This window comes from Aulonocara sp. 'chitande type north' Nkhata Bay, linkage group LG11, assembly GCF_057382095.1.
Source record: "Aulonocara sp. 'chitande type north' Nkhata Bay isolate Kocher_YH1m ecotype deep benthic linkage group LG11, A_spYH_male_GT1.1, whole genome shotgun sequence".
NCBI classification, from domain to species: Eukaryota; Metazoa; Chordata; class Actinopteri; order Cichliformes; family Cichlidae; genus Aulonocara; species Aulonocara sp. 'chitande type north' Nkhata Bay.
This window is the reverse complement of record NC_141354.1, coordinates 9,622,560-9,694,648: the sequence shown is the minus strand read 5'-3', so window position 1 is coordinate 9,694,648 and position 72,089 is coordinate 9,622,560. Positions and strand designations below refer to the sequence as shown.

The 72,089-nt window shown below is 40.9% G+C and overlaps 3 protein-coding genes and 1 pseudogene across 4 annotated transcripts; 1 reads left to right on the top strand and 3 right to left on the bottom strand.

Moving 5' to 3' along the window:
* Positions 1-12,331, bottom strand: part of LOC147318495 (uncharacterized) — a 14,109-nt pseudogene extending 1,778 nt beyond the window's left edge.
* Positions 12,332-23,640: 11,309 nt separating this feature from the next.
* Positions 23,641-43,458, bottom strand: LOC147318493 (uncharacterized). The gene is made up of 24 exons (XM_086309847.1): positions 43,400-43,458; positions 42,859-43,242; positions 42,486-42,773; positions 42,113-42,412; positions 33,623-34,000; positions 32,884-33,171; positions 32,491-32,790; positions 31,778-32,155; positions 31,169-31,456; positions 30,798-31,091; positions 30,058-30,087; positions 29,618-29,956; positions 29,230-29,526; positions 29,020-29,134; positions 28,841-28,888; positions 28,369-28,395; positions 28,180-28,224; positions 28,077-28,103; positions 27,944-27,988; positions 24,785-24,811; positions 24,631-24,669; positions 24,480-24,542; positions 24,344-24,377; positions 23,641-23,983 (listed from the first exon to the last, which is right to left on the bottom strand). Exons 1-24 carry the CDS (start codon positions 43,440-43,442, stop codon positions 23,960-23,962), a joined length of 4,101 nt encoding a protein of 1,366 aa, XP_086165973.1. The 5' UTR covers positions 43,443-43,458; the 3' UTR covers positions 23,641-23,959.
* On the top strand, positions 34,093-40,380 carry LOC147318494 (uncharacterized). The gene is made up of 3 exons (XM_086310117.1): positions 34,093-34,106; positions 34,325-34,974; positions 40,160-40,380. Exons 1-3 carry the CDS (start codon positions 34,093-34,095, stop codon positions 40,378-40,380), a joined length of 885 nt encoding a protein of 294 aa, XP_086166243.1.
* A 2,093-nt stretch (positions 43,459-45,551) lies between the features above and the next one.
* LOC147318492 (myelin-associated glycoprotein-like) lies at positions 45,552-51,604 on the bottom strand. Of its 2 annotated transcripts, XM_086310454.1 has the most exons (14): positions 51,497-51,604; positions 50,547-50,653; positions 49,262-49,338; positions 48,772-49,167; positions 48,383-48,676; positions 48,141-48,240; positions 47,913-47,948; positions 47,800-47,832; positions 46,657-46,695; positions 46,400-46,423; positions 46,265-46,300; positions 46,118-46,189; positions 45,970-45,997; positions 45,682-45,878 (listed from the first exon to the last, which is right to left on the bottom strand). In XM_086310454.1, the coding sequence occupies exons 3-14, from the start codon at positions 49,305-49,307 to the stop codon at positions 45,816-45,818; spliced, it is 1,167 nt and encodes a 388-aa protein (XP_086166580.1). In that variant the 5' UTR covers positions 49,308-49,338; positions 50,547-50,653; positions 51,497-51,604; the 3' UTR covers positions 45,682-45,815. The 2 variants fall into 2 exon arrangements, with proteins under 2 accessions (XP_086166579.1, XP_086166580.1); XM_086310453.1 differs by lacking the exons at positions 45,970-45,997; positions 46,118-46,189 and having other exon boundaries at positions 45,552-45,878.
* Positions 51,605-72,089: the final 20,485 nt, after the last annotated feature.

The window sequence follows — 72,089 nt, the reverse complement described above, 5'->3', positions numbered from 1 at the left end:
CTTGTGTTTGATCTGATGTAGAGCTAATATTCAATGGCAAAATGGAGCCTGAGATATAAAGAGTTTTCATTTCACATTAAGTTCAGTACATGAAATATATTGCACATTGAATATATCACATGGTACTCACATTCAGCATTCAGTGGAATCGACTTTTTGGCACTCTGACCCGCAGGGTAGTGTTAGAGTTGAACTGTTAGATGTTTGTCATTTTTATGTTTACCATTTGTACAGTGTTTTAACTGATGAAACTCCACTGTCCTTCCCCCCAGATTCTCGAGGTTCTGGTGGGGGGCTGTAATGTTTTATTGCAGATACATCCTATCTGGAAGATCTGCTTCTTTTGATGTAGGCTTCCTGCGTTTACGACCCTTTGGTCAGCAGGAGGTCTAACACACACACACACACACACACATTCTTACAGAAGTTCACACATATACATTTACATACAGTGCCTTGTCTTTGTAACCAAAGGGGGTTGCAAGGGGAGGTGTTTTGTAAACTATTGTTTGAAGTTTGTTAATAAAAGGCAGCGAGAGGAGGCCATCATCGGGGGTCATTGTCGTGCTGGACACAGATGAGAGGCCTCCCTTGCGCAAGTAATCGATCGATCGACTGTCTTGTTTTCTTCATGATGAATAAGTCTCTAGAATTAGCGGGGTTTGTGGAAACACAGACCCAACAGGTAGTTAACAGCACAACTTACACTCTGGTGCTCTTCTTCTACTGTCCAAGTTTGAACTATTTTCCTTTCCCAAATCCCTTCAGATACCAGAGTGTCCATGTTCTGGTTTGTTCCAGGTAAACCCTCTAGGGTTAAGGTTGGGGGAGCAGAGAAACATGTATGCTGCACACTGCAGGACACAGTGCCCTGCTCTCCCACTCTGAGGATACCAATAATGCTCAACTGTGGTTCTGGTGCATGTTCTGTTAATTCAAAGCAAAAATTGAGAGCTACAGCAACACAGCAACTTTGCAGAAGTTATTAACTGTAATAAAACAAACTTAGTTAAAAGAGATAGGAAAGAAAAAAATACAGATAGCTGAAAGTAAATAATTCTCCAAATTATTTTTTGTGCCTCTCTTAATGTTTTGTTGTTTTAAGTGTTATTGAAATACATTTATTGGGTTTAGACAACACTGTGCTGGAAAAAACTCTCTTAGTACAACTTGTTCTTAGTACAACTTAGATGCAGAGGCAAATCATTTCAAGTTATACATGCGCAAAACTAAAATAATGATAAATAATGAAAATATAAAATGAAGATTCTTTTCAAACCACAGAAGCTTTTGCCACAAGGCCTTATGATTGTGGCATTATACATTTTTTTTTTTTAAATCAGAGAGGACTCAGTTTGTCATGGTAACGGTTACTTTCTCTAGTAACTTGGATGTATATCAATGGAATTAAAGTTGAATTGAAGAAATTAATGAATGCTTACCTGAAACAATAAGTTCAGTAGATCCATCATAAAATGAGTGACCTTTGGTGTGGTAGGAAGTAATTGCGTTCTTATCTATCCATGGATAAAGTCGGTCACGGTTGTGTGACATCTCCAACCTTTCAATCTTAAGACTACAGTTCTGCTCCACCACTGATCCAATTAAACTAGTTCGACCATCAAACTTACTAATAACATTCCCTCCTTGCTTAAATACAGCTGGAAATCCATTGCCTTGGTACAAGTACCACATCACTTGAAGGTCATTAGGCTGTGAGTTTTTGTAGGAGAATTTGCATGGAATGATGAGACACGATCCCTTCAACCCAGTTATGGTGCTTGGAGCAGTGAAGGACCAACCCTGATTGAGTATGTTTCCTGCAAAAGAGAAAATACTTTTGAAGCACTTTGGATCTTAACAAAAAATAAATAAATATTGGCATCCACCAGTGCTACCCCCCGGCCTCCTAGATGTTGCAGGTATGGTATAAATTTGAAAACCCCAGGTGATTTTCCAAAAGTTGACCTGTGAACTTGAACCAGATGACTTCAGTCTTGACTTATTGCATTCTCAAACTTGAGTGCCCACAATTGTGGAGCAACAACAATACCCTCAGCCTTTTATGCCTGACACTAAAAAAGGGCTCACACTCTATTTAAAATTAAATGAACTTGAAACAAAACATCTATTTTCAAATTTGAAGAATGATGACAGAAAAACATTTGTGATCTTATTACTACAACTTGAGTGCACACATCCCAAAGTCAGATAACAATATTAACCTCCATTATTTGTATTTGTATCCCTAAATGTTCCATGTCATTTTACTTCTGTTTTGGTTTCCACCACACTGAGGAAACTCTTTAATAACTTATGTGTTGAATGGCAGTGTCATGGCCCTGTGCCTCCCCGGCTAGCCCAGTCTGGCTACAAGTGTTTTTGCGTCTATTGTCCCTTCTCTCTTCCCTCTCGCACTCAGCGCACCACCGGGGCGGATTTCTCTGTGGGCTCCCGTCCCTGGCTCCCACACCTGCAAACAATCTCCTGTGATCAGCGCTCACTCAAGGAGCTGGCTGGAGGTGCCTCGTCGCTGGATTATTGTGTAACTCTTGTTAGTGTACCGCCGATTCTCTAGCGATCGTGGCTCAAGAGTTGGGAGTTCGCCTTGTAATCGGAAGGTTGCTGGTTCGAGCCCCGGCTCGGACAGTCTCGGTCGTTGTGTCCTTGGGCAAGACACTTCACCCGTTGCCTACTGGTGGTGGTCAGAGGGCCCGGTGGTGCCAGTGTTCGGCAGCCTCGCCTCTGTCAGTGCGCCCCAGGGTGGCTGTGGCTACAATGTAGCTCGCCATCACCAGTGTGTGAATGTGTGCGTGAATGGGTGGATGACAGGTTGTGTAAAGCGCTTTGGGGTCCTTAGGGACTAGAAAAGCACTATACAAATACAGGCCATTTACCATTAGCCTCTTCGAGTAATTTTCGCGAACTAGTCTCATGTCACTCACTTGTCTCTGTGTTAGATTCTACCTGCCTGCCTGAGGACTTCCTACCCCTGGTTAGTCGTGAGTGGGTGAGTCGGCCTGGTGCGAGCTGAGAGGAGGAGTATTTGTGTTGGAGTGTTTTCCTAAAACTGCCCTCATGACCCTTGGAACCCCTGGACCCGTTCCCCGCACTTGTAGATATTGCACTTGGTGACTGTGGAAGAAATAAACAACCAACTCTTGTGATTTCAGTCTGCGCTAGTCCTTTCTGCGTGTGTGACAGGCACATTGCATACACAGGCTTATTTGCTACTACTGACAATGCCAGGATTTTCACATTACAGACAAGCGGTGAGTGGTAGCTAACATGAGCCTGGGATACAATTAAAAATGGTTAAATATCAAAGATGGCGTAGGATAAAATGCAATTTACTTTCACTACATACATTGTGAGGTTAAGGTTCTGGATGCTGATGCAGAGCGACCACCACGGTGTTCCACATAGCACTCCACAGTTTGATATTCTTTCTCTATGAACAGAGTGGTTGTCACCATAGTTTTGGATCTTCCATCAGATAGACGGCTATGAGTTAGACGTTCGTTTCGCAGGGGGATGTTGAGCCTCAGACTTGGGGGATAAGTGGGACAAGTGTGGTAAACACTGCATTGCACTGTTACAGACTGCCCAACCACTGTGTTCCCAAAGATCTCGATAACCGGTGGATCTGCTGTGCCTTAAATCATAAAATGTGAAGATTTACATAATCATATAACAACATAGTGATCAATTTATAGTGAAATCTTAAATTATTTACCTACCCACTACTTCAACTGTTACAGTTGTGTCTTAGAAAGGGTAGGTTCTCCATCCAACATTTTCAGGATCCACCCAGGGATAAAGCTTCTGACTGTGATCAGCCAAGGTCACTGGGTCAATCAACAGACTACATGTCCGATGGTGTGAAGAAGTATATACACGTGTTCTTCCTTTAAATATGTCCAACACATCATTCCTGTTCCAGTTGTCATATACTATTGGATATCCTCTGCTCACATCCTGATACCACACTACACGATCTGGTCTTTTCGGTGGATACTGATCGTAATCATAACTGCAAGGGATAACAAGACAGGAACCCAACAATCCTTTGATTTTACTCGGCATTGTTACCTGCCAAGCACTGGAGCTGCACCAAATATATCCTGCAAGAGGGTTGTGAGAAAAATGAAAATAAATTATCATTTTAAAATAATTTATAATAATTTTAAAATAAATTATAATTTTAAATGCAAACTATTTCCAATATACAAGATAAAATCAAAATATTTACAGACAGACAGACAGATAGATAGATTTGATGCTTGTTACAGGAAAAATGATTCTATGTTTCTTTACCTTCTTTTAAATGTACAAAGATGCCCTTTTGTCTATGGTTAGATTAGTTTAGAATTATCTTTTTAGACTTTCTCAGCAAAGACATACTGTTTTGGGACATATTGTTTTAGATTGTTTTATCTCTCACAGCTTTCTCCCAGCTCTCTGCTGACGAGACTAGCGCCACATATGGAGTTGTTTATTTTATCTGTTTTGTATTTTTCTTATCCTGTTCTCACTGTCTTTCCTATAAAAAGTGCCCAGCCTCTGTACACGTTGTGAGTTGTTCTGAACAGCTTACCCGTGTGCACGTTAAAGCATAAAAAGTGATCTTGTCTCATTGTGTCTTTATTTCTCCTGGGTCTTTTACAGAGTTTTCCCCCAACATTTCTTGGTCCTTCGACAGCCGGAGCGCCTCCATCGTGTCCCATCTCCGTGACCAGTCCACGTTGTTCGTCTGTCGACAGCTCACACACCAGGTGTGTGATAAAAGTCCAAGAGCGTTTAAATTCGGGTCTTGGCCAACGTCTTAGAAAGCGACCCACGGTGGTGGGACCCGATCGAGGTGGACCAGACCCGGCGACACTGACCAGGTAGATACAGACACACTGACACAATCTTGCGTAAAAGCGCATTTTGAATTCAGGGAATTTAAAATAGCGGAAGTAGCTCGTCGACTGGTAGCTCTGGGAGCTCGTCGACTGGTAGCGTAGCTCGTCGACTGGTAGCTCTGGGAGCTCGTCGACTGGTAGCTCTGGGAGCTCGTCGACTGGTAGCGTAGCTCGTCGACTGGTAGCTCTGGGAGCTCGTCGACTGGTAGCTTTGGAGCTCTGGGTAGCTCCCCCAGCTGGGTCTAGACTGGGTCTAGGGAGTAAGTAGCTCTGGGAGCTCCCCTTATCATAAGGGTTCTGGTCGCGCGCGCGTCGAAGCTGTGAATGTGAATGTGTGTATTGTTTTAATTAATGGAGCAAGCTGAATTTTCACGGTCCAATAAGAGACTGAGCTGCTCCTACTGTGTTTTTCTTTTACTGCTATTCACTGACGTGCTGGTGAGTTGAGAGAACGGTCGAGTTCCGTCTCGTAAAGTTCACACCGCTTTTGGAAATAGTCCGAAAGTAGAAGGGCGTGTGAGCAACCACTCTCGTCTCTAATACCAGCGAAGGTGATAGCAGCTGTATTGTGTATATATTACTTAAACAAAAATAAGCAAATACATAAATAAGATGGGTAATCAAGCAAGTGAAATTAAAACTCACTCCTGCTGACGAGCAGTGGTGAGAAAAGAAAAGTCCAGACGCCGGACAAAAACAGTGTCTGTAAACTGAGAGATTTAAGAAAACAAAATATAAACAGTCAGAAGAACAGAACTCAACTGCCAGTTTAGTAAAACCAGAAGACGAGACACTGTGCAGTCCCCACAATCCTTTTAGTAAACCATCACTCACTCCTGCAGCCGCATCTGCAGCAACACCCATATCAGGAAGAACATAATAATCCCTTATTAAGTGAAAACTAGAGATCACAGTAGTTTTGTAGTAGTTTAAAAGGGTTGAAAACAGACCCCACTGAGTAGATATAAATATAAAAAGTACGAAATAAAGATGAACAAAGGGAAAGTTACAGTAGAAATTATCTTTAGAGTATTTGAAATTAATAATAGCAAGGATAACAACCTGTAAAGTGATATTAACAATGAAACACAGTTGGCATGATGACCATGCCCAGCATGTATAAAATGAATATAAAGCAAATAATTCACACGAAAATATTTTAATAAAATAAATAAGGTATATTAAGGCTGTGTCATTGTTCAGCCAAGGACAGTGTGTGAAAAGGTAACTGTCTCCACCCTGGGAAAAGGATGATTCTGCAGGTCATCTGAAGCCCTTGATGGATACAAAATAAAATATAAATAATATATTATAATAGAACTGCCTGGTCCGCCATGCAACAGAGAGAACAAATGTGACCGCAGATTGGATGAATTCTAAATTATCTGTTTGCTGAATAAGATGATCCTAACTAACAAATTGGCTCAGGAGTAGTATAATGGTACACACTAATAGAATATTATAATATGCTATTGCTGTTATATAAGACAAAGAGGATAATATTAACAATGACATAATATTAATATGAAGAGGCACCTTAATCGGTTATGATGTAAGGTGGATAATTGTTAAGCAGTAGTCTGCATCAAGCTTAAGGTTTGCTGAAACTCAGTGTAACGACATGTGAGATGAAGACAATACAGAGAATAACTAAACTAATGAAGTGCATAGAGGCACTTGACCAGCTTGAAACCTATCATCCTAGAATGACACATTGCTGAGATATAGAGCACACCTATAATAACAACCAATAAGCAAAACCCTGTAGACAACAGCTACAACTACAGGATTGAGAAGCTGAATTAAATATGTAGACACTGCTAAGCTGATGAGCATGTTACACATTTTCTTTTCTTTTTATTTATTTGTTTCTTTTAGAGCAGAAGCTGCTGTAACACACCCAAAGAAAGACTCTAGGTCTGACCAACCGTTTCAGTCATGGGCAAAAAGATGTCAGTCAATAAAATTCTAAAAGATAATTTATTGACAAAAAATATATCAAGAGATAAAAGATAAAACAGTCCAGTGTCCCACTTAAGAATTGTATAAAAACACACAGTCCCAAGGCCAGAGCCAGCTATGCCACACAGCCAAGTTGCACTCCACATGTTACCTTTAACAGGGTTAGAAGTTGTCCTTGGAGACCCACCACCCTGCAAGCATATAGTCAGTGGTCACTCAAGCCTCTGCAACCCTGCTGCCTTTAGGCTGTGGCATATAATAGGCCCTGGCCTGCACAGAGAGACAAAACGACACACTTAATATAAAATTCATAGGGCAAAACCCATCCATCCCAAACATATCTGATTTCATCACATTACATACCTGCACAGAGAGACAAAACAACACAGCAGTGTTTGTAGTGTGGGCTATAAGTAGACCAGTGTATCAGTGCAATCAAGTACACCTGCCTCTAATTAGTCCAACCCCATTCCAGCCATTGGCTCACCAAAAATGTGACACACACAAAACCACTCCCAACCCAGTGCAACTTCACACAATAATATGGAGCTGAATTAACACAGGCACATTAGTCTACCATGTTACAAGCTGCATGCTATTACAAGCCAACATATGCAGACTTCTGCCTTGTTCGGGTGGCAGCATTTTTCTTTTTTCTTTTGTGTCCTGACACGTTTATGTTTTTTGTTTTTGTTTGATTATTTTGTTGGTTTTGGAAACGAATTTAAACGAACTTGTGACAATACTTGAGAATCACAGTGACACATAGTGATTAGGCATATGATTGAAAAATGCCTAGGTTTAGAGCTGTGAGCTATGAGCTGTGAGCAATGCAAAGTTAAATATATATATATTTGTATAAATGGGAAACAACCCTAACTTGAAAGTTTGAAATGTGTGAGATCCATGAATTGTTTGAAGAACTAGAAATTATCTAAAAATGCCTTAAGTGAAAATGTAGAGTTGCATCTATTCTCCCAAACCAAAAAAAAAAAAAAAAAAGGAGAAGAAGCATTCTGTAACTTAGAAATAAGGCTGACGTGTTGACAACAGACTAAAACACTAATTCGCAGGTGGCTATCAGGAACAGAGAGGCGAGCAAAGTCACAAACACCAAGGCTGCAGACAGCCACGCAGAAACAGCAGATAACATGGAGACAACGCCTGCTACAACCGTGGAGAGGAAGGTCACTTCACACGAGATTGTAGGAGTAAGCCACAGAGAAATAATGCAAAACAGTTTTGAGGCAGCCACTTAAACTTACAGTTTTCAAAGGACAAATTAGTTGTAAAGTCAGCTTCAGGCCACACAACTGTACAACAATTAACTGCCCCTTTAGAACTAGTACATACAGCAAGTGGCCGCAGGTGCTTTATTAAATGCATATATGACCCGTCGTGTCCAGTAAATTTGCTAGGTAGAGACGCTCTGACAAAACTTAAGATAGCAGTCATGCCATTCTTTTCTGGTATTACACCTGAGTGCATGCTAAATGACACCCGCCACATCCACTTTCCAGAAACCGACCGAGTATCACAACATTCTGAGATTTAAACAAACTCCAGGCCCAGATCCACCTTATGATCAGCAAGTGTGGAAGCTAGGAGAACAGCATTTGACCTTACAGCACAGGCCTAAATTGTGTAGGTTACGCAGTAACCACAGATAGTAAAATAATAGAAGCAAAACCACTTTCTTCTTCATATTCTGCACAGAGCGCTGAGCTGTCAGCTGTGATTTGCGCATGTGAAATACACAAAGATAAACAAATAACCATTTATATAGACAGCCAGTATGTTTTCTCTGCTGTGCATCATTTTGCAAAAAATCTGGAAAACCAGAGGAATGATTACACCAACCGGAAAACCAGTTCAGCATGCCAACCTCTTACAACGCCTCTTTCATTGCTACAGGCAATAACTTTGCTGACAGAGCAGCAAAACAGGCGGCACAAAAGACAAACATCACATTGATGGCAGTAAACACACATCAGATTCCACTGGATGTGTTGAAAAATGAACATAAAGCAGCAAGCACAGCAGAGCAGGCAAAATGGCTAAAACACGGTGCAGTTCTGACAAACGACTTAATGATGTGTTATGGCAAGCCAGTGCTGCCAAAATCTCTCCACAAGATGGCGGCATTAGTGACTCATGGCTATACGCATTTGTCATCGGGGGGAATGACCTGTATTGTCAACTCTCATTTCTACACTGTAAATTTTGAAACTTCAGCAAAACAATTTGTCAGAACGTGCATGACGTGTCAAAAATATAATGCTCAGGGAAATCTGCGACCAAAAAGAGGCCGTTTTCCCACTCCACCTTATCCTTTTCACACAATTCATATGGATTTTATTGAACTAAGCGAATGTCAAGGGTCAAAATACGCCCTAGTGGTTATAGACGTGTTCTCAAAATGGCCGGAAATCTATCCAGTGAAAAAGGCAGATGCAATTTCAGTAGCAAAGTGCCTGTGCAATCACTTCATACCCACATATGGCACCCCAGCTTTGATACGATCAGACAACGGCACTCATTTTGTAAATGATGTCATCACTAAGGTCTCTGAAGCACTCGGTTTCAGCATAAAACACCACTGTGCTTATCACCCTCAGAGCGCAGGCCTTGTAGAGAGAACTAACGGCACTATAAAACAAAGGCTCAGGAAATGCATGGCAGAAACAGGAAGGCCGTGGCCTGAATGTTTGGGTTTAGTGAAAATGTGGATGCGCTTAACGCAAGGCTCCCATAAACTAACTCCATTTGAAATCATTCATGGCAGGCCGTTCCCACTGCCGATCACCAGTCAACCAATAGACAAAGCAATCAGAGAAAACACATTAGCAGAATGGATGTCTAAGCTATTGGAAAACAAAGAGATCATTGTACATAATCAACAACCTGATGATGTTTCTCCAGTGTCTTGCAGACTAAAGCCCGGTGACTGGGTTCTGATCAAGGTGCTCCAAAGGAAAAACTGGAGCACACCCAGGTGGGAGGGGCCATACCAAGTCCTCCTCACTACACCGACCGCTTGCAAAATTGCGGAACGACCATCCTGGATCCATCAGAGTCACTGCAGGCGAGTAAGTGAAGCCATCTAAACACAGCTGACAGCAGGCTTGCCCACTTGTTGTGATCTCGCCCGGTGGAGGGGTCAGCTTTCCTGGCCGGGGGGTCTACTCGCGACAGGAGGGTGTGTCCCGTCGTCATGAGGTGGTGGCTCTTATCAACTGCAGCGGCCCTGACCATGGCCGGGCTCCTCATCTTTGCTTCCGTGAGGGACAACAAGTCACGCAATATGAAGAAAAGGCAGACACTGTATGACAAAGGACAGTACACCAAGTTTCCCCATGGCTACGCCACTAACTTTTGGTGGCAGTTTATGAACACTACAGCTCACTGGAATAATAAAACTGACTGCTATGCATGTACCCATATGCCCCTATCCTCGCAGACGTCTGGCCTGTGGCCGTACAGCATACCTGAAGATCGCAGTTGGTGTCTGTTGGGCCTGGCAACACATCCAGGCTACGGTACTCTTTGGTCCAAGGCCAACTACAGCATCCCAGCAAAAGCAACCTGGAGGTCATCATCACCCACAAATGTGAACTGTTCCGGACAGACCTACCTACTGACCTGGCCCCAAGTCTCAGACCCACTGCCTGATGTAATTCTACTAAACAAACTGAACGCAGCGCAACTGCCAGTATGTGTGATGAACAATGGATCGCGGGCAGTGGGGGAGCTGCCTACTCACCTATCTACCGGATGCCACTACAAACAAAGACTCAGTACCAGACAGGATGTGCACGGACGGCACCAAGCAGTAAAGGAACCAGAGTTTCGCATCTGAGGAGGAGTGAAATTCTTACAGAGCTTGATCCCCGGCATTGGAGCTGCCGAGGTGCGGGATCATGTGGAGATCAACCGATATGCTCTGCTACGACGCATCAACTTTGACAAAGACCCTGGGACCGGCTTTAGCAGGAGAACAGAAGGCCATCAGAACGATGGTGCTGCAGAACAGACTGACTCTAGACCTGCTAACAGCATCACAAGGAGGAGTTTGTAAGCGGAGACATTTATGAAGCTTTGCAGAATTTGACCATTCTGCAGAAATATGTCACTGACCACACATCTGGAGCAGCTACACCGCCATGTCTAAGAGTAATGATTTCAAAGATGATAACAACTACAATGACTGCTTATGTTGCCGTGCCTCAAGAAGAACAGCATCCCGTTGCAATTCTGTTAGAGGAGAACTTGTAATAACTGCTAATGAATGACGTGGTGATTAAAAATGACTTGTCAAGTGATCATGCACTGATTAACACATTAGTAGTTTATGCAGGTACAATATAAGGTTTTCATCCTTTTATTTTTTGAAGTTTTCATTTTAAATATAAGGTTTTCATCATTTTAAATATAAGGTTTTCATCCTTTTATTTTTTGAAGTTTTCATTTTAAATATAAGGTTTTCATCATTTTAAACATAAGGTTTTCATCCTTTTATTTGTTGTAGTTTTCATTTTAAATATAAGGTTTTCATCCTTTTATTTTTTGAAGTTTTCATTTTACATATAAGGTTTTCATCCTTTTATTTGTTGTAGTTTTCATTTTAAATATAAGGTTTTCATCCTTTTAAACATAAGGTTTTCATCCTTTTATTTTTTGTAGTTTTCGTTTTAAATATAAGGTTTTTATCCTTTATTTTTTGTAGTTTAGTTTTATTATTTTTTCTTGTTTATTCCACTTGTTATTTCATTTACTATGATTTTCATTTACTATGATTTTCTTTGTTCTTTTTATTATTTTATTTTGTTTTATTCTTTAGACCAAATGATTTCCATTTCTGCTATGCTGACATTTTGAAAATTAAAAAATTGCTTAAGATACTTAATAAATAACCTTCACAGACAATTGTTGTATACATTTAAAATAAGTTAAAACAGGAGGGAATGTTACAGGAAAAATGATTCTATGTTTCTTTACCTTCTTTTAAATGTACAAAGATGCCCTTTTGTCTATGGTTAGATTAGTTTAGAATTATCTTTTTAGACTTTCTCAGCAAAGACATACTGTTTTGGGACATATTGTTTTAGATTGTTTTATCTCTCACAGCTTTCTCCCAGCTCTCTGCTGACGAGACTAGCGCCACATATGGAGTTGTTTATTTTATCTGTTTTGTATTTTCTTATCCTGTTCTCACTGTCTTTCCTATAAAAAGTGCCCAGCCTCTGTACACGTTGTGAGTTGTTCTGAACAGCTTACCCGTGTGCACGTTAAAGCATAAAAAGTGATCTTGTCTCATTGTGTCTTTATTTCTCCTGGGTCTTTTACAGAGTTTTCCCCCAACAATGCTATACTGTGATTAAAAAGTGTTCCATTAATCTGTTCTTAGAAATTGCCATACCTAGAATATAGTAGCACAGGATAACATGTCCAAATCCAGACATTTTGTACATGGTATCGGACTCCTGAAATATATAAAATGACCTTGTAAGAATGGGTGAATGAGGCAAATTGTATAAAATGCTTTGAGTGCCCCGATGCATAGAAAAGCGTATATATACATGTTTCACGGCATGAAAACCATATCCAACTTTATGCTGTGAGGCTCTGATTTCTACTTCCCCTTTCAAAATAATGTTATGATGTTGTAAACTATAATCAGTAAAAGTTCCAAACGTTTCTCATAGATTTTCTGTGTTGAGGTGACATTGTGTAGCAAAACTGCTGCATGCCTGTGTAGCCTGAGAAGTCATTAGCATTCTGTGGTTGAGTTAATCTTGTAGGCTAGAAGAAACTTAGTATTGTTAAAGTATTTATTTATTTATTTCCAGGAAATTAACCATCTGTAAGTTCAAACATAAATTCAATAAATTAAAATTACATCTCGCATCTGATTATGTCCTGATTATCTTGGACTAAGTAAAATTATAGAATAGAATAGAATTCTATTTGTCACACATGCAGGCCGCCCTGCATAGGAATGCATACAATTTAGGCTACATCCCAGCATGGATTTACAGTAATGCTTTACAGGAGCTTGTACTATGATGTCATAACTTAGGTTGAATTATGTACCTGTTATGCAGCTTGGCTAGTGTGATGTTACACAATACTGAAAGAGAACAGGATATCATGAACATCACACAATTAGAATTTAATATACTCTTTTAGTAAAAGATGCATGACCTTAAACATTTTTGATACCTCACCTCTCTGTTGAATGGGAGCTTGACCCTGACATGAAAGGAATCTTTACTGCTTTATTTTAGCACTCCAACAATTTCTTAGTGTCTCTGCACACCACAAATCTAGCCACTATCGTGCTTACGTGTTTTGTGGGAGAGAGAAAAAGTGAGCTCACTACCACTTCCGATTTAAACTCTCCCCTAAATCTTCCAGGTCCTAAAGCCTTCCCCATTACATTAAATTTACACTGTTAGTTTCAAGCACTATGGGAATAAGATCCATAAATTTCAATTTAATATTGCTCAGTTGTAGCTATTGTTGATATAATTACCTATTACTTAATTACTTTTTTTGCTGATTAAGTGGTAATAACTTGCTAGTTATACACCATTACCTTCTTTTTTCCACTTTATTATCCCAATATTTACTACATTATTATTGAGCTGTAAATTAAATTGCTTTTGAAAATGTAAAAATGTCAAAAGAACCTCTACTTATTTGACAGTTAGATTTCATGAGGAGTTGGCTGGGGTTCTATCAAGGTCAAGGTCAAGTTTATTGATATAGCACATTTCCAACAGCTCATGCTGCACAAAATGCAGAAAAAAGCCACTATTTTTTAAGGGCTACCCGTGTGTTATTTTCAAATGTTTATGCACATTGTTTTGTTGTTATGGTAGGCCATTAAAGTTTGGATCGGGAAATGCCGAATTAGAATCGGAGTTTGATTCGCTGAGCAAGAAACAAGATGGTGAGCCACCAACGGACCCATTGAACTGTGCCAAGCAGGAAAAACGCCCCCTGCTGCACGTTGTGCTCTTTCGCTGAAAAAAAAGCTGGTAGGATTAATCCATACACCTCTGCAAAAGAACAGTGGACTCTCAAAGCACCGGATAACCATTCAGAATAATTCCGGGATTAATAGTTAAAGGACACAGAGACAGCTTTTCTTTTTCTTTTGTTTGTTTGTTTAAGGGGTTATTCAGCCTTTTGCTGAATTGTTTTCAGTTTTTTACATTTTTTTTGTTTTTTGTAATTTATTTGTGGTCAACCTTACATTCTAAGGCTGTAATGGTGTTAACGGAAATGTAAATAATTTTGTTGGGTTAAAACAAAATAAGAAATGGTTGAAATCCAAAAGTGAAATAGACGAAAATTAAATTAAATCTTGCGCCTAAAGAACTAAACTTGATTTAAAATAACACAGTGTTAATTCAAATAGATTAAAGAACTCAAACGTAGAACTTGAAATAAATAAAACAATAACCTAGGTTGAAAATAACATCCTTTTAAAGCCAAATAGGTTTTCAGATAAATAGGATAAATTAACCAAAATGACTGAACTCAAAAGGGAAAGGAAATATCTTCTTTTTCTTCCTTAAATGTGTTGTTGAATGTTTTATGTAATGTGTGTCAACTGTCTATTCTCTGTTTTTACAGAATAATAAGCCGGCAATTTAAACGTATTTTCTGGTCTGGGGTCTTTATTACATGCATAGCTGGACTGGCCATTGGGCATACCGGGCATTTGCCCGGTGGGCCGCTGGCGATTTTTTGTTTTTATGGGCCGATGGATTTTTTATTTTTTATTTTTTTTAGGAAGGGTATATATAATGAAAGGTGTTGGATTGGCCAATTGGTCATGATCAACTCTGGGCTGGACCAATTACAGCCGAGGAGGCCGGATGCACCCTCCCCCTTGTTTAGCAATCACGTGATTTTCGCGCATTGCATGCCGGGAACTCGTGGCAAAACAATCCAAGTACCGCATCAAATGCAAGCATTTGCAGCACCGCAAAACGTTCATTCTCCGGTTCCAATACCTTCTTGTTTTTTCTTTGACGCACAAAAAAGGAATGTACAAAACAAAAGGAGAACAATGCCGGTCCGTACAAAGACAGACTCGACGAAAAGACAAAGAAAAGATGCGAGGAAAAATCAAAGGAGTGAAAGTGTCAGACCCTTATGAGCACACAGAGTGGACAAAAGACGTTAGCGTGCTGCCCAACTTTCACCACGCTCAGATTTATAATTATACGGTTCTTGGAGTGAGTGCATGCACTCATGAAGTTTTTAGTAACTTCAGATCACTGCAACAAGCCCAGGTACAGTTTACCGACGGATGGGTACAGGACCTTGAAATGACCGTGTAGAAAGTAAAGACCATCGTACGAACAAAGGTAAGTTTACCAGTCTCACAAATCGTCGTCATAAATACACATTCGTTAACTGTTTATTAATAGGACCTTTGAGCTCAACGGTAATTAATTAGTAGTGGAAATAATTTCTGGTAGCATCACAGAAATGTAGCAGTGACAATAATATTGTATGCTGTAATCGCACTGGACAATTAGTGATACAAAACAACTGTTTTATCCTGTGAATAAAAGTATATGTTTTTGTCAATGTACCATAATAACAGAAGCGAAACGCAATATTGTGTCAGGACAATTTACTATTTATGCACAATAAACAAAGGAGCGACAATTTCTGTTCAGCGCCAGACTTGCTTGTAACCCATATCACCAATTATGTTAAGAAAAATGACGCATTAACTACAACAGACTGACCTTTGTGGGAATGCTTGGAGCAGACTAACATGTGAGCTGGAGTGTTCTGAGACATTATATTTGGTATATCCAGACCATCTGTCGGCTCTTACTTCGGAAACATGGCTTAAAAAATTTCTCTTCAACGACGTAATCCGATAAAAAAAAAAAAACGATCTCTTTACCCGTCGGCTTCCCGTGGCTGTCATGCGACCGGCTATTGCAGTTAATAATACAACAGCTTCTTGCCATTTTGTGGGTTTCTTTTTATCGCTGTGTAACTGAGTTCAATTGAAAGCCTGCGTGTGCTAGTACCTCTTGCCACAAGTTCCCAGAATCCTTTACGGTTTTACCCCTGAATGACGTCACATTTTCAATCTTTATCCTGGTGGGCCGGTCTCTAGTCAAAATGCCCGGGCCGATTTTTTGTCCCAGTCCAGCCTTGATTACATGCTACACTCATTACTACTCTAGTGGTCGAACCCAACTGGTCCTAGTGTACTGTGACGACTCCAGAAATGTTAGATATGCAGCATTTACAGTAGTGCAGTTAAGATAAGTGGAATATGTGGATAACTCCTACAGAGGCTATATAAAGTACTAGTGGTTGTGAGTGGTGGTTCAGTCCATGTTGTTATTGTGTGTATGAGGGTACAGTTATCCATTTGTTTGTTTTTGTCCATTGTGTGTGTTCAGTTCAGTTGGTTGTGGGTGTGTGTATGTTCAGTCCATGAGTTTAATGTGGGTCAGATGTCAGAAGGCAGAGTTCAGGAGTCTGACAGCTGTAGGGAAGAAGCTGTACCTGTTGTTCTTAATCAGGAGGCTCCTGTAGCGCCTCTCAAAGGGCAGGAGGGTGAAGAGTTCAAGTGCTGGGTGACCCCAGTCTACTCAGTCTCAATGAGTAGTGCCCAGTAGCACTGACGCCATTGATCCACTACAGTTCGCATACCAGCTTAATCACTCTACAGACGATGCCATAACACACCTGCTACACATGACGCTGAGCCATTTGGTCTCTGGCAGGGGAAACTATGTTAGGATGCTATTTGTGGACTACAGTTCTGCATTCAACACAGTAATCCCCTTAAATCGTTTCACCAAGTGGAAGGATCTAGGACTCAGCTCATCACTGTGTCAGTGGATCCTCAACTTTCTCAAAGACAGACCTCAATCAGTGAGGGTGTGAAATCATGTCTCTCCTGCTATCTCACTCAGCACTGGAGTGGCACGGTACTGTGTTTTAAGGCCCTTGCTGTACTCATTGTACACCTACGACTGGTTAGCCATGTCATGCCTCCATTTCAAGTTTGCTGATGACACTGTGAGGGTGGGCCTGATCTCTGATAACATTGAAAAGGCCTACCTGGAGGAGATCAGGAACCTGCAGAACTGGTGCCAGGAGAATAACCTCCTCCTAAACCAAGGAGCTGATTGTGGACTTTATCACACAGCAGGTGCGAAATTACGAGCAATAGTGCACCAATGTGGCCCACATAACAGTGTGTAATATGCGTTTTAATGAAATGCATTTAATAAAATAAAATAGCGCATCGTCAGTGGTGTGCTAATGGAGTGAGTAGACAATTTCAGATACCTGGGTCTTCATATCACACAGGATCTGTCATGGTCCCGTGACATAAACACTCTGGTGTCTCTTCTTCCTCAAAAGACTTAGAGACTTCCATTTACTTCTGAAGGTGCTTAAGAACCTCTATTCATGCACCATCCAGAGCATTTATACTTGATTTTTTATTTTTTTATTTATTCTTTTACTTTCAGTGGCCGGGAATTGCACAGCAATAAGCATTTAACTGCAAGTTGTTCCGTGTATGATTGTGTAGCTGACAAATAAAATTTTGAATTTGAATTTTATATGTGTTGTATTTTTCTTTTACTCGTTCACAAGCAATTATTCTCCCAGGTGAACAACATACATAAGAAATCCATCCATCCGCTTATCCTTTTTGCGGGGGGCGCTGGAGCCTATCCCAGCTGTCATAGGGCGAGAGGCGGGGTACACCCTGGACAGGTCGCCAGTCTGTCGCAGGGCTAACAGACAGGGACAGACAACCATTCACACTCACATTCACACCTAGTGGCAATTTGGATTAGCCAATTAACCTATCCCCACAAGCTGCATGTCTTTGGACGGTGGGAGGAAGCCAGAGTACCTGGAAGGAACCCACGCAAACACGGGGAAAACATGCAAACTCCACACAGAAAGACCCCGGCCTGATGGTGGAATTGAACTCAGGACCTTTTTGCTGTGCGGCAACAGTGCTAACCACCGTGCCACCGTGCTGCCACCATAAGAAATCCAGTATACATATAAGCTATAGTATATTATATATGAATGTATCTGTCCATTGGTTAATTACAAAAGCTTGTAGAGGCAGGAGCTCACAGTACAAGCATATGCCCAACCTAATATAAGATTGTGTTTTTTACATTATTTCATATGGGTTTTTTTTTTAAATCTATGTTTACAAGTGTAAAGAAGTCACTCAACTCAGCTCTGTAGAGTGGTTAATCATAATGAAGTAGTTCATTTCAACTTGTAGGCTCAATCTGATCTTCATACTTTTGGCAAGCAGATGGCACCAAAGATCACTGTATTGAAAATCTTTGAGTAACAAACCCTTAAGTGCTTCAGAAAGCTTCATTAGGTGATCACTACTATAGGAATAAAACCACAATACAACCAAATGGCAGCAACTTGGGTTGAGTGGTGCTCAAACACTCATTCAGACTGATGGCAAGATATTAGCAATCTGTCTTTCTTTATCAGTTGACAGCAATTACTTTACAAATGTTTGACAATCTCTCTAAAAGCAACTGCTGTTCAAGTCAGACTGTGACTGTTTGCAGAAAGCCTGCATCCTATCAGGTGACCTGTGGCAATCTTCCTTTCCTTTGGTTAGTTGCACAGGTTCAAATGTGGTGGTGAATCTGCAACATCCACAAACTCTGGACTTTCATTTGGTCCCCACAAGTTGCAGTATGTGTGAAATATGAAAATTTAATTATCCACTTCTGTCAAAAGTCTGCAAGATGTGCAGATTCAGTGAGTGAAGATCCAGGAAAACACGACAAACAAGAATTGAGCTTAACGGCAAACAGGCCTTTTTATTGAGACTGATTGCAAAGATAGTATAATAAAGGGGGAAAAAAAACACAAAATGGGAACTGAAACCTACGTTGAAGAAAACACTGGAAAGTTTGACAACACACAAGGGGCATGAGCTCACCAAGAAAAAAAACAAAAAACCCCCCCCAAAAAACAGGAAGTAGCAGGACACAAAGACCAAACACGCTAACTTAAGACAGACAACTGAGTAAACAGACAAGACTGACTTCACAAGGAGACACAAAAAGTGAAACATGAGAAAGAGACAGTGGAAATAAGACAGGAAACAATTAAGTAAAAAGACAGCATACAAATGAAAAGATGATGTATCCTCCTGAGAACCACCCTGTACGTTTGTTCTCTGTAATGGACATTTGTTTTTTTGTCTATAATATTTGGACTTATTTGAGGTACCTTACTAAGTCCTAATGTGGCAAATAAAGGACGTTCTGGGCTTTCAATTGATATCTTATGTTTTTGTATGGGCTCTTTTAGCTTCAAAGAGGTAGGAAATCATAAAACGTTCTCTCTGTTCTCAGGAGGTTATTAGGGAACTAAGACAATAGGATGGGAATACGGGGCGACAGAAACTAAATAAAAGACAAGACGAGACGAGACGAGGGAAACAACAAAATAAGATGGAACATACAAAATACAGAGCTGCAGACTAGAAAATGTACATATGAAAGTAATTGTACATTCAAAATATGTAACAGAAATACATTTGGCCTGAATAATGTTTGATAAACTCATTATAGCATAATGCTTGTAACAAGCTCTCTTTCAGATGAAACGCTAAAATATGTATTTTTTTGTTTTCTTTTATTTACAGAGTTACAACCTGAAAATGGCAACAAATAGTAGGAATAAGCCATGAGCAAATGTGAAGGCAATTACAGAGTTAATGTGAAGAGAGTTATACACATACACACACACACACACACATATATATATACACATATATATATATATACACACACACACACACACACACACACACACACATACATATATATATATATATACATATATATATATATGTGTGTGTGTGTGTGTGTGTGTGTGTGTGTGTGTATATGTATATGTATATATATATATATATATATATATATATATATATATATATATATATGTGTATATATATATATATCACATTAAGAGATTTGATTGAACAAATGGGGTGCTGTCAATGCTGGTCTGTCTGTTGCGCAGCATCCCTTCAAGCTGGCCCATCAGCCCAAAATTGCACCAGCCCACAGGGAAAATGACCATAATGTCAAATTACCAGTTCAGCCCTGCTTTTGATGCAAATACATTTGTACCCAGTTGGACAACAGTTAGTGTTTGAGCGGGGGCAGCATAAATGCATCATGCGCATAAGAAACTAAGAAACTAAGAAAATCGACAATCGATATTTGTTTAATTCACAACTGATTAGAATTCATAAAAAACAAAAGCTTTTAAAACAAAGGTTCAGATTTAAAGATTCTTAGTGTCTAAAATAGATGACATAAAATATTGTATTCAAATGCGTGTAGATATTGTATACAAAGTACAATTTTAATGGCTAGTGCAGTGGCCTTTTTATTGTTAGAAAAGTAGTCATCATCATCATCATCATCCTTTATTTATAAAGCCCTTAAAAACAACCACAGCTGACACAAAGTGCTGTACATAGGAACTATATAATAAAAGTACATAAGATATAAATAAAAGAAAAAGTAAAATAATTAATTAAATTAATAATTTCATTACAAGAGAAACTAAGTTTCACTGAGGTTTAAAGCCAAAGAATAAAAGTGGGTTTTAAGACGCGATTTAAAGGTGGACAGTGAAGGGGCCTCTCTAATGTGCAAGGGCAAATTATTCCATAATTTAGGACACACGATAGAAAAGGCCCTGTCCCCTCTGAGCTTCCTCCTGGATCTCGGTACCTCCAGGAGCAGCTGGTCAGCTGACCTTAGAGACCGACAGGGTGTGCGGAGATGAAGAAGTTCAGAGAGGTAAGGCGGGCAAGATTGTGAAAGCATTTAAAAACAAACATGAGAATTATCTTTAAAAGACACAGGCAGCCAGTGCAGAGAGATAAATCCAGGAATTAAGCTCTTCTGTGTCAGAGGAAACAAAGTCAGAAGGGCCACAGAGCTGATTAAAAGCAGCAGAAAAAGGCGCGGCAGTGGAGGGGTTAACAACCCGACAGCGCCGAGCAGCAGCGCGAGATTTAACTGCAGTATGTGTAAAACCAACGTTGAATAACACAGGCATATGATCTGAGAGTGCACAGTCACAAATCTAGTTAGTGACAGGCAGACCATATGACAGAACAAGATCCAGTGTGTGTCCATGCTCATGTGTAGGGCCAGGCACGGACTGTACCAGGCTAAAAGAGTCAATAAGGCTTAAAAAAGTCATTTACCAGTGGCTTATCAGGACAACATACATGCATATTAAAATCTCCAACAATAAGAACACTATTAAAGTTGGGCATAATCTCATTTATGAAGTTGTTATTGTATTTCGGGGGACGATAGATGACAGTGCAGAAAACCGTGTTTGAGCGACTCACCTAAAACAAGGTAAGTTCGAAGCTGGAGAACGAAGGCTGTAGAAAACACTGCTTACATTTGTGATCCTTTTTGTAAACAGTCGCTGTGCCTGCACCTCTGCCTGTCACGGACCCGGTTCCGGGGACTCGGGGTTCGTGAACAGTGTGGACCTTTATTGTTATTAGTGTATTGGATGTATGTTTGCTGCACTGTGTTCTTGTGTTCAATGCTGGTGTGTGTATGTGTGTGAGGCTGGAGGATGAAGGACAGCCACCTGCAGGCCTGATGGGTGTGGCCCTGCCAGCTGCTGGTCACGCCTAGCTTACCACACACCTGCTTCTGATCAGGATCGTCGGGGGAGCTACTTAACAGAGCGATGGAGCTTCCTCCGGCGCAGGATCGTTGAGTTAGACTCCATGTCAGTGTTTCTAGTGTTGTTAAAGTGTATGCCTGCCGGAGTTGGTGCCATAACGGCTGTGTCTGTGTTTTTCCCCAGGAGGACAGCGGAACACAGGACTGCAAGACACACGGGGTGTGTGAAGGCACAGGGGCAGAGAGCACGGGATACCAGCACTTGGGAGAAGACACGTCACGGGAGTCGAGGGAGCACTTTTGGAGATTCAATGTGTGGTGTACCATTACCTCACTGTAAATAAACCCACTGTTCATTCCATTAAGTCCAGCGTTTGGGTCCTATTTCCCCATCTCCCCACGATCTGCCAGCCAGACCGTGACACTGCCTGACGTCCGTGGCGAATTAAAATAGCACAATCCATTGGTAAAAGTTCAGATAGAGCACTGGACTCACCAAACTCAGCCACGTCACAGAAAATCAGATCACGGGAACTGACGAAGTCCCAAAGAATAAAAGTTTTGTTTAAAAGTGATCTGGCGTTCACCAGGGCAATCCTGGCAGGAGCTGGAGCTGGAGCACCGGTTTCAGTAACTCGAGAAACCCGACGCAGCAATCTCAGGTTTCGATGATGTTGACGGCGGAGGTTTAGCCTGGGAGGGCATGGGCAGCGAGGCCAAGGAGCATCATCAAAGCCGACCACTGGCACCAAACAGGCATCAACAGGATCTAGGAAATGCCGAGATACAAACAATCTTGGAAATAATCCATGTGCTGGTCGGAAAACAGCAGAACAATTCCTTAGTTAAACCTTTAGCTTTACCAGCCGACCGCTTCATTTACCCCGGCAACGATAACGCCTTCGCCGAGAAGGTAGCCTAGGAACCCGGTACAGGTAACCCGGGATTGCCGATACAACTGGGGGCAGGGGTTGCTGCCACCAGCTCTAAACGACACAATATTTTGGACCACAGGTTGGAGGTCCAGTAGTGTCTGGCGATCATACTTTAGCAGAGACTTTGTTTCGTGGATGACAAAAGTTAGAAATAATATAAACAGGAACAAACTTGGCAGTGACAGACGAGCAGCCACACACACCGGCGCCATCTTGATTCACCCATGAACAAAATTATAAGGCTGTTCTAACAAATGGATTTACATCCAGATGGATGTCACCAATCTTCATCCAGATGGATTTTATATTAAAAAAATGGGCCACTTTCCGTGATGTACAATTTTCTGAAGATTTGATATGTTCTAATTTTGTAGGCACTTTCACGAATGATGAAATCTGATCCCAGAAGACGAGTCTGTTTTTTGTCACAACCCTGCACAGAATAACTTAGTACTGATAAATCATTTGCTTCAAGAATGTTAAATATAACTGTATGAATAGTTACTTGTCAGTTTCTTTAGTGAAACGCTGACAGATGAGCTTTTTGTCAGACTGATTTAGTTTGTTGCTAAAAATGATTTGGTACTGGTACTTCTATTCAGAATTCTTTCACGTCAAAGCTTATTTCAAAATACCCAGGTCTAGTAGTAGTTGTCATAAGTTTTTAAAGTACCAAAGATCATACAGTATATCATAAAAAGGAAAGTTTCCCTCCAACAAATACACATGTATTTGTGCTTTTGTAGAGCATCTTTGAATTATAACACACCTCTCATAAAACATTTATGTCTAATTGTGAATCATGCTTTGTAAATATATGTTTTATTAAATGTATTTTTTTCAGAATGTATTTTTACCCAAAGATAGATTACTATGCAATACTTTTAGTAGCCTAGACTATTTGGGATCAAACAGAGCGACGTACAATGAATGAAAATGCGTTTGTTATTCTTGCCTGCCTTAAAATGTGAACTCTCGGTTTTTCTTTTTCACAGCGACTGTGAGACAGTAGTTGGAAACTGAGCAATTTTGAAAATAAAATACTAAACAGTACAAATAACTGAGGCAACGTCAGAAAAAAACATGTTTATTGCTGTTTATCATGTGAGAAGATTAAGCAAAGCAAGTTACTAGATCATTTTGTAATTGACCAAGTTAAATGAAATTTAAAGAAAGCCAAGTGAAAGTTAAACTATAAAAACATTAGATCTTGCAGTATCATTAAGAACTTTCCCCCACATATCATGCATCGACATCAACAGTACAGTTTGCATTAGCATGCATTCATAACAGAAGCCACCACAGGCGTCTTTGCAGTTGATAATGGCTGTTCAGCTAGATGATAACCTTTGAAACAGGAGACTTGGGAGACATGAGCCTGAAAGATTAAGATGTCTGTGGGATGTCTTTGAAGAAGTCAAAGGTTGCCGTACAGTTGATTCTGCAAGAATTTTGAGTAAAAATTTATTCAGTTTTAATCTAAAATGATTCTTAAATAATTAGCTTTTTTGTTTTTTTCCAAACACAACAAAACAAACTAAATTAACTTTAAATAAATCAAAGTCTACGTAGCAGGGATTTGTTTCAAAAAAAGTTCATCCATATAAATAATTCAAGTTCCTTACACTAACCTTGGCATTGTTATCAAGCATAACAAAATAAATTACTTTAGAGAAAGTATAACATTTTTAATAGATTAAGTAATAATCTGCGATCAGTTTGGATGTTGTAATGTTATTTAATGAAAAAAGTCTTAAGTTTGGTTGATTTGGATTTTGTCATTCACTGCGACACCACTAACCTCAGGGTTGAAAGGGGATGGTCGTCTCCTGTTACTGTATCAAACAACATAGAAATGGAAGCAGGTTGTTCAAACATAAAGAAATAAAACACATTGGTATGTCATTTAAAGAAAAAATTGCATGAATAAAACTCACTCCTTCGGGGATGGACAGCGTGGTTTGGACACAGCTCCACAGGTAACATTGCTGCTGTGTTTACTATGGGGGTTAAAGAAAATAACATGTTAGTTTATGACTGTTTTTACTATGACATTATGGCAGTTGTCGTACTGCTATGAATACTTACGTATAGGCAACACTGATGTTCGCAGTGCAGTCTTGGCGTCTGCAGAATGTATAAACATTTTTTTAAATATTACTTAATGTGTGTATGTATATTTCTTTTATATAGGGAAATTTAAAAATTATATAAAAACAAACAAGAAGACTACAAATACTACCTTGAAAATCGGCTCCAAAATGACTGCCTATAGAATGAAAACAATAATAAGAAGAAGAAGAAGAAGAAGAAGAAGACAAGACAAAGGAAAGATTTCAATTCAGTTCAAGTCACTTCAATTCAGTTATTATTTAAACAGTGCAAAATCACAGGAACAGTTGCTTCTAGGCACTTTACATTGCACAGTAGAGACCAAAAATAGAGCAAGCACTTGGCAACAGGAAAAAGAAAAACTCTCTTTTAACAGGAAGAAACAGCTGGCCGAACTAGGCTCAGGGAGGGGAAGCCATCTGCTGCAACAGGTTGGGGGTGCGGGGAGGAAAACAGGATAAAAGACACATTGTGGAAGAGAGCCAGATATTAATAATAGCTAATAATTAAATATAGTGTGGCATATAAACATAAAGTGAGTGAAAAAAGGTCAACGAAAAAGAAGTCCTATTGGTCTATTGCAGCTTAATTAGGGAAGGATTCAGGGTCATCTAATCCCACTCTAACAATATGCTTTATTAAAATGGAAACTTTTAAGACTAATCTTAAAAGTAGGAAGAGTGTCTTCTTAATCCAAACTGGGAGCTGATTCCACATAAGAGGAGCCTGAAAGCTGAAGACTCTGCCTCTCATTCTACTTTAAAATATACTAGGTACCACAAGTAAGCCCACAGTCTGAGAGCTTATACGGTACTATGAGTTTTTCAGATAAGATGGGGCCTAATTCTTCAAGACCGTGTATGTCATGAGAAGGAGTTTAAGTTTAATTCTGGAATTAACAGGGAGGTGATGAAGAGAGGCCAAAAGGGGAGAAATATGCCCTCTCTTTCTAGTCTCTGTCAGTACTCTTGCTGCAACATTTTGGATCAAGTGAAGGCTTTTCAGGGAGCCCAATTGCAATGAATTACAGTAGTCCATCCTAAAAGTAAAATATGTATGAACTAGTTTTTCAGCATCTGAGACAGAATGTTTCTAATTTAAGAGATATTAGGTAAATACAATAAAGCAATCCTACAAATTTTTTAATATGCACATTGAAAGGTCAAAGGTCAAACCTGGTCAAAACAACTCCAAGATTCCTCACAGTGTTACTGAATGTCAACGTAGTGCCATCCAGATTAAGCATCTGATTAGATACAGTGGGGCAAAAAAGTATTTAGTCAGCCACCGATTGTGCAAGTTCCCCCACCTAAAATGATGACAGAGGTCAGTAATTTGCACCAGAGGTACACTTAAACTGTGAGAGACAGAATGTAAAAAAAAAATCCATGAATCCACATGGTAGGATTTGTAAAGAATTTATTCGTAAATCAGGGTGGAAAATAAGTATTTGGTCAATAACAAAAATACAACTCAATACTTTGTAACATAACCTTTGTTGGCAATAACAGAGGTCAAACGTTTACTATAGGTCTTTACCAGGTTTGCACACACAGTAGCTGGTATTTTGGCCCATTCCTCCATGCAGATCTTCTCGAGAGCAGTGATGTTTTGGGGCTGTCGCCGAGCAACACGGACTTTCAACTCCCGCCACAGATTTTCTATGGGGTTGAGGTCTGGAGACTGGCTAGGCCTCTCCAGGACTTTCAAATGCTTCTTACGGAGCCACTCCTTTGTTGCCCGGGCGGTGTGTTTTGGATCATTGTCATGTTGGAAGACCCAGCCTCGTTTCATCTTCAAAGTTCTCACTGATGGAAGGAGGTTTTGGCTCAAAATCTCACGATACATGGCCCCATTCATTCTGTCCTTAACACGGATCAGTCGTCCTGTCCCCTTGGCAGAAAAACAGTCCCATAGCATGATGTTTCCACCCCCATGCTTCACAGTAGGTATGGTGTTCTTGGGATGCAACTCCGTATTCTTCTTCCTCCAAACACGACGAGTTGAGTTTATACCAAAAAGTTCTACTTTGGTTTCATCTGACCACATGACATTCTCCCAATCCTCTGCTGTATCATCCATGTGCTCTCTGGCAAACTTCAGACGGGCCTGGACATGCACTGGCTTCAGCAGCGGAACCCGTCTGTCACTGCGGGATTTGATTCCCTGCCATTGTAGTGTGTTACTGATGGTGACCTTTGTTACTTTGGTCCCAGCTCTCTGCAGGTCATTCACCAGGTCCCCGTGTGGTCCTGGGATCTTTGCTCACCGTTCTCATGATCATTTTGACCCCACGGGATGAGATCTTGCGTGGAGCCCCAGATCGAGGGAGATTATCAGTGGTCTTGTATGTCTTCCATTTTCTGATGATTGCTCCCACAGTTGATTTTTTCACACCAAGCTGCTTGCCTATTGTAGATTCACTCTTCCCAGTCTGGTGCAGGTCTACAATACTTTTCCTGGTGTCCTTCGAAAGCTCTTTGGTCTTGGCCATGGCGGAGTTTGGAGTCTGACTGTTTGCGGCTGTGGACAGGTGTCTTTTATACAGATGATGAGTTCAAACAAGTGCCATTCATACAGGTAACGAGTGGGGGACAGAAAAGCTTCTTACAGAAGACGTTACAGGTCTGTGAGAGCCAGAGATTTTCCTTGTTTGAGGTGACCATATACTTATTTTCCACCCTAATTTACGAATAAATTCTTTACAAATCCTACCATGTGAATTCATGGATTTTTTTTTTTCACATTCTGTCTCTCACAGTTGAAGTGTACCTCTGGTGCAAATTACTGACCTCTGTCATCATTTTTAAGTGGGGGAACTTGCACAATCGGTGGCTGACTAAATACTTTTTTGCCCCACTGTACATCCATCCATCCATCCATCCATTCGCTTCCGCTTATCCTTTTCAGGGTCGCGGGGGGCGCTGGAGCCTATCCCAGCTGTCATAGGGCGAGAGGCAGGGTACACCCTGGACAGGTCGCCAGTCTGTCGCAGGGCTAACACATAGGGACAGACAACCATTCATACTCACATTCACTCGCACATTCACACCTAGTGACAATTTGGATTATCCAATTAACCTATCCCCACAAGTTTCCCCACAATGATTAGATACAATATTTCTAAATAGTTTAGGGCCGTGTTCAATAACCTCAGTTTTATATGAATTTCAATGCAGGTGGCTAGAGGCCATATAGGTCTTTAAGACATTTCTGCAGTTTTACTTAAGAAAAAGAAGGAGAAACAACTTTAACAGTAAAAAATTGTACAATCAAAATCCAACAGTACCTGGGCTTCCTCTCATGTTGCCATGCCATGCGATCCTCTTCTTTTCTATTAAGAGTACAATCAACAGGATATTTCCAGTTAAGCATTCATATCAGGGTTACAAATGGTGGCTTTCTTTTTTTGTTTTCCTTACCGTGAAAATCGACTCCAAATGGACCTCCTATTTTGAAAGCAAAGCATTGTTAGTTGGTTTGTTTTACTGTATTTCTTCAGTTTGCAGAACACTGGTGATATACCTTTTTTCTGGCCTTGGTGGTCTGTCTCTGTCATCTGTGTATCTCCTAAATATTTTGTGAGACAATTAGGAGTCAGTTTTTTTAAAATGCAAGGCACAGTCTATACACAATAAATCACATGAGTCACTTTATTTCATTACATGATACAATGAAGAGAACAGTCACAAAGGAATCCTTAAAAATGGTTACCTGGATAATCTATCCCAAAGTGATCTTCTGTGAAATTACAGGGAGAAATATTTACAGGGTTGTTTTGGTGGAGACGTTAAAAAAGAAAAAAATTAACAGTTATTAACAAATTAGCGACATTTTTCACACATGCTTTTACAAATATTAGCTCAAACATCACATTTATAGACATCAGGTGTATAAAACAACCATTGCAACCATCAACTTTTTTTTTTATCATGTTGCTCATAAAGCTCATTTGACCATCTCAACTTCATTTTTCTGTGTCAGATATGATATGACTGATAAAACTTATTTATATTTAATTAATATGGATATGTTGTTGAAGCAGGCTCTGGATGCTTTTAGATTCTTTTGAATCATTTTAGAACATCTTTAAAGTACGAACTCCTGTATTCAGTTGTGATGAGAGGTCTTGACTCATGACTGAATTATGTCATTATTATTCACTTTTTATGTTAAAATAACTTGCCTTTTTTCTGGTCGAGGTGGTGGTTTCAGTGATTCATCTGTGTGTTTCCTATATTTGGTTGGAGGAGAAAAAAAACATTTTCAGCTTCAGAGTCAACACATTGTAACATCGTTACACAGACAGCTGCAATCACTATCAGAAATATGATATGATATAAATTAATGTTATATTTCCTCAACCTTTTCCTCCAGATGAACACTGCAAACACTGCAGCTAAGGTGATTATGATGAGAGCCACAAATGAGACTGGAAAGGCCATTGGAGCAGAACATTTAAACTGGTACATCAGTGATCCTGGTGATGTAGATACATTTGAGGTTAATAAACACAATTCAACAGAAGAAATACTTCGATAACATATAGAGTAGAGATAAAGTGTGTCTGCTAACCCTTCACATTTAAGCTGACTGTGTGGGCTTGTTCCCTGTTACGCCAAAAGATAGCGTTACAGGTGAGGTTTCTGACTCCATCTCCTTCAGTAACAATAAAAGTGATTGTGGAAGTTGTCTGCCAGGTGCCTCGTGACATCATGATCTCTGAGACCTCAATGGTGAGGTGAGAGACACTCCATGAGAACACCGGAGGATGTGATGAACATGTGTGTGTAACAGAACACGAAACAGTTATAGTTGAACCAGCATCAACTTCTTTTGGAACGGGGGTCATCACTGGTTTTTCTGGAGAAGCTGAGCATGACAAACACAAAGAAGATTATACTTGATACTTAGAAAGCAATGTGTTTGTCACATTTCAGTGATCTACAGTGGGACTCCAAACCTTTCATGATAATAAATACACAGCTGTTGTTGAATGTATGTGTCTCATGTCCTTTCTCTGCATAGAAACAGAAGGGTCCGTTGTCAAAGGGCTTGATGTCATCAATCTCCAGTGAGCAGTTTCCCTCATTTAGATTTCCTAACATTTTGGTTCGGCCCTTAAAATGGTCAATTACATAGCTTTGGCCATTATGGAATACAATGTCTCCGCTTTTTTTGGACCAGATGCCACGGGTCATCGGTTCATCCTCTTTGTACTGGAAACTGCAGGGAATCACCACACAGGAGCGCGTCAAGGCACTAAATCTTAAAGGGACGTCGGCAGGCAAAGCAGAGGTTGCTGTAATGGGAAAAATGTTAGATGCTGGTTTAAATTAATCCTCTTGAGATGTGACATGATGAAAACAAAAAGAGTTTGAGAGTGCTGACAAGTGCACTTACTGTAATTTTCAAATGGATCTCTCTCATATTCTGGGAAAATGATAACAACCAATTAATAACAATTCAACATCTAGAGGAGTATTTTTGTGTTTTTGGAAAGTTAGATGAAAGTAGGTCTCATATGTAAGGTGTAAGCCATAAGCCTATTGGTTCAGATTTATAGAAACAGTTATAAGACTTATAAAGTGTTATAAAAATTGTTGGTCCCTGGGCAATAATGGAGACAATCTTTTAAGTCTAGATGGAGGCAGGTTTTATACTTTTCTTTCTAGTTTTCTCTTTACAAATGTTTTGTGGCACTTTTCATCCATCTAGCAATCCTTCAATTTTCTTCTGCTGATCCAATTTACGCTCATAGGGTGAAAAGTGGGGTACATCCTGGACAAGTTGCCCATCTATTACAGGTCTGGCACTTTAATGCACATGTAAAATGTCTTTCTGGATACATTATCTAAAAGTTTTGTATTTCTCCCTCTTTTCCCTTCTCAGTGACTTCCAGCTTATGACTCAGCTATATGTTCATATATAATGCCCAAATCAAACACGCTAGCTTTAATTCTAGTCAAGCTAATGGCTTCCTCTTCTGCTTGTGTATGTGCTAACCTGAGCTAATTGGCGGCTGGCTTTATTTATTTATTTATTTTTTTACCAATCTAACAAAATCAGTTTTCCAACAGAAAGCTAATAGGTATATTTTGTAAAGTATCAAACAATCAGGAGGGCGACATGTAGGAACTCACGTTTTACAGTAAGAGTTGCAGATGTTGAGAACTCCCCACTAATAAACTGAGCAGTGCAAGTCAAAAGTTTACCATCATCACTTAGGGAGGGAATAAAAGTTAGATTTGACACTATAGTGTATGTATTGTTGGGAGTCTGTTTGGTGTTCAATGAACTTTGCATGTTGTTGTAGTTCCAGATGACACTTGGTGTGTTTTTCCTGCACTTAAAGATCACAGAACAAGTGACATTCTTCGCCATGCCCTCTGTTAACTCCCCTGGTGGTTCATTCATAGTGATTTCCTGAAATGGACCTGAGCAAGAAAGTTAGAGTGAAGCTTAATGATAGCAATTGTTGTTTAATTCAAGTAAACCCTCCCATTAAACTTACATTCAACATTGAGTGGAATTTCCTTGGTGGCTTTCTGACCCCCAGAGTAGCTAACAGTACAAGCCACACTCTGGTGCTCTTCCTTTACTTCCCAAACTTGTTCTACTCTCCTTTCCCAAATCCCATCAGATACCAGTGTGTCCGTGATCCGGTCTTTTCCAGGTATACCATTTAGGGTTACGGTTGGGGGAGCAAAAATACATGCGTGGCGCACACTGCAGGACACAGTGCCCTGCTCTCCCACTCTGGGAGTACCAATAATATTTAGCTCTGGTTCTGGTGCATGTTCTGTGAATAAGAAATATTCAAGAGCTATAGTGATACAGTAACTTCTGAGTTCTATGTTCCAGAAATATGAATGTTTACATAATTGTAGTATTTGTTTAACAGCCAGTTTGTGGGAATTAAATGCATTGGTTACTCTGTTATACTGAATATTTTACTGCGCATTTGTTAGTTAGTTTGTTTTTTATAGAAAAGCAACAAACCAACAAAGTAAATTTTAAATGACTGAATGTAGTGACAAGTGAAGTCCTGACTCAAGCTTTCTGTAATCATTTTTTGGATTTAAGTTGAAGTGACTGTAAATGGGAGTTCAATGACACTTACCTGAAACAATAAGTTCAGTAGATCCATCATAAAATGAGTGACCTACGGTGTGGTAGGAAGTAATTGCGTTCTTATCTATCCATGGATAAAGTCGGTCATGGTTGTGGGACATCTCCAGCCTTTCAATCTTAAGACTACAGTTCTGCTCCACCACTGATCCAATTAAACTAGTTCGACCATCAAACTTACTAATAACATTCCCTCCTTGGTTGAATACAGCTGGAAATCCATTGATTTGGTACAAGTACCACATCACTTGAAGGTCATTAGGCTGTGAGTTTTTGTAGGAGAATTTACATGGAATGATGAGACACGATCCCTTCAACCCAGTTATGGTGCTTGGAGCAGTGAAGGACCAACCCCGATTGAGTATGTTTCCTGCAAAAAAATTAGAAAAAAAAAACTTTTGAAGAACTATTTAATCTTAAAAATAAATCTTAACAGACAAAACAGACATGGACGTAGCTGCCATGGCCAGAGAAGAAAGAGAAGAGGTAGCAGAAGCAGCAAGATGAATAAGCTGTAAAGTTATGGGGAACTGAAAAGCTGCTTAAAAGCACATTGTAAATAAAGACTTTGCAATCACATTGCCGAATGACGGTCATTCCTACCACACTAACAACATTCATTTTTTTCTGGTATATATCTACTCTAATAACTTTTTGTCTGTCTGTCTGAGCTTTTAAATGAAGATAATTACTATTTGCACTTACTCTTTACCCGCAGCCTGATGCTCACTTCTTGTGTTTGCCCCCCCTTGAATTTTGCAAAGCAGGTAACAGATCTCCCGTTGTCGCTGGGTGAAGATTTAAATGACAGTATGGAGATGGTCTTCCACTGAGTCTCCCCCGGTACCTTTTCTGTATTAGTGGATGCTGCCACACTGCCATAGTTCCATGTGAGAGTTGGTGTATTCTTGTGACATGTGTATAAGGCAGTGCATGTTACTTTGCTATCATACCCTTCAAGAAATTCATCTGATGTAGAGCTTATATTCAATGGCGAAATGGAGCCTGAGATATAAATGGAAAATGTTACATTTTCATGTCACATTAAATTCAGTACATGAAATATATTGCACATTGAATATATTACATGGTACTCACATTCAGCATTCAGTGGAATCGACCTTTCGGCACTCTGACCCGCAGGGTAGTTAACAGCACAACTTACACTCTGGTGCTCTTCTTCTACTGTCCAAGTTTGAACTATTTTACTTTCCCAAATCCCTTCAGATACCAGAGTGTCCATGTTCTGATCAATTCCAGGTAAACCATTTAGGGTTAAGGTTGGGGGAGCAGAGAAACATGTATGCTGCACACTGCAGGACACAGTGCCCTGCTCTCCCACTCTGAGGATACCAATAATGCTCAACTGTGGTTCTGGTGCATGTTCTGTTAATTCAAAGCAAAAATTGAGAGCTACAGCAACACAGCAACTTTTGAGTCATTTGCAGGAAGTAATAACTGCAATTAAACAAACTTAGTTAAAAGTGATAGGGAAGAAAAAAATACAGATAGCTGAAAATAAATATTTCTTCACATTAGTTTATGTGTCTCTCTTAATGGTTTGATATAAGTATTGTAGTTTTAAGTGTTATTGAAATACATTTATTGGGTTTAGACAACACTGTGCCAGGAAAAAGCTAAAGATTCTAACTACAATTTATATGCTGAGGCAAATCATTGCAAATTATACATGCACAAAACTAAAATACAGATAAATAATAAATAAAAAATAAATCAGAGAGGACTCAGTTTGTCGTGGTAAGGGTTTCTTTCTGTAGTAACTTGGATGTATAGCAATGGAATTAAAGTTGAATTGAAGAAATTAATGAATGCTTACCTGAAACAATAAGTTCAGTAGATCCATCATAAAATGAGTGACCTTTGGTGTGGTAGGAAGTAATTGTGTTCTTATCTATCCATGGATAAAGTTGGTTATGGTTGTCTGACATCTCCAACCTTTCAATCTTAAGACTGCAGTTCTTCTCAGTTACTGATCCAGTCAAGCTTGTTCGACCATTAAACTTTCTAATAACTGTCCCTTCTTGGTTGTATACAGCTGGGTATTCGTTCCTCTGATACAAGTACCATATAACTTGAAGGTCTTTAGGCTGAGAGTTTTTGTAGGAGAATTTGCATGGAATGGTGAGACATGACCCTTTTAACCCAGTTATGGTGGCTGGAGCAGTGAAGGACCAACCCAGATTCAGTATGTTTCCTGCAAAAGAGAAGAAGCTTTTGAAGCACTTTTGATCTTAACAAAAAATAAATAAATATTGGCAGCCACCAGTGCTACCCCCTGCCTCCTAGATGTTGCAGGTATGGTATAAATTTGAAAACCCCAGATGATTTTCCAAAAGTTGTCCTGTGAACTTAAACCAGATGACTTAATTCTTGAGTTATTGCATTCTCAAACTCAAGTGCCCTCAATGGTGGAGCAACAACAATACCCTCAGCCTTTTCTGCCTAACACTTAAAAAGGGCTCACACTCTGTTTGAAATGAAATGAACTTGAGACAAAACATCTCTTTGCAACTTTGAGGAATAATAACAGACAGCATATAGACTGCCCCACCAGGGACAACATCATACTGGATCACTGCTACACCACTCTAAAAGATGCCTATCGCTCTGTGCCCCGGGCAGCTTTGGGACATTCTGATCACTGCATGGTCCATCTTATTCCAGTTTATAGGCAAAAACTCAAACGTGCCAAGCCTGTAGTCAAAACTGTGAAGAAGTGGACTAACGCAGCAAAGCAGGAACTGCAGGACTGTTTTGACTCCACTGATTGGACTGTTTTTGAAGCTGCATCTGAGAACCTAGATGAGCTCACGGACACTGTGACATCATACATCAGTTTCTGTGAAGACGTGTGTGTGCCAACAAAGACCTTTTGCACATACAACAACAATAAAGCATGGTTCACTCCTAAACTCCAACATCTTCGTAAGGCCAAGGAGGATGCCTACAGAAGTGGTGACAGGGTCCTGTACAAGCAAGCCAGGAACACACTGACCAAGGAGATCAAAGCAGCTAAAAGCATCTACTCCCAGAAGCTGGAAGAACGGCTCTCAGCCAACGACCCTGCGTCAGTGTGGAGGGGCCTGCAGGAAATCACCAGCTACAGACGCCCCCCACCCACTATTGAAGCAAACAAAGACCTGGCCAACGAGTTAAACACTTTCTATTGCAGGTTTGTGACGGACAGACTCCCACGCCCCACCCTCCCCTCCCCAGGGACATTGCTTCAGACATTGACCCCCAACACACCTTCCACCTCTCCCCCCTTCACCCTGCCCCTCCCCAATCAAGACTCAACGACCACCCCCACCCTCCCCAATCCAGACTCAACGACCACCACCACCCTCTCCAATCCAGACTCAACGACCTCCACCACACCTCTCACCCCCCTTTCCTCCTCCCTGAAACTCAGAATACACACTCAGGATGTGAGCCGACTATTCCAGAAACAGAAGCCCAGGAAAGCCCCCGGACCAGACGGCGTCTCACCCTCCTGCCTCAAAACCTGTGCTGAACAGCTGGCTCCCATCTTTACTCGCATCTTCAACAGATCTCTGGAGCTGTGTGAAGTTCCCTCCTGCTTCAAACGCTCCACCATCATCCCTGTTCCCAAGAAACCCACCATCACAGGACTGAATGACTACAGACCTGTCGCCTTGACGTCTGTGGTCATGAAATCCTTCGAACGACTGGTGTTAGCCCATCTGAAAGACATTACAGGCCACCAGCTGGACCCTCTGCAGTTTGCCTACCGGGCAAACAGGTCGGTGGATGATGCAGTGAACATGGGGCTGCATTACATCCTGCAACACCTTGACCGCCCGGGAACTTATGCCAGGGTCCTGTTTGTGGACTTTAGTTCGGCTTTTAACACCATTGTGCCTGAACTTCTTTCCTCCAAACTCTCCCAGCTCAGCGTGTCACCAGCTACCTGTCAGTGGATCACCAGCTTCCTGACAGACAGAAAGCAACAAGTGAGGCTGGGGGAGATCACCTCTGAAACCCGGTCCCTCAGTATTGGTGCCACTCAAGGATGTGTCCTCTCACCACTACTGTTCTCCCTCAACACTAACGACTGCACCTCCAAGAACTCGGCTGTCAAACTCCTAAAGTTTGCAGATGACACCACTGTCATTGGCCTCATTCAAGATGGTGATGAGTCTGCATACCGGCAAGAAGTTGAGCGGCTGGTACTCTGGTGCAGTCAGCTCAATCTGGAGCTGAACACTCTTAAGACTGTAGAGATGACAGTGGACTTCTGCTGACATTGCCAGGACTTGCACATTACTCCCTCTAACCCTGAAAATCTTACAATTCAGTCTCTGCATCAGGTCTAGTATCATAATAGATCCAAGTCCTCTGTCAGTCATTGTATTTCTGTAATATGTCTTGATGCATGCTCAATCATCCAGGTAAGTAAATCCCCTAAAGTTGATTCTGTTTACCTGGACATAGCATCTTTAGTGGGAGAAACGTTTTGTCACTCATCCAAGTGACTTCTTCAGTCTCAGATGACTGCAGGTTTCCCCAATCTTATAAACATAACATTTGCATAATGACTGAAACTAGCACCACTGCATGAACAATCTGCTGGGAGGTCAGTTCCTTGATCATTAATATGTAAATTCCCCTGACCATTGATCCACAACCACTGATCAAAGCTCATTGGTCAAAGACCATTAATCAATGACCATGAGCAGTGTTGGGGAGTAACGGAATACATGTACCAGCGTTATATATTTAACCCTTTAAGACCAGAAAAGCATAAAGTCAAACATGACTTTTAAAAGGCCTGCAAGTAAAAAACTACATTTCCCGCAAAAATCATCACTTCCGGTTTCGGGCAGGTAATGGCGGACATGCGATAGTTCGCGTTGACGTCTATTTCAATGTAGGAAGTGTTACGAACAGCTGATCGGATCGGCAAAGCGTGTTTCTGGAATATCATGTTTTTGTTGCAGCAAGTGCTTTTTATGCAATTTTTGCAAAGCTATGTGGAAAGAAACTGTGACCTAGGACAAGCTGAGGGCATAAGATGTAAGTACAACTCCTCCGGTTTCCTATGCAAAAAAAAATTATTGCGCTAGCTTACGTGGTTCCGGTTCTACAGGGATTTAAAAATAGTTACGCAAAACAGAGCGTGCCCGCTCCACTTTAAAGGGTTAAAATACAAAATATGAGTAACTGTATTCCGTTACAGTTACCGTTTACAAAGGTGGTAATCAGAATACAGTTACTTTGTTGAAATAAATGGATTACACGGAGGTCTTTTCCTGTTTCATGTATTAGCCTGCACCCTCTCTATTTTTGGTAATTCAACACCAGAGGAAACCGAAACAAAGCAAGCATTTAGAGGCTCTAATGCCTGTGTCTCAATCTCGTGGCCCATGTCATCTCTACTTGCGGCCCGCATAATGACGTGAAGTAATATACATATAACACCCAGCACGCCCCTGCGGGCAGTTTATCCTTCAAGCTCGGGTCCTCTACCAGAGGCCTGGGAGCTTGAGGGTCCTGCGCAGTATCTTAGCTGTTCCCAGGACTGCGCTCTTCTGGACAGAGATTTCCGATGTTGTTCCCGGGATCTGCTGGAGCCACTCGCCTAGCTTGGGAGTCACCGCACCTAGTGCTCCGATTACCACGGGGACCACCGTTACCTTCACCCTCCACATCCTCTCGAGCTCTTCTCTGAGCCCTTGGTATTTCTCCAGCTTCTCGTGTTCCTTCTTCCTGATATTGCTGTCATTCGGAACCGCTACATCGATCACTACGGCCGTCTTCTTCTGTTTGTCTACCACCACTATGTCAAGTTGGTTAGCCACCACCATTTTGTCCGTCTGTATCTGGAAGTCCCACAGGATCTTAGCTCGGTCATTCTCCACCACCCTTGGGGGCATCTCCCATTTTGACCTCGGGACTTCCAGGTTATACTCGGCACAGATGTTCCTGTACACTATGCCGGCCACTTGGTTATGGCGTTCCATGTATGCCTTGCCTGCTAGCATCTTGCACCCTGCTGTTATGTGCGGGATTGTCTCTGGGGCATCTTTACACAGCCTGCACCTGGGGTCTTGCCTGGTGTGATAGACCCCAGCCTCTATGGATCTTGTGCTCAGAGCTTGTTCTTGTGCTGCCATGATTAGTGCCTCTGTGCTGTCTTTCAGTCCAGCTTTGTCCAACCACTGGTAGGATTTCTGGATATCAGCCACCTCCTCTATCTGCCGGTGGTACATACCGTGCAGGGGCCTGTCCTTCCATGATGGTTCCTCGTCTCCCTCCTCTTTCTTGGGTTTCTGCTGCCTGAGGTATTCACTGAGCACTCGGTCAGTTGGGGCCATCTTCCCAATGTATTCTTGGATGTTCGTTGTCTCATCCTGGACTGTGGTGCTGACACTCACCAGTCCCCGGCCCCCTTCCTTCCGCTTAGCGTACAGCCTCAGGGTGCTGGACTTGGGATGAAACCCTCCATGCATGGTAAGGAGCTTTCTTGTCTTTATGTCAGTGGCTTCTATCTCCTCCTTTGGCCAGCCTATTACCCCAGCAGGGTACCTGATCACGGGCAGGGCATACGTGTTGATGGCCCGGATCTTGTTCTTACCATTCAGCTGACTCCTCAGGACTTGCCTGACCCTCTGCAGGTACTTGGTGGTTGCAGCTTTTCTAGCGGCCTCTTCATGGTTCCCATTCGCCTGTGGGATCCCCAGGTACTTGTAACTGTCCTCTATGTCTGCAATGTTGCCTTCTGGTAGTTCAATCCCCTCAGTTCTGACTACCTTCCCTCTCTTTGTTACCATCTGACTACACTTCTCCAGTCCGAACGACATTCCAATGTCATTGCTGTATAGCCTGGTAGTGTGGATCAGTGAATCGATGTCTCGTTCACTCTTGGCATACAGCTTGATGTCATCCATGTACAGGAGGTGGCTGACAACTACTCCGTTCCGTAGTCGGTATCCGTAGCCAGCCTTGTTAATGATCTCACTGAGGGGGTTCAGGCCTATGCAGAACAGCAGTGGGGACAGAGCATCTCCTTGGTAGATCCCGCACTTGATGGTGACTTGTGCTATGGGCTTGGAGTTGGCCTCAAGTGTTGTGCGCCACATCCCCATTGAGTTCCTGATGAAGGCTCTTAGGGTCCCATTGATCTTGTACAATTCTAGGCATTCCAGTATCCAGCTGTGGGGCATTGAGTCATAGGCCTTCTTGTAATCAATCCAGGCAGTGCACAGGTTGGTCAGTCTGGTCTTGCAGTCTCGGCTGACTGTTCTGTCTACCAGTAGCTGGTGTTTTGCGCCTCTGGTATTCTTGCCAATTCCTTTCTGTGTCCCGCTCATGTATTGACCCATGTGCCTGTTCATCTTAGCCGATATGATGCCTGACAGGAGCTTCCATGTAGTACTGAGGCAGGTTATTGGTCGGTAGTTGGAGGGGACCGGTCCCTTCTTGGGGTCCTTGGGGATCAGGACCGTCCGACCTTCGGTTAGCCATTCCGGGTGTCTCTCGTTAACTAGCAGCTGGTTCATTTGTGCTGCCAGACGCTCGTGGAGTGCAGTCAGCTTCTTTAGCCAGTAGGCGTGAACCATGTCGGGCCCTGGTGCTGTCCAATTCTTCATACTGGAGACCCTTTCTTGGATATCTGCCACTGTGATGGTTACTGTTCGGGGAGGTCGCTGTGGTCTGCCCTCAGATCCACTAGCCACTGAGCATTGCCGTTATGGGTTGTGTCCTTCTCCCATATGCTCTTCCAGTGTTGCTCGGTCTCCAGCCTGGGTGGTGCTGTTCTCTTATTATTATTATTGTTCCCTTGCCACTGAGAGTACACCTTTGCTGGTTCTGTGGAGAACAGCTGGTTTATTCTCCTGCCTTCTATCTCTCTGGTGGCAGTTTCCAAGGCCTCAGGTATGGACAGCTTGCTGTATTTCTTATGCACCTTCTTTGTCGCTACTTTGATCTTGCCCTCTAGCCTCCTTCTCCATGGAGGGTACTGCCCCTTGTGGCTGTTCAACTTGTAGCCAAGCATCTCACTGATCACTGCTGCCATATTGTAGATCAGCTTGTTAGTGTCGGTAATCGTGGTTGTAGGTATTGTCCGCAGTGCTGCATTAACATAATCTAGCAGACCTTCTGAGGGTACTTCACGTAATCTTGGTAACCGGCTACGGGGGATCCAGGTTTCAAGCTTGGCCATGATCCTATCTTTCAGGTCAGTTCCTCTCGCACTCAACGATCCTTCTCCTATCGCACTTGGGGCTATGTACCCAATCTCGGGTGGGGGTGATGATATCTCCCCCCTGACCTGGTGTCCTGACTCCTCCTTGCCGTAGCATTTGTGTTGTACCTCGTCAATCTCTAGCTGTGAGAGCAGTCCCTTCTATCGACTCATTTCGGGAGGAGAACCGGGCATCTATTGCTTCTCTGCATTCAATCCTGAGTGGGTACGGCCAACGAATTACCGACATGGAAGAAGGAACGAATGAGGTTGACAAGAGACTGAGCAGCATGGAGACCTGCCAATCCTCGCTAGTTAAAGAGAAAGAGGCTTTAAGAGAGAAGGTGGCGTACTTGGAAAACTAAACCAGACGGCAGTATATATGCATTGTGGGGATACCAGAGAATACAGAGGGTCCACTACCAACGGAATTCATCGCCAAACTACTCTTTGATGTGCTTGGGGAGAACAACTTCGAGAGGCCGCCATCGGTGGATAGAGCCCACAGAAGTTTGGCTCCTAAACCAGCAGATGGTGACAACAGATCACGTCCGTTCATTGTCAGACTCCACCATTTCCAAACCAGAGAGCTGATCCTACGCCTCGCCAGACAGAAGGGCCCGCTCCTATTCAACGGATCGAGATTCCACATATTTCCTGACTACAGCTCAGAACAGCTCAACAAACGACGTGCAGCCTTCTCAGAGTCCAAAAGGAAGGTCCACACTGCAAAGGTCAAGTTAGGTCTCTTCTACCCAGCCACTCTGCAGTTCACACACAACCGGAAACGCCTGAGGTTTCCCGAAACCTGCAGTGGCGCTGGCCTACATTAATAATAATATCCCTGTTGATGGCAGCTGGATCCACTCTTACTGGCTGATTCAGACTTTGTGAAGTTCATTACAGAACAAATAGATTTTTTTCTACAGGTAAATAGGACGGATGGCATCTCAGCTTCGACCCTCTGGGAGACGCTTAAAGCGTATCTCCGGGGACAATTTATCTCTCATTCTGCATATTGAGGAGTTATCCTTAGAAATCAAGACCCTGGACGGACTCATATATGGCTCTCCGACCCCTGATTTGATTAAGAGGAGAGTGGCCTTACAAACTGAAATTGATCTATTAACTACTACCCAAGCAGAGAAGCTCATTTTGAAATCTCGTGTTATTTCACAACTCATCTTATCAGATGGCTCATCAACTGAGGATCATCAAGCTATTAACAACTATTTTAGAGAGTTTTATGCTAAATTATATTCCTGAGATTCAGCACCAGCTCAAAATAAGTTCATCGCTTTTTTTTCCAATCTCAATATTCCTATAATTGACTCTGACTGGAAAGAACAATTGGAACAAAGTCTGACGCTGGAAGAAATTAAAAATGCAATAACGTCCCTTCAGAGTGGAAAAGCCCCTGGTCCAGACGGGTTTCCAACTGATTTTTATAATCAATTAATTAATCAATTAATTAATTAATCCTTTGTCCCTCTTTGGGGGGAAACTCCCACTGGGTTTAAATCTGGGACTCTCCACCATTAGACCTTAGAACTGAAGAAGCATCTCGGATGAGAGGTGAAACATCTTCAAGCAACTCAAAGAAGTCCAGATGCTTTTCTTTCCAAGCTCCTTAGACTATTCAGAATATTCTACTCTCATTGAGTAACGTAAAAGAATACGTTACAAAATGACAGACCGTGGAGTCCTTGAGGTAGCTCTTCTGTGTGACGAGCCACTGAAGAAGTCACAAAGCCTTCCTCCCACTGAAGAGGCTACGTCCAGATGAACAGAATCAACTTTTGGGGGTTTCTGAGATATGCATTCGAGTATTCATGAATGGTTAAAAAATGCTTAATTGCTGATAATGACTGCACGCACCACTAGAAAACTTGGTCATCTGCCTATTATTATTGTCATTATTATGAAATACATTTCAAAAGCATATGTAAACTATGATTAGGTAATATCACTTTTATTGCAGATGTAGTTTGTGAGAGAAAACAAATGCAGGACAATCCTATAAATGCTGTAAGAGTTTTGGGTGTATGGTTAGCTGTTACATTTAATAAATTTAATTTAATAAATATTTGTACTTACTCTTTACCCGCAGAATGATGGTTGCTCGTCGTGTCTGACCTCCAGCGAAACGTGCATAACATATCAGCGATCTTCCATTGTCATTAGCTGATGCTGTAAATGTCAGTGTGGAGACAGTCCTCCACTGAGCCCCCCCTGATAACTTGCTAGTATCAGAGGAGGCTGGCATATTACCATAATTCCATGTCACAGTTGGAATATTTCGATAGCATGTGTATGAAACAGTGCAAGTTACTGTACTTTGATCTCTCTCCAGAAATTCATATGATGCAGAGCTGACAGTCAGCCCTGAAATGGAGCCTGGGATACAATTAAAAATGGTTAAATATCAAAGATGGTGTAGGATAAAATGCAATTTACTTTCACCACTTACAATATGAGGTTAAGGTTTTAGATGCTGATGCAGAGCGACCACCACGGTGTTCCACATAGCACTCCACAATTTGATATTCTTTCTCTATGAACAGAGTGGTTGTCACCATAGTTTTGGATCTTCCATTAGATAGACGGCTATGAGTTAGACGTTCGTTTCGCAGGGGGATGTTGAGCCTCAGACTTGGGGGATAAGTGGGACAAGTGTGGTAAACACTGCATTGCACTGTTACAGACTGCCCAACCACTGTGTTCCCAAAGATCTCGATAACCGGTGGATCTGCTGTGCCTTAAATCATAAAATGTGAAGATTTACATAATCATATAACAACATAGTGATCAATTTATAGTGAAATCTTAAATTATTTACCTACCCACTACTTCAACAGTTACAGTTGTGTCATAGAAAGGGTAGGTTCTCCATCCAACATTTTCAGGATCCACCCAGGGATAAAGCTTCTGACTGTGATCAGCCAAGGTCACTGGGTCAATCAACAGACTACATGTCCGATGGTGTGAAGAAGTATATACACGTGTTCTTCCTTTAAATATGTCCAACACATCATTCCAGTTCCAGTTGTCATATACTATTGGATATCCTCTCTTCACATACTGATACCACACTACACGATCTGGTCTTCTAGGTGGATACTGATAGTAATCATAACTGCAAGGGATAACAAGACAGGAACCCAACAATCCTTTGATATTTCTTGGCATTTTCACCTGCCAAGCACTGGAGCTGCACAAAATATATCCTGCAAGAGAATCATGACGCAATGAGAGAAACTGAAATATAAAACACACAAAAACACACGAGTATATATATATATATATATATATATATATATATATATATATATACATATATATATATATATATATATATATATATATATATTGAAATGACCATACCTAGGCTATAGATGCACAGGAAAAATGGTCCAGACCCAGACATCTTATTAATGGTATAGCATTCCTGAAACAAATATATGAAATTAAAACTTACTAAAACCTTGACATTTTATGATGTTTTTATTACAATATGATGACATCAGTCAGTTACGTTGTCTTTGTGAAGTCATAGGGTATCATATTGAAAAAATAAAATGTGTGTTGTGCTACTCTCTCCACGTTCTGTCATGTGATATATTACTTAATGTGGTTTCTTGAAAAAAAAACTTTCAAGGTCAACTTTGACCTTGGGCACTAACAATGAAGATCAAGATCAAATGCTTAGCCAATACACGTACTCATGACCCCTTAGGCTTAGTATTTCTTGTTATATTTGAAGACAATCCATAAGATATTACATGTATTATAAAGTCTTTACTAGTTTTTACGTTTGGTGTTACCTTGATCTTGACCATCACTTGATTTTCACCAAAATTAAGTATAATATAATATTAAGGGATTGATCTCTATTATATTATGGTCCCATCCCTACTACTGTATGCATCGGGGTACAGTGGTGTCTTCGAGTAATATATAAACGGTACTGTTACAGAGGTTTTCCAGACTGTAGTAGGTACAGCATTGTTTTCTAGGGTCACTTAAACAAAAAAGAGTTTTAATAGGTTTTAAGAGGGTAATACTTGGAAAGCATTATGGATATAGTCAGCACCCAACCCACTTTCTTACTGACTGAAAGACTATTAAACCAGAACAGGTTTTCATGCCAGAAAAAAGGTAATTATTATATATATAAACAATCCTACGGGAAAAATTTTTTCTTTAAATAACATTAATCCCCCCCCCCCCCCCCCCGCCCCCCCATTTGTAAAATGGAGAAGTGGAGAATGCTACATTTTAAAACTACAATTCTTTTTCTGAACAAATTTTGTCTAATAAAAAAACATCTGTTGATATTACTTCAGCAAAAAGAAAAAAAAATAGTGATTTACTTACCAACACAGATGAATAGTCATGAAGATACAAGTAACACTAAAAATGCAGCTTTTTAAGCACCCAGTGTGGGCGGAGGTTATGATTTTCCACCCACAAGTGGGGAAAAGCTCTAAAACCTAATGGTGTGTGTCAGGTTGAATAAACTATTAAAGTTGTAGTTATTTTCTTAACAAAACAACATAATTTAAAAAGCATTTAATTTTAATTTAAAAAAGCATAACTGAATAATTACAGTTACTATCACTTTGTTCTCTTTCTCACTGACCTTCTTGTGATAAAAGGTTTTTAAAATCAATTGTGCAAATGTGCAGTTAGAAAAACATTAAGTCTTTTAATTTTCTTGCTCATAAATACATATGACCAGAACCCAAAATGTCCCTTTGTGTGATAAGTGTGATTTATGCGATAAGTGTAACTTATAAGTAATTTATAAGTTACACTTTTAAACTCTTCAGGGTGATAAGTATGACTTGTCTTTGTGAAACTTGTCAGTCCAACTTCTTGAGTAACTTGAGGAACTTCTCATAATTGTTGGAGGAAGTGGCTAATTTTATGCTTGCACTGAAGGAACTGAGAGAGATCATAAATTTTTAGAAGTCAGTTTTGTTTTCTTTGTGCAGATGCATGGTGGTGCTGGTGTTTGTGGTTGTGGTGGGGTGGGGTGTGGTGGGGTGGGGTGGGGGTGAACCTTACACCTTATCTTGTCATAACACTGCCCAGAGTAAGACAAAAAAAAAATTAAATACTACCCTAACTGTTAGACAAATATAGTACTGGAGCCAGCAGCTGTTTAGTTTAGCTTAACTTAGTTTGGAAATTGTTGGGGGGGGGGGATAGTTGATACAATCTGCATTTTAATCTCTAAGATTTGATTCTAATTTTAACATTCACTCCTCTCTTAGACTGTTTGAGTCATTCTTTGACATTTTCACCAAGGCATTCAGTGTCTCTTGTTTCAGCCAACTGTTGTTTATTAATTTTCTCTATGCTCCCTTCTATGTGCACATTAAAAGAATTATAAAATCTAGGTAATTTAATATGAAATCATGGTGAAATTACATCATATATACAAAAGCAGTGATGATTTGAAAAGGGACTCCCTCAGCCAAACCCTGGGGCCAAACAAAACAGCATTCAAGTCAGTTAAAAAAAGGTTCATGTTGATTTATTCAGCCAAAACATGAGTAGCATTTTTACAAATATTATTTTCAGAATTATGGATACAAGAATTTGTTACACCAAACAACATAAATTACAGGATTATAGTAATTAATGGACAGAAGACATCATCACAAGAAACATGCATGAGAAATCCCAAGGACAAGTGATCATAAAGAGTGCACATAGATTTGTTTTATACTTATTTAAATTTATTAGAACATTAATTGCTGGCTTTTTTTCTTCCTCTTTTTTTGTTTGTTTTTCAGATGTTTCCATAGATGTTGAGGTCTGCGGTATTAATGTAGTCATCACCTTCATCAGGGTCCTGTAAGAGATGAAGTTTGTTAGTGTCACAGATAGTAATAGCATCAGTGAACTTAATTATAAGGAACATATGGATGGCAAATTAACAATACCTCTTTGTAATTGTAAGATTTGGGCTGGCTAAGAGCCATTAGCAACAGCAGCAATACAAAGGAGACATAGGGAAAATAACATTAGAACAATGCAAATGAACGCCTGCAGTTTAACACATGGTTAATTCAGGGGGAGGAAGATGAGTACCTTTTGGGAGATGGGAAACGAGGTTTTGTGACTTTCTGGTTATCACAGGATTTCGAATTCACATTGTTTGGACTGCACAACAATTAGACAGTCAGAAAAACAAATACAATAGACAAATTCTTCTTTAAGAACTTAGAGCATATTTACCTATGACCAAAATCTACTATGTCCCCTTTAGGCCTTCTGTTGAAAAATACAAATAAATTATATATATATATATAAATACCGCTTATAAAAGAAGCTGACAAGGCTGGCCACTATAAATGTTTTTTTACACCCTACCTTGAAAATCTGCTCCAAATAGACCTTGTACACAAAAAAGAGGAAGAGAAACAGGCATATGTTTTAAGAAACATAAATAGAAGTGTAGATTTGATCAAAAATGAGAAAAGGCTTCGGACTTCTGCACAGAAATGCAAATTACAGTGAGGCCAAACATCTGCAGCATTTTACAGAACTGTGGAAGGGGTTGTACAGAACTACACACTAAGAATATCTACTGCAGTCAGAGAACTAAAGTTCATTAGAATTACTCTTGCCTTTGATCCGAACGAGATGGTCCTGCTCCAGAACGAATCCTGGAGATTCCACGAATTAAATTATTCGTTAATTCAGTTAACAGTTACAATACCACATGAAAAAGAAATATGGTTAAGTGTTTATCCTGTTGACACCCAGAAGAAAAAATCTTTGATATTTACATTATTTTTAGATAATTTAAATATTGTGGTTGAAAGGAACATGTTATATATTGCTACATATTTTTACACATTTTCTTTCTTCAAAATTATGATTTTTATTTTTATTTTGTCCCCTGTACTAGAACTAAAGTTCATTCTGCATGCCAAACACTCACCTCAACCTGGGTTGTTAAGTCATGTCACCCATGGCACTAACAATGACCATGGATGGTATGACAGAGGGCTGAGTGAGGCAGAAGAAGAGTCATCCTAGTCATCCAGATGAAGTAGTGGAAGGACAAATAACAGAGCAAAAAGATAAAAGCTCAGATAGCGACATACAGCTTCTAAGGAGGGACAAAATGATGACACCTGATGTCCATTATTGATAAGAAGTATTATTACTCTGAAGTGGTGGGATTTTGTTTCTCAGCTACCACAGAGGTTGCCTCTATGAAGGGAATCAACCATCTGTGGCCTTAGCGGGGGTGTAATGTGTGAATTTGCATTCAGAGGTCTACATTAAACCATGTTTTACTATAGATGCTGGGTGCAATTATATTGTTCCTAAACAAAAGCTAATATGTCTTGCTCTGAGGTTTCACCTTCCTGCTATAATGTTTGGCCTTTCTCTGCCTCATTTCATTAAAGCTCCAAGTTTGACTCCCCTTCCACAATTTTGAGTAAAATCCTTTTGACTTTGTTGACTTTGTTTTAGCAACAGAATCATAATATCTGCAAAAATGGTCCTTTACATAGAGGTCTCAGGCTCATGTCCTCCACATATGACAAAAGTGGATCTTTGGGTCTTAGGAGGATGACTTACTCAAGAATGTGGCATGCGTTTGTTTCTCTTTGTAACGTACTAATGGGCTAAGCAAATGTGATTTTATATGACAAAAATGCAAGACGCATTAAGCCTTTAAAAAAACAACAACACTGGAGGGTAAGGGCAGCTGGTTTTTTCCTCTATTTCCTCTCCAACAAATACTATTTTCTCACCTGCGAGACATCCTCGACAGCCGATTCCACATGCTAAAAATTGGGGAAAACTACATTATGATAATGAAAGAATACATTTGAAATAATTTAAAATCACTGTGTTGTTTTTTTACCTGCCATCTCGACTTTGAAGCTCTTCAATGCGTTTCCTTTAACAAAAAAAGTTGTTTATTAAGAAGCATGCAAATTAAGATGCTGTACACAAAAAGTTAAATTCCATAATTGTTTTAAATTAAAACTGAAGACACGCCTTATAAATATAAAATACTTATTTTTCCTCAAGGTGTTTTGCCTATCAGATATTTGCTGTCAGTTAAGATAGGTGACATTGTATTACTCACTTGTATTTTTTAGTCATGAAAATGCAGACGAGTACAAAGGCCACAGTGGTACCAATCCCCACTACAGAGGGAATGATGATGTGATTATAGTTCTCTACACCTGAAAAAAATAGAAGTCGTGTTAGTGCCCTTCTTTTTTGCTGCAACAGTAGAAATGAGACTAAACCTAGTTTTATTTTTAAAGCAGAGTAAAACTTCTATTCAACATTACAAAATTCAACAACTAATTAAAAATATCTCACGTTTTACATGGAGTGTGAAAGTTTCAGGTGATTTCAGCCCTCCATTAAATTCAGCAGTGCAGGTTATCTCTCTGTTGTCATCCTTCTCCTCAGGAATAACTGTCAGGATGGACTGTGTCTCCCAGTTTCCATGTTTAATATCTTTATGATGCACAATGACCTTTGTACTATCCATATTCCATGTGAGTTTAGGAACATGAGTGGGGCAGGTGTGGATGACTGAACAGGTGACAGTGTAGGGCTCTCCTTGAGTGGCTGTCTTTGGTTGGATCAATGTAGGCTTTGGAGGCTCAGCTGAAAATGAAAAAGGCAGACATAAAGTAAGAGGCAAAATGATTTAACAGAAAACTGGTATAGATGTTTGAAGTCATGGAAAGTTGGTGACATACTGATCATGTTCAACTCAACGCAGTCTTCAACAAAGGAGAACTTGTCCTTGGTGGGGTCATTGTTTTCTGTTCGCACTAGTTCAACCCGGAAACAGAAAGGGCCATTGTGATGATTTCTAATTTGAGTTATTTCTAAGGTGCAGTTGTTCTGGCCCAGCTCTCCCAACATCTTTGTTTGGTCCCTAAAGCTGTCCTTAATCAGTGTAGGATCCTCATGATAGATGTTGCTTTTTTTGTCATTTTTTTCATGCCAGATTCCTCTGAGTCTGGAGGAGGGCAGGTTTCCTCCAGTATGGGAGAATGAACATGGTACCACAACACAGGATCCAACCAGAGCGTCAATGCTTTTTACAACAGTGGCCTTCCATTCATCACTGGACACGGAGCTACAGATGGCTGACAGAGAATTTTGAAAATAACAAGGAAATTATTTAATTATACATATTAAGCATAAAGAGACTGGAAATAAATAGCTGACCAGTGATGTTACCTGCAAAAAGCAGACAGAATCCCATCATAATTTTCTGCTTGGCCATTCTTCTCTGATGTTGGGATGTTTGATTGACACTAAAGAAATCAAAACACTACATTTTACCATCATAACCAAAATAAACCACAGCTGTCAAAGTGAATGTTCAAACAGCATTAATGCAAATAGACATTTATATATAATTATTTATACCAATTTGTATCTGACAAATACAAGCCATCACAGTAGAAAAGGGATTTCCCCTCTGTGTAATGTAAATAAAGTATATTTCACAAGTAAATAATGGCATTATTTTAGTAAAAGTATCATATATTGCTTATATGTATGTGTGTAATTTAAACAAATGGGTAAAACGGACAATACCAAAAATACAGCCATGGAACAAAACCTTCAAGTACCACTAGAGGGCGTACCCTTCATTATTTAGAATCCAATGTTAAAATTTTATTTCATTTTTTAAATACATTTCTGAATGGAAGAATAGAATGTCAGTCTTGTGTAGATATGAAAAAAAAAAAGATATTGTGTATCACTCTTTGTGCCAGTTAGCTGTTTTAATTTTGTGCACATACTCATCCAAGTCAGAGTTTTTTTTTAAAACTCTCTTAAAAACTTTTGCAGGATGGCTGCGGTTTCTTTTGGATCACTATCATGTTAGACATTTTTTTCTGAAGCGTCTTGAGACTGACATTAATGTTCCACTCAGCATTTGGGAATACAACATTTCAATAGTACTGACAACTATGAATGCCATGTCTTCGCACAATGCCTCTCCTATCGAGTTTTCACCTGAGGTTGAAAACCCCAAGCAGTGACTGACAAACGTGTTAGCAAACATAGTGGATATTTCACTTTCTAGCCAAGCAATTTTCTGCTGTTCATTAGGCTTCTTTTTATGTTCATTTTAAATTAGTTTTTCTTTTTTGGTCTTAATAGTGTTAAGGTTAATCAATTTTGATTACACACAATATACACTAATATTTAACTTTCAAAATAATTTTTTAACATTTTTGTGACACAGTAGTGTAGTCATATTTATTGTATAATGTTTATACACTCTGCTTTACTGTATATGTTATCACTACAATTACCCCAAATCTTTAAGAAAACCCCCCAAAACAAAAACAAACCCCATAACAGCTAAGGTGCATTATTTTGATTTCAAAGGTATGATAAAACCTATAAAATGAACACAAAAATCTACTGAATCTTTATCAGATCTATGTACTAGTGTCACCACATACAGGTGTATAACATTGTAAAGGATGACTTTTTTTTCACTTACCTGATAAAGCTGCTGCCTGGCTGATCTGAGACGCAACATTCACTCAGTACTCTTTCTTGAGAATAATGTGAGCTAATCTGGTCTGATGATGATTAGCACTGGATTCCCTGTCAAATGGAAAAAAGGGGAAAAGAAAAGAAGAAGAAACCAAACGACCAGAATAGAAAACAAAGTCAGTTTATTTCTCTATGTAGAAAAAAAAACCATGAAAGCTGATATCGAGGTAGTAGTAACTGATTTGTCTGTGCAGATTGCTGGGAGGGGTCTCTGTTGTTCTGTGTCTTCCATATTTGGGTGCATTTTGTTTTACTATTAGATACTCTGACCTAGATACCCACTCTGACCTCTGGGGGCAACACAAAAAACTGCAGGCTAATTGAAACACGGTCAAAATGCACTCATACAGTCACTATAGAAAATAACCAATTCAGACAGAGTTCAGAAAGGGTGCCTAACAGGTGTATTCAATAAAGATTTAAAGTTGTCCAGTCAGAGAAAATGTGCCCAAAAAAGGTCCAGAATATTCTACTGTTTCACGTGAATTGTGATTCAATGCAATATATTTTGAGGTAGTAATGGTGTTAGTAATAGTAGTAATCGTGGAATCCATGTCTTTATTTATTCAACATCTGGCTGCCAAGTCAAAGAAAGAAACTACAATTCAATAACAATTTAAATAACATTTATCATTTAATTTATTTGAACTGGAGGGTTCTTTGATAAAATGATAATAATAATAATAAAAATAATAATAATAATAATAATAATGTACCTTTTGCATTCAAAAGTAAAATATAGAACTTTTGAGAAAGTTGTCTTCAAATAAATCACTTAATAAACAAAACATAAGGAAAAGTTGTAGTTTCAGTTTCCCTCTTTACTTCTTTTTCCTCAACTAAACTTCAAATGTGACAATCTCACAAAAACATTTAACCTCCTATATCACTTACTACTTCAGAATTCCTTGTCTCGTCTCCTCGATGGCACTTCGACTCTGAAGGAATGACTTGATTCGCTGGGTAGTGTCATGTGTGATAAGTACAAAACGTGACTGTTCTGTGGCTTTAATGTGGATGTGTGTTTGCATTGACTACCGTAAAGACAGCAAAGCTGTGCAGAATGAAATAACCTTACCGTAATAATAAAAACAGATGTGCAGAGTAAAACTGGATCAAAATCTCATAATAAGTCAGTTTATGGATCTGCCTGTTGGTGACTTAAGGCTTAGAATTTCTCACAGTTTTTTCTCCATTTGTGCATTATGTTGTTTAGAAGGCGATGATCACAAATCCCAAGGGCTTGGCAACTGATTGTCAAACATCAGCAACACTCACTCTTGTTGTAAAGAACAAAAACATTGATGCCGTTGTCTCTCTACTTCTGTTAATATCCTTGTGAAAAGAAAAAGCCACTGTGCAAACAAATTTTTTTCAAAAGATGAATGAAACGCACACTACATGATGAATGAATGAAAAAAACGGAGAAAATAAACAGATTGTGATCATTAATAACTCTTTAGCCCAGTCTGGGTCTTATTTTTCTCTCTTTCTCTTCCCTGTCAGTGGTAAACGTTTCTTCATACAGGTGCTCCTCCCCAGCGTCTCCATATGTTTGCCTGATATTCCCATTCACATATTCAATGATCAGCTGGTTAACTCACCTGCTCCTCATAAATCATAAATTCCACTATTTAAGCACACTTCCTGTCACCATCAGTGTTGGGCAAGTTACTTTGAAAAAGTACTTAGCCACACAAATTATGTGTGCAACTCCAAAAAACAATTTCTGTCCACTATAAGACAGAGGAGAACATCACAAGCCTGATACCTGCACGCCTGACAGCAGGAGGTGTATCACTCCTCCTGTTTTTTTTCACCGGGAGACAGCGTTTACACTACAGTCTGCCTGTAGTAGCTTTTTGGCAGGAACTGTGACATTGACCAGTCACCTCATTGTTCTGACACACAAAACAAAACTATTGACTACACTACACAGTAGATACACACTGCAAACACACTAAACATCACAAATCTCTCACATCTCAAAGGACGTCTCTTTCATTCTCTCACTGCCATCACTCCTAAAACCTCCCCCTCTTCCTAAACAACCAAATTCCATGTTGCCACATAATTTGTTGATTGGTCGACATGGTACATTTTTCCACCAATAGGAAAGGGGTGTTTTTTTTTCTTTTCTTCTCTTTTCCTTTTGTTCACAAGCAGAGTGTTTGCAAGCACTGTCGTTAGACTGTGAACGATAGTATTCAGGAAAAAGCATTGAGTATATTTTTTTTATCATGACTCTGGTTTTACATGGCCTATCACCACAATTTAAAACTGGTATATATATATTTGAAGGCCACACTTTTAACACGAAAATGGAGAATCATGGTTGTCTTGGGTTGACAGCATCTTGTTTCTATTTTATCTTGCAGTTTTTCCCAATTGTTTACACACATTTTCTGAAAGCATGCCTCATATTTCAGAACTCTACACACAAATAAAAAAAAAACCACACACACACAATGGATAAAACCCTTCAATTCTTCTGCAAGATGAAACTCTACATTCAAAACAATGTAATTTCTTGTCAAAATGGCATTTTGTTTTCAAATGAGACACACAAACCATCACATGAATAGACATTTACAGTTTTTTCTGAATGCTTAAACCCTAACTGTGATTCCTGTAGCACAATCTCTAAAAACTATTCAGACTTATGGCAAAACCACTCACTGAGTTTGCAAAACTAAAAGCACAAAAACTGCTTTGCACTCAGTTTGCAATTTTGTAACACACACTTTGCAAAACTGTAGGCACAATTCACTGCACAACACTCAATTACCAAATTTCCAACACACTCCTAACAAAAGTATACACATGTATGGCTATCATTAACACTAATTTGCCAACTGTCTGGCACACTTTCACATGTGAAAACTTTTTTAGATAATTAGTTCACTTTGCAATCAGCCTAAGCACTATAATACAGGTAAGCTGTGTGTGCGGAGTACAATGGAGGGAGCAGAAAGAGTGAGAAGTAGAGGAGGCCGAGGAAGAGGACGTGGAGGTGAAGAAGTAGGATGAAGAGGACGACAAGGACAAGGAGGAGCAAGAGGAAGACGAGGAGGAGGGAGAGGAAGATGAGGAGGGGGGAGAGGAAGGGTAGGAAGAGTAAGAAATAGAATTGCTGATGACATCAGAGCTACAATAGTGGACCATGTAATCAACCGTGGAATGACCCTGAGGGTAGCTGGCCAACGGGTCCAGCCTAACTCGAGCCGCTACACTGTAGCAAGCACCATAAGGACATCTTGAAATGAGAATCAGTTAGTACAGTCACTTCGCACAAAGATTTGTAGCACTGCCATATGCCAATGAGAAACACACCAATACCATTGATGTAAAAATACTGAAATTGTTACTTTACAGAATTGCTAGATGACCAGATGCTGGGGGCAGAGGAAGCATGTTCACTGCAGACCAAGTAACCCATATAGTCATTATGGCGATTGCAAATAATCCTATACTTGGAAATAAACACTTGTGTTTGTTTTGATGTGTTTGAATAAACACCAGTACTTGAAGTTTGGATCCCTCTATGCTTATGGATCTATGACAGAAGTATGAGCTCAAACTGACATAGCCTACCTTGTGCACAGAGAAAGCAAAAGCCAGATGTGTTTTGTATTCATACCATCAGTGTGCAGTTGGCGCATTGTGTGCTTAGTAGATGATGGCTTGTGTGTACTGTTTGATACGGAAACACCATTTTTACGAAGGTGTGAAGAGTTAATCTAGCTGTGTTTGCTTTTACAAGAGAACTACAATGTTTTGATTATTGGGTGACAGGTTTTCTTATTTGTGTGAAGAGTTTTGCAAAATTAGCCAAAAGTTACAAAAAAATGTGCTTAAGCAATCAGAAAAAACTGTATAAGAAATAGTTGAACACTGATGTGCTTAATGTAAAACACTATGACCACTTCTTCTCCAGTCATCAAAATAACTTACTGTAAGCCTTTTTTTTTTTTAGTGTTACACTTATTACAGACAGTACATACAGCGGGGAAAATAAGTATTTGACACATCAGCATTTTTATCAGTAAGGGGATTTCCAAGTGGACTATTGACACAACATTTCCACCAGATGTTGCCATCAAGCCAAATATTGAAGTCATACAATCAAATCAGAACATATAAGTATACAAGTTAAACCATAATAAATAAAGTGAAATGACACAGGGAATAAGTATTGAACACACTTTATTCAATACTTTGTAGAAAAGCCTTTGTTGGTGATTACAGCTTCTAGACGCCTCTTGTATGGATAGACCAGTCGTCTGCATTGCTCAGGAGTGATTCTGGCCCATTCTTCCACACAAACGGTCTTTAAATCTTGAAGGTTCCTTGGGCCTCTTTTATGAACTTTAATCTTCAGTTCTCTCCATAGATTTTCTATGGGATTTAGGTCAGGTGATTGACTGGGCCATTCAAGCAACTTGATTTTCTTTCTTTGAAACCACTTCATTGTTTCCTTGGCCTTGTGTTTGGGATCATTGTCTTGCTGAAATGTCCACCCTCTTTTCATTTTTAGCTTCCTGGTAGATGGCAGCAGATTTTTATCCAGAATGTCCCGGTACATCTCTCCATTCATCCTGCCTTCAATAATATGAAGTCTGCCAGTACCCCTTGCTGAAAAGCAGCCCCAAACCATGATGCTTCCACCCCCAAACTTGACTGTTGGTATGGTGTTCTTGGGGTGGTGAGCAGTGCCATTTCTTCTCCAAACATGGTGTGTAGAATGACTGCCAAAAAGTTCAATTTTGCTTTCATCTGACCATACTATAGTCGTCCAATAATCCACAGGCTTCTCCAAATGCTGTTGCGCAAATGTTAACCGAGCCTTGACATGCTTTTTGTTCAGCAATGGAGTCTTGCGTGGTGAGCGTGCATGGATGCCATGGCGGTTCAGTGCATTGCTTATAGTTTTCTTTGAAACATCAGTACCTGCTGATGCAAGGTCTTCCTGAAGTTCTGTCCGAGTGGTTCTTGGCTCTTGGAGAACCCTCCTGATTATTCTTTGGACTCCTCGGACAGGGATCTTGCGTGGAGCACCTGATCGTGGCAGGTTTATGGTGAACTGATGCACTTTCCATTTCCGGATAATGGCCCCCACAGTGCTCACAGGAACATTCAGCATTCTGGAAATGCACCTATAACCATTCCCATCAAAATGCTTTTCAACGATAAGATTACGAAGATCTTGAGAGAGTTCTTTGCTTTTACCCATCATGAAGTCTTTCCTGTGTGCCTTCTGGGTAATGAGGAGCCTTTATAGGCCATCAATTAGGACTAAAGCAGCTGATATCAATTAGTACTGATAGGGGACAGGATTTCTCTATCAATACTGACAGATTTCAGGTGATCTCCTGGCTTTCTATGTCATTTTGCCCCTTGTTATCTCCATGTATTCAATACTTATTCCCTGTGTCATTTCACTTTATTTATTGTGGTTTAACTTGTATACTTATATGTTCTGATTTGTTTGTATGACGTCAATATTTGGCTTGATGGCAACATCTGGTGGAAATGTTGTGTCAATGGTCCACTTGGAAATCCCCTTACTGATAAAAATGCTGATGTGTCAAATACTTATTTTCCCCGCTGTAGGTCTACATAAGTGCATGTGTATACAAAACACACATACATGGTACCAAATATATACAGTGGGGCAAAAAAGTATTTAGTCAGCCACCGATTGTGCAAGTTCCCCCACCTAAAATGATGACAGAGGTCAGTAATTTGCACCAGAGGTACACTTCAACTGTGAGAGACAGAATGTGAAAAAAAAAATCCATGAATCCACATGGTAGGATTTGTAAAGAATTTATTCGTAAATCAGGGTGGAAAATAAGTATTTGGTCAATAACAAAAATACAACTCAATACTTTGTAACATAACCTTTGTTGGCAATAACAGAGGTCAAACGTTTACTATAGGTCTTTACCAGGTTTGCACACACAGTAGCTGGTATTTTGGCCCATTCCTCCATGCAGATCTTCTGGAGAGCAGTGATGTTTTGGGGCTGTCGCCGAGCAACACGGACTTTCAACTCCCGCCACAGATTTTCTATAGGGTTGAGGTCTGGAGACTGGCTAGGCCACTCCAGGACTTTCAAATGCTTCTTACGGAGCCACTCCTTTGTTGCCCGGGCGGTGTGTTTTGGATCATTGTCATGATGCAAGACCCAGCCTCGTTTCATCTTCAAAGTTCTCACTGATGGAAGGAGGTTTTGGCTCAAAATCTCACGATACATGGGCCCATTCATTCTGTCCTTAACACGGATCAGTCGTCCTGTCTCTTTGGCAGAAAAACAGCCCCATAGCATGATGTTTCCACCCCCATGCTTCACAGTAGGTATGGTGTTCTTGGGATGCAACTCAGTATTCTTCTTCCTCCAAACACGACGAGTTGAGTTTATACCAAAAAGTTCTACTTTGGTTTCATCTGACCACATGACATTCTCCCAATCCTCTGCTGTATCATCCATGTGCTCTCTGGCAAACTTCAGACGGGCCTGGACATGCACTGGCTTCAGCAGCGGAACACGTCTGGCACTGCGGGATTTGATTCCCTGCCGTTGTAGTGTGTTACTGATGGTGACCTTTGTTACTTTGGTCCCAGCTCTCTGCAGGTCATTCACCAGGTCCCCGTGTGGTCCTGGGATCTTTGCTCACCGTTCTCATGATCATTTTGACCCCACGGGATGAGATCTTGCGTGGAGCCCCAGATCGAGGGAGATTATCAGTGGTCTTGTATGTCTTCCATTTTCTGATGATTGCTCCCACAGTTGATTTTTTTCACACCAAGCTGCTTGCCTATTGTAGATTCACTCTTCCCAGTCTGGTGCAGGTCTACAATACTTTTCCTGGTGTCCTTCGAAAGCTCTTTGGTCTTGGCCATGGCGGAGTTTGGAGTCTGACTGTTTGAGGCTGTGGACAGGTGTCTTTTATACAGATGATGAGTTCAAACAGGTGCCATTCATACAGGTAACGAGTGGGGGACAGAAAAGCTTCTTACAGAAGACGTTACAGGTCTGTGAGAGCCAGAGATTTTCCTTGTTTGAGGTGACCAAATACTTATTTTCCACCCTAATTTACAAATAAATTCTTTACAAATCCTACCATGTGAATTCATGGATTTTTTTTTCACATTCTGTCTCTCACAGTTGAAGTGTACCTCTGGTGCAAATTACTGACCTCTGTCATCATTTTAAGTGGGGGAACTTGCACAATCGGTGGCTGACTAAATACTTTTTTGCCCCACTGTATACACTGTATTTTTCCCAAAAATGCAATGTACACAGTGTTCATCCCAACCAACACAAAGTTGCATATACTATGGTGTACTATGGCATACTACATAGGTGTCAAACTCTGGCCCGTGGGCCAAATTTGTTTAGTATTAAGCTTTGCTTGTTCCATATTCAGTTTTTCATCAAAACTTGTTTGAGTCCATAAGAAAAGATTCATTCTTATATCTAGAGGAAGATTTTTTTTCAATAAATATTAATGTTAGCCCGCGACTTTGTTCCAGTTTTGAATTTTGGCCCACTGTGTATTTGAGTTTGACACCCCTGGTATACTATGTACAAACAACAGAAGAATGTAGAATATGGAGGGAGATAAACAACTAAAAAGCGTGGGTGGACAATGAACCATTTACCGACTCTGAAACACACATGATACATAATATAGACTTGGAGTGGTCACTATTGTGAAGCATAATCAGAGTATGATTACTGTACAGTACTGTAATTTATAGTCTTGAGAGTATGCATCAATTGTGGGATTGTATGGGACTTACTTGCACATAGTTGTATTGCAATTCTTTGACTCTTTCTGAATTGTATTCAAATGGCACCCCGTAGAGCTGGTTCATCCTCAGATTATTTCTGTTCAAGGAATGGTCCAATGTTGATAAACTGACCCTATCAATATTTTGAAATATGTTGTCTTCTGTTATTTTTCTTTGTATTTGCTGTACTGTTTTTGTCATTATTTTCTAGAACCATTTATAATGAATCATTTTTATGATTTCAGTCTCCTGTTCAGCAGACAGACGTTCCCGACCACCTTGTGTTGGTAAGCTTTCAGCTCTGCAATACAAATAGTACTGTAAAAAACTGTGAATGGACCTACTATGTAGGAATCCAAAGTAGGAATACATTTTCCAAATACGTGAAACATACTTGACAGCATTTTCAAAGTGTACAGAACAGTCCACAGGCAATATTGTGCTATAGTAATGTACTTCTTGAGTACAGTGAGATTTCTTACCTATTCTCATTTCGGATGATGGATGCTACCATGTGCCTGCTCAAATTTGGCTGTACTCTTTGCCCAGCCTCCCTCATTGTTAGACTATGGTTGACCACACAGTCAACCAAAGTGGCCTTGATCTCATCAGAGCAATCTCATCATTACTTGGTCTTCGTCGTCGTCGTCCTCCTCCTCTTACTCTCACTCCTCTGGCTCTGCCTCTGTTTCTATGTTGGCATCCATTGCGCCAAAAACAGAAGAACTCACCTGTTGCCCTTTTATAAAGCTCGGATTTCTTAGTCAGTAGTCTCAGTTGCCTGAACCCACTTATTGAATCAGTCACTCTTTTGGAAAAACCATAAGCACTTTTCACCTGTTTAGACACATCTTGTCAACACATTGTCATTGTGATGCACCTGTGTTGCATAATGGTGAGCACAGGTGGCAAAAGTCAAACTGTCACGGTCCCCGTGCCTGCTCGGCTGGCCCTGTGTGGCTACATGTTATGTTTTGTCTTTTCTCTCTCTCCTCTCTCTCTGCTCGCTGCCTGGGCGGAGCTCATTGTGAGCTCCCGGCCTCCACCACCTGTAGGCAATCACCTGTGGCTCCTCACCCTGTTTGCTCCCGCTACTTAAGGCAGTGACTGAGAGCACCTCGCCGCTGGACTATTGAATAACGCTCGTCAGTGCTACTTTAGCCTCAGCCAGTTTTGAGCTCTGTCCGTAAAAGTTCCGTGCTAACCCTTTGTTCTCTGTATGCAGATTTCTCGTGTTTTGGTTTGGAGACTCTGGACGCTTTTCCCGACCCCGCTCTGCACCCCTGGGAACCCTGGCCCCCTTCTCCCTCACCTGTATATAGTGCACCTGGAGTGTGTAAATAAACCTGTTTTTCTGAGACTTCAGTCTGCGCCGAGTCCTCCCTGCTCCTCCGTGACACAAACACAATTAAAGCTCAGGTGTCACCAGTTGAACACAACAACTCAAAATTTATCACACTTGCGGCTAATGATGTGAAGGTACATATAAGTCAGAGCACTGGTATGTGAGGCACTACAATGGATAAAAATCCAAGAAGAGGAGTTCGCGTGAGAGGAGGTCAAGCAGGTCAAGGTGGTCAGCGAGGACAAAGAACAGTAATGTCAGATGAAATCAGAGCTACTGGGATTGACCGTGTTGTTGTCCATGGTATGACAATGAAGGAGGCCGGACTAAGGGTACAACCAAACATCAGTAGATTCACCGTGTCCACCATAATCTGAAGATTTAGAGAAGAGAACAGGTAGTTTTTTGACATCATAGTATGTAAATGTTGACGTGTCCTCATCTCCCAGAGGAGTCTAAATCGTCATCAAACAGCCCTACAGACACAAAAACATGTGAAAATATAAACAAACAGACAATCGGCAGTGATTTAACTACTTAAGGACCTCTGTGAATATCATTTACAGTATATATCACAGAATTTAAGGCCTTTAAAATCACAGAGCATACAGAGAAAAGTACTAAACTGAATCAATTTCAGCTTTTGTTTTTCATGATGTATATTGTATTACAGTTTTTTCCAGTCGCTAACAAGCGTTTGTCCAAACAGTTGTCACATTTGCAAAACTCTAAACACAATTAGCACAGCATCGGTCTGTTGTGGCCATACCATTCTTACATTTCATGTCGTGTTCACCCAATATGCAGTCAGTGAACACATTTCCACAATGCTTACATTTTCTTAACAGACAAGCTATACCTCCCAACAAAATTATGGACTGTTTTTGTAGTATTTACGAATGTTAACACACAACATCCCACAATAGCAAAAACAATATTCCAAACCGTAGATACAGTATAAAAACCTCTGCTTCTGCAATGATATCAGTACAAAAACAATATCAATATCAAAAATATATATCAGCTGATAATAAACAAACAATTGAATAATTGACACACAGCTGATTTATGTTGGGTAAATTGGGCCAACGACAGCTTCTTCCATTCTGGCTTAGACTCAGTGGGGTTTATAAGGCAAGACCTTGAGGAGTGATGTTTTTGGAAACAAAAAAAAGACAAACACTGTAATGTCTGGTCGAGGAAGAGTAAGAGCAAGGGGCCCAGGGAGAAGAGCAGGCCCAAGGAGAGGGCAAGGTAGAGGTGTAAGAATGCGTGGTGGTGGCATTCCAAGGGCTGCAAGAACAGTAGTCAGTGATGAAATTCGTGCCACTATCATTGACCATGTAATCAACCATGGTCTTTCACTAAGAGAGGCTGGTGAAAGAGTGCAGCCCAATTTGAGGCGGTCAACGGTTGCCTCCATTATACGCATCTTTCAACAAACCAACAGGTAAGTATTGCATTTTACATGGATTGTTTCTATTCTCACTTGACATGTCAATATGGTCATACAGTAATGCATATGTTGAATTTTTTGTCTTTCTAAAGAATGCAATGTCTTCCACCCTCTGGGGGAAGAGGAAAGCTCCTCAGTAATGATCAGGAGCTTGCCATTGTAGAAATGGTTACTGCAAATAATGCAATAAAACTGCGTGAAATTCAAACTAGAATTGTGGCGGACCATGAGATATTTGACAATATCGATAGAATCAGCCTCACAACCATTACGCGGACATTGTCCAAACACAGAGTGCGGATGAAGCAGCTCTACGCTGTTCCCTTTGAGAGGAACAGTGAGAGGGTCAAGGAGCTACGACGACAATATGTCCAGGTATAGTGTATATTCAATCCAATGTCCAGTTCTATAAGCTTTGCACTTTGCAAGTAGGTAACCTACACAATACTAGGTTACAGTACAGTATGGTATACAGTAATAACATGACTTACATAAACTTTGTTTCAGAGAGTTATGGAATTGGAGGCCAACCAGGCCCCTCATAAATTCATATACATCGATGAGGCAGGATTCAATCTGGCCAAAAGGCGTCGACGTGGACGAAATGTAATTGGAAAAAGGGCCACAGTTGATGTGCCAGGACAGAGAGGGGCAAACATTACCATGTGTGCAGCAATTGCAAATGCAGGATTACTCCTTCACAGATGTCAGGTTGGACCCTATAATACAGAGCGCTTGCTTGCCTTTCTCAATGATCTCCACCAGCGCCTGGTTCCAGAGCAAGGTCAGGAGGGTGAAAACATGAGGACCTTTGTAATTACCTGGGACAATGTGGCTTTCCATCACTCGCAAGCAATAACAACATGGTTTGAAGTCCACCCAAGACTGGTAAGTCTCTTCCTTCCACCCTATTCACCTTTCCTCAACCCCATAGAGGAGTTCTTTTCTGCATGGAGGTGGAAGGTTTATGACCATCAGCCACATGACCAGATGTCCCTCCTCGAAGCCATGGATGCTGGCTCCAGGGACATCACAGTTGACGATTGCCAAGGGTGGATCCGACATACCAGGCGGTTCTATCCCAGGTGCATCGACTTGGATAACATCAGATGTGATGTTGATGAAAAAATGTGGCCTAACCCTGAAGATCGCAGAGATTAGATGCAAAGTTTTTGCCTTTTTTTAGCCCCCCTCCCCCCCTTTTGATCTTGGCTTTTTGCTGTTGTTTTTTTGTTCAGAATGCTCTTGTGTGTTTCATGGATATTTTGTTCACTGTAAGCAATACTGTAAAACTTTCTCTGTCCTATCATACTGTGTTTCTACTGTACCTCCTGTAGTAAACAGTAAAGAAACATAAACTTGTTTGCTTTTTACTGGAATGCTTTTGAATGTGAACATTACTGTACATGTGGACATACAGTTACCAACCAAGACATTTCTGGTGTCAAAATGGTGGATTGCATGTTTCGCATGCAAATACCTGTAAAACTGAAACATAAAAGTCTATGCAGTTTTTGTAATGTCAATAATAGCCAGTATTTTGAAACCTGGTGTACTTTGATTGACTGCATGTACCTTGTGAAGTGAAAACAAGTGTTATTCTTTGACAGACTAATTTCATTTTGAGTCAGATTTATAGTGTTTTTGTACAGTTAGTGTGTGCAGAGAAAGATGTGTTCTATTTTGAAATGAAGAGTTCGTATATATTTAACAAAATGTATTTTTGAGAAGAAAATTATCCATTTGGCCAATTGTGTTTTGTAGGTGTGAGTCTGTGTTAAGAGTTTAGAAAAAGTATCTGAAGTATGGGTAGGCGCTTGTTAGCGATTGAAAAAAACTGTAATAATTGCATTACATTAACTGTATCTTTACCACACATTTGCCACACAGGTGTAGATACTGTAGGTTCAGTGAATGCTTAAATCGCACTGATTAGAATATACTGGACATTCAAAGCTAAGATGCAGCGCACTGTGTTAGAGGCTGGGATTTGATGAATTCATATATACAACCTTTGATCATCATTTATGTCCAATTGAGAATGAATCTGTTCACTCACATATTAAATGAACTGAAATCAGTAGTGCGATCTCCAGTCTTGATATAAGGAATGAGAGAACTGACAGCTGTTATTTTAATCAGCCTGTCTCAGTTGTTTTAACTCTAAGTATCACAAAGTTATGTGGTAACATCTGGACTGATGAGTTTGCTGTCAGCATTGTAATCGCTAGTTTAAAGGCTGTAGGTTGCAGCCATTGCTCTAACACTGTATAAATGTAACAGGCCTCAGTGCTGGTTCCAATAGTCTGAGCTGCTTCCAGCTTTATTTGTGAAGTCGTGATGTGTCAGTTTAAAGAATTCAGAAAGTTTATTCAAGCAGGCCCATAAAACAGAGAATCTGCATCTTCTTTTTGTTTTCATATTTTAATTTATATTTAATTGTGTTGTGGTTTGCAGTGTTTTGTGTTGTCCATCCATCCATCCATCTTCATCCGCTTTATCCGAGGCCGGGTCGCTTTATCCGAGGCTCTCCCCAGCCACCTCCTCCAGCTTATCCGGGGGAACACCAAGGCATTCCCAGGCCAGCCGAGAGATATAATCTCTCTAGCGTGTCCTGGGTCTGCCCTGAGGCCTCCTCCTGGTGGGACATGCCTGGAACACCTCACCTAGGTGGCGCCCAGGAGGCATCCTTGTCAGATGCCCGAACCACCTCAGCTGGCTCCTTTCGATGTGGAGCAGCAGCGGCTCTACTCTGAGCCCCTCCCGGATGGCCAAACTTCTCACCCTATCTCTAAGGGAGAGGCCAGCCACCCTTCGGAGGAAGCTCATTTCCGCCGCTTGTATCCGCGATCTCGCTCTTTCGGTCACTACCCACAGCTCGTGGCCATAGGTGAGGGTAGGGACGTAGATCGACCGGTGAATTGAGAGCTTCGCTTTTACACTCAGCTCCCTCTTCACCACGACGGACCGGTGCAGCGTCCGCATTACTGCAGCTGCAGCCCCAATCCGTCTGTCGATCTCCAGCTCCCTTCTCCCATCACTCGCAAACAAGACCCCGAGATACTTGAACTCCTCCACTTGGGGCAGGAACTCATCCCCGACCCGGAGTGGGCACTCCACCCTTTTCCGGCTGAGAACCATGGCCTCAGATTTGGAGGTGCTGATCCTCATTTCCGCTGCTTCACACTCGGCTGCGAACCGCTCCAGTGCGAGCTGTAGGCCCTCACCCGATGAAGCCAACAGAACCACATCATCCGCAAAAAGCAGAGATGAGATTCTGAGGCCACCAAAGTGAAAGCCCTCCGCCACTTGGCTGCGCCTATAAATCCTGTCCATAAAAATTATGAACAGAACCGGAGACAAAGGGCAGCCCTGGCGGAGCCCATCACCCACCGGGAACGAGTCCGACTTATTGCTGGCAATGCGAACCAAGCTCCTGCAACGGTTGTATAGGGATCGAATGGCCCGTAGCAATGGGCCAGACACCCCATACTCCTGCAACACCTCCCACAGGACACCCCGAGGGACACGGTCAAATGCCTTCTCCAAGTCCACAAAATACATGTAGACTGGTTGGGCAAACTCCCATGCACCCTCAAGTATCCTTGAGAGGATAAAGAGCTGGTCCAGTGTTCCGCGACCAGGACGAAAACCGCATTGTTCCTCCTGTATCCGAGGTTCGACTAACGGACGAACTCTCCTTTCCAGCACCCTGGCATAGACTTTCCCAGGGAGGCTGAGGAGTGTGATCCCCTGTAGTTGGAACACACCGTCCTGTCTCCCTTCTTAAAGATGGGGACCACCACCTCGGTCTGCCAGTTCAGGGGTACTGCCCCTGATCTCCACGCAACATTGTAGAGGCGTGTCAACCAGGACAGCCCTACAACGTCCAGAGCCTTCAGGAACTCGGGGCGGACCTCATCAACACCAGGGGCTCTGCCACCAAGGAGTTGTTAAACTGCCTCAGTGACCTCGCCCCCGGAAATTGGCGGGTCATTCCCCTCATCCCCAGACTCTGCTTCCTCCTCGAAAGACGTGTCAGTGTGATTAAGGAGGGCCTCGAAGTATTCCTTCCAACGCCTGACAATTTTCTCAGTCGACGTCAACAGCACTCTGCCAGCACTATACAAAGTGCAGGTAGAGCACTGCTTTCCCCTCCTGAGACGCATGACAGTTTGCCAGAATCTCTTCGAGGCAGTCCGAAAGTCTTTTTCCATGGCCTCTTCGAACTCCTCCCACACCCGAGTTTTTGCTTCAGCCACTGCCCGAGCCGCATTCCGCTTGGCCTGTCGATACCTGTCGGCTGCCTCCGGAGTCCCACAGGCTAACCAAGCCCGATAGCACTCCTTCTTAAGCCTGGTGGCTCCCTTCACCTGGTGTCCACCATTTGGTTCGGGGATTACCACCACGGCAGGCACCAACCACCTTGCGGCCGCAGCTCAATGCAGCAGCTTTGGCAATGGAGACGCTGAACATGGTCCATTCGGACTCAATGTCCACAGTCTCACTCGGAATGCTATTGAAGCTCTGCCGGAGGTGTGCGTTGAAGATCTCGCGGACTGGGGCCTCTGCTAGACGTTCCCAGCACACCCTCACTACACGTTTAGGCGCACCGGGTCTGTCCAGCGTCCTCCCCTGCCACCTGATCCAACTCACCACCAGGTGGTGATCAGTTGACAGCTCAGCCCCTCTCTTTACCCGAGTGTCCAGAACATATGGTCGCAGGTCTGGTGATACGATTACAAAATCGATCATATCGATCAATCGATCAACAATAAATTAATTAAAGCAACAAAACAACCTGAAGAGCCGGTTGGGAGCCGAAAGAGCCGGCTCTTTTTAGTGAGCCAAGCCGAAAGAGTTGGTTCTCCAACAAGAGCCGGAAATCCCATCACTATTGTGAAGAGCACAACAGCTTACAATACACGTAGCTAGCTTGTACAGCTGCGACGTAAAATTTTCATAAGCTAAGATGACCTTAAAATAACGGGGCTACAAGCGGTGATGCTAGCGTTAGCCATGTTAGCACCTTACCTTCAACAGGTGGTCAAACTGCGTAAACAGGCACTCAGAGGTTGCGCTCTCCGTTTCGCTGCAGGGTCCCTTCATTCTTCACATATATGTATCGAGCCGAATGTAAATCCTGAGGCTGAACGGCCTTTGTACAAGCACACATGCTTCTTAGCAGGGCGAAGCTATGAGCTAAAAAATCCAGGCAGACAGTCTGCGTCTGTCCAACCAATCAGAGAGCTCCTTACATCCCACGGTGTGGCTAATTTGAATAGCCGCAAGATTTTTAAAATGAAGTTGTTAATCCAACAGCTAATCCAAAAGTTCGTCCCTGAGCGAACAGGAAAGGGAAATGGATTTTGAAATGCAGTTTAACAATTGGGAAAAACTGTAAATTGGTCATGTGATTGGTTTGCCATGACCAGTGTTGGGACTAACGCGTTATTAAGTAACGCGTTACAGTAACTACGTTATTATTGTGGTAACGAGCACGGTAACTAGTTATTATGCCAAAACCGGGAACGCGTTACTCGTTACTGGGATTTAGATAGGCTCGTTATTCGTTACTTTGTGTGGTGGCTATCGCGGAGCTTCCACAGATTCAATAACATTAGCAAGTGGTGGAGGCCGGCAGGTGGATGAAGGAAAAGGGAGGCAGAAGGAAAAGAGACCCGAAGCGGCCGCTGGTCCGAGAGTGTCAGGTGAACTGAACTTCAGGTAAGAAGTTATAACCTGCAGTCCATCTGGGTCAGATATGAACCAAGTTTAGGTGGAGTTTATTTTCATTATGCTGACTTTTTCCTACTGCGTGCTAGCTAGCATGACGGAGTTTCTATACAGCTGGGTGGGTGCTATGTTACTAATGTTGAACTTTATTTTGTTCATAAGGTTAATTATTAGAGTTGCCAACCGTCCCGTAAAAAATGGAATCGTCTCGTATTCAGAGAAAATATTACGCGTTTCGTATTGAGGTGAAAAGGAACAGTTTGTCCCGGACTTCAGCTACAATGACAAAGACACAAAGCTGGAGTTATTCTGTGTTTACGCTGCACAGCTGCCTCTTCTTCTCTCATCCTCTCCCCCTCCCTCTCCTGTTTCTACTTCAATCATGAAACCGATCAATGATCAGCTGATCGGCTTTTCTCTCTTGTTTATTTATCGCCCACTTTGCGCCAGAAAGAGGAAACCAGCGGATGTCGCGGTAAACAACAGCAGCACTTTTAAGCTTGATCAGCTGTTGTTAGAATTTATTTAATATTAATTTCTAGTATCAGCTGATGTTTGCTGGAGCCACAGCTGTAAACCTGCTGGTCATGATATGGTTTGGTTATGTGATGAGAGGGAAACATGAAGATGAAACCAGGAGATGTCCTTACTGGATCATCAGAGCTGTGATGGAGAAACAGGTTTACCTTTTAGGTGACATGAATGAGTTGAAGGGAAGTTATGAACTGTTTCTGAGAGACAAATAACACCAGGATCCTTTTCTAAGTAGCTGACAGCTGGTAACTGTGCAGGGGCGGGTCTAGCAAAGTGTTGCCAGGGGTCCATGTAGGGCATTAAAAGGGAAAGCGGGGCACAAGGAAATACTTTCTTATTCTCATTTAAAATGTCTCACTTTTAAAAAAATAATTATCTGAGTCTTGCAACAAACAATGGATAGATTGATACATATATACCATCAGAACAGTGTACATCACTGTGTGTTTATTTTCATTCAAAGGTTTTATGATTTTTCTTATAATGGTGGGCTGGTCTCTAGTCAAAATGCCCGGGACGATTTTTTTGTCCCAGTCTAGCCCTGTATGCAGCTCATCTGCAGTCTGGTGTTACCTACATCTTCCTATTCAGAAGGCAGAATTTCCAAGTTCTGAGTGCAATCGAAAGCACCACGACTGCAGTTTTTGTGTTGGATGTAAAAAGCAGGCTAGGATAGAATCAGGCGTGGGATTTCTCTCGTGGAAATGGGCACATTATTTATTCCTTTCTATTGGTAGGTGGCACAGTGCACTTGTGGCAAGTAAGCTAGCTAGAAGAATGGCAATCTTGCTGGGTATCCAGTTACGGAAGCAACACATTAACAAGAGAATTCTGAGTAAAACCAAAGTTACTTTCCCTAGTAACTAGTTACTCTGAAAGTAACGAGTAACTTGAAGTAACTGAGTTACTTTTGATATGAGCAACTAGTAATGTAACTAAGTTACTAATTTAAAGTAATTTACCCAACACTGGCCATGACTACTTTATTCTTCCTCAGCCAATCAGCAGGACTTGTGCGATTGTTTCAGGTCTAGTTTCAGCCATTGTGCAAATGTACTGTTTATAAATTTGGAGAAACCTGCAGTCAGCTGAGACTGAAGAAGTCACTTTGATGAGTGACGAAAACGTTTCTCCCACTGAAAACGCTAAGTCCAGATGAACAGACTCAACCTTTTCGGATTTACCTGGATGATTGAACATGCATCAAGACAAGGTTTTACTAGAGACAGACAAAATTAAGTAAATTTAACCTCGGACATTCCCCTGGTGATTAGCCATTAGTTGTGTTTGTAACATTTTCACTTCTTTTTTCTCAATGTCATTTAGCTTGTCTCAGTATCTTTTTTCGTTTCTATATTTGCAGAATTCATCTTGATGGGAAGTGACATGTTGGACTCTAAATAGGACACAGTTAAGACAGTTTACACAGAAAAGCAGTTCGTTCATGATTTCGTAACCAACAAATATTAGTACAGACACAGGATTAAAAAAAACATGTGAGAGAGTTGATAAAATATGCAATGCAGCTGCTTTAAACATATACCATATGGAAAATGTGTTGTGTTTTCAGTCCGTTTGCCACAGGTGCATAAAATTAAACACATTGCCATGGGATCTTAAAAGTATTTGGGAAAGAGTGGCTTGTTCTAAAGAGCTCACTGAATTTTAGCTTGGCACTGTAATAGGACAACATCATTACAAGTCACTCATTTTAAGTGTTTACCAAAAGGAAAATTATGCAATTTATTGTTATTTCAAGCTCAAATTCCTTGCCTTTGGCTCATTTTATGTTTAGAACAGATGCAGTAATAATATACAAACATTGTTCAGGTCTGCTGTACTCTCTGTCTGTAAAAGTGGGGAAGTGCTGTGGCCCTTCAGTCTATCCTCGTCCTGTGTGGCCTGATGTTTGTGTGTGTGGGATGACAGAGGTGGGTATTTGCTTGTACATGTGTATGTGTTTTCTCTGTTGCTCCTGCTTTCCCTCAAAAGGTTTCTACACTGTTAGATTACAAGCAGCTATACCTGCCTGCACAGTTTACCCTCTTTTTTGCAGGAGGTATTCTATATTTTCCTCCTTTCTACCTTCTATTCTTGGTGAAAATCAGGGTTGAGACCCAACAAATAAATAGCTTTGCATGTGCTGCTCCTTATTTTCTTTAAGATAGCAAAAAGATTCTCTACTCAGATAATCTCAGTGATTTTAGTATAGACAAAGATTTGAAATAGGAGGAGTTCATGGAAACCTTTTTGTCTGTATTAGATAGAACAGAGGTCATCAATTTGTAGCTCACAACAGATCACCTGCTCAACCAGGTGAGCTATAGCAGTATTGTTTAACCGAAGTCACAAAGTCAGTTTAAAGACAAGGATGAGAGTGACTGCAAGTCTGCAAGGTGAGAAATATAGATATCAAAAAGTGATGAAACTGAATGGTCTTCCCCAAGGAATGAGACATGCCACGTAATGATTGCATTTATATAGCGCTTTTCTAGGCACCCAAAGCGCTTCACAATTCCAATATTCATTCACTCTCACATTCACACACTGGTGGAGGCAAACTACAGTTGTAGCCACAGCTGCCAGCTGTGCACCGATGGGCACATCAGTGCTTTAAATCTTTAAATCAGGTCTTTAAATCTTATTTTGAACTTTTCATCTCAGCAGCCATCTTGAAATTCATCCATGTTCCTGGGTCTACATTCTGTTCTAGATCCAATAGCAGTAAAGTATGTGCAATGTGAAGTAGATATGGGACAAACACAGCCAAACTGTCCCTCATGTGTTGTATAGACTGGAACAAATAGACAGTTATATAGACTATCATGAATCTGATCTGTTTCAGTGGTAAGGAAAAAACACTTTTAACCAAATGAAACCTCCAGCAGAACCAGGCTTTTGGAGGGGGCAGTCATCTGCAATTGTTGGGGTGACAGAAAATAGAAGCGAACACAGAGAGAAACAGGATGTGAAAGACACACTATTAGAGAAAAATAGTGAAAAGCTTATTTCAGCAGAACTACGTGATGATTCAGGGTCAACTGTCACTTATCCCATAATTTTCCGAAGTGTGATTGCTACCAACCCAATTCTGTTCTGGAGGCTTCACAGGCAAGCAGAAAAAAAGTCATCGAATTAAACTTTAACTTGTATTGTGCTAAATTTCTGAGAAGACAGAATCGGGAACTAAAAACTGATGAAGCTGCTATAACCTAAATTAAGAAATATTAAAAACAGACATTTCCCGGATGATGTTACATAAACTGCATGAACTGGACTGGAGCCATCTTTAGTTCTTATGTCTCCAGCATATGTCACTTTTTTTTGCACTTGCAGCAGGCTTTTAAAATTGAAGTTAATATTTTTTCAATTTGGAGAGCTGTTGGATGCTCAAAATCATGTAGACCCTCTATTTTCATTACCTTTGATGGCTATCTTTTTGGGAACTTGTGGTCTATGTTGTTATCTTGTTTATCAAAAAAATATCTGGTTCTATATACCTAAATATGCCAGACATTAATAACTGTTCTCCAAAAGGGGAAATTTTAAAAATCGTCTTATCATACTCATATTCATACTCTCATAACACATACATACAGGGCCTTGGGGGTGGACAAGTTATACAGCATCCAGAGGATGGTCTGTGTATTCAAACCCACCTCTGGGGCTGGTGACCAACCCTCAATCTTAAATGCATATAGACACTGAGGGTTTTCGGGAGGAGCCGTGCTGCTCTCTGGCAGGAAGCACCATGCCCTCCTGTGTTTTAAATGCACTTTAGAACAGCACGCAGGAACACTACATATTAGCGGTCGGAGGGAAGTTTGGGGTCTTCTCTCAGCCCCGTTCTCTGTTAACCGTCGGGGCTGAGGGGCTGGGAGGAGGTGTTGGCGGTCAGATTGGGGTCTGGGATGCGGGACCTTCCTGTTACTGAAGATAAGGTGGCGGTTTGCTTGCCTCCACCCCAGGGAAAAGGGTTACATCTAGGGGTGGGTTTTAATAATCGATTCATCGATTAAAATCGATTCTGGCTTGGATAACGTGATATCGATTCATTAAAATCCTGGATCGATTTTTTTATATAAATGTATTTTGCCCAAAATTCCAGAATCTCAGGTGAAACGTCACAAAATTTTGACAACCTCCAAACATTTAAAACAGTAAATAAGAGCAGGTACACGGCTTCTGCACAAAGACGTAAACACAAAGCGCGGACCCGCGGATCAGAATCAGTGAGATGTCGCCTTTCTCACCCGACGGCACGGACAAATTCAGGCCTGAAAGCCGACAGCTCGCTGATTCTGATGTTTCGGCGGGTCCGCGCTTTGTGTTTACGCCCTTTTTGCGCTGATTCTAAAGCTGTTAGTTTTATCTCTCTCCAAACAATATGGACTGAACCAGCAGCAAAAGAAGATCCAAACTAAGCTTCACATAAACATCGTCATGAATTCCCTCTGACTTTTGCTGTTTTGCTTCCACCACAATAAAATCACACTTCATGCACAGCTCTCTCTCTCTTTCTCAGTGTACTTCAAGAACAGTTTCCCGTCTATCCCCGAAATCTGTTTTCTGCATTATTCGCTTGCTTGTTACGCACAAGACTACAGTTATTTACA

Coding starts and splice junctions, on each gene's coding strand:
- LOC147318494 (XM_086310117.1), top strand. Junction 34,975..40,159: donor CGAGTTAAACACTTTCTATT/GCAGGTTTGTGA, acceptor GTCAATCTCTAG/CTGTGAGAGCAGTCCCTTCT.
- LOC147318493 (XM_086309847.1), bottom strand. CDS start 43,442: ATGTCTGGGTCTGGACCATTTTTCCTGTGCATCTATAGCCTAG. Junction 28,104..28,179: donor CCACCAAGGCCAGAAAAAAG/GTATATCACCAG, acceptor CTTTCAAAATAG/GAGGTCCATTTGGAGTCGAT. Junction 24,543..24,630: donor AACATCAGTGTTGCCTATAC/GTAAGTATTCAT, acceptor TAACCCCCATAG/TAAACACAGCAGCAATGTTA.
- LOC147318492 (XM_086310453.1), bottom strand. CDS start 49,307: ATGGCCAAGCAGAAAATTATGATGGGATTCTGTCTGCTTTTTGCAG. Junction 47,833..47,912: donor CTTCAAAGTCGAGATGGCAG/GTAAAAAAACAA, acceptor CCCAATTTTTAG/CATGTGGAATCGGCTGTCGA. Junction 46,301..46,399: donor ATTTGGAGCAGATTTTCAAG/GTAGGGTGTAAA, acceptor ATTTTTCAACAG/AAGGCCTAAAGGGGACATAG.